Source organism: Dipteris shenzhenensis, chromosome 1 (assembly GCF_047967505.1).
Source record: "Dipteris shenzhenensis isolate YYH24624 ecotype China chromosome 1, Dip_SZ_1.0, whole genome shotgun sequence".
NCBI classification, from domain to species: domain Eukaryota; kingdom Viridiplantae; phylum Streptophyta; class Polypodiopsida; order Gleicheniales; family Dipteridaceae; genus Dipteris; species Dipteris shenzhenensis.
Window position 1 is genome coordinate 59,319,489 of NC_141596.1, and position 72,089 is coordinate 59,391,577.

General features: G+C 43.2%; 1 protein-coding gene across 5 annotated transcripts; it reads left to right on the forward strand.

Moving 5' to 3' along the window:
- The first annotated feature begins 38,782 nt into the window (after nucleotides 1-38,782).
- Nucleotides 38,783-54,664, forward strand: LOC147906125 (uncharacterized). 5 transcript variants are annotated; one of them, XM_087383296.1, is made up of 7 exons: nucleotides 38,783-38,889; nucleotides 41,473-41,517; nucleotides 41,685-41,903; nucleotides 53,451-53,716; nucleotides 53,823-53,910; nucleotides 54,135-54,201; nucleotides 54,288-54,664. In XM_087383296.1, exons 3-7 carry the CDS (start codon nucleotides 41,848-41,850, stop codon nucleotides 54,339-54,341), a joined length of 531 nt encoding a protein of 176 aa, XP_087239422.1. In that variant the 5' UTR covers nucleotides 38,783-38,889; nucleotides 41,473-41,517; nucleotides 41,685-41,847; the 3' UTR covers nucleotides 54,342-54,664. The 5 variants fall into 5 exon arrangements, with proteins under 5 accessions (XP_087239422.1, XP_087239437.1, XP_087239429.1 ...); XM_087383311.1 differs by having other exon boundaries at nucleotides 54,135-54,163; XM_087383303.1 differs by having other exon boundaries at nucleotides 53,446-53,716; nucleotides 54,135-54,664.
- The last annotated feature ends 17,425 nt before the right edge of the window (nucleotides 54,665-72,089 follow it).

Here is a 72,089-nt window from a genome sequence, read left to right on the forward strand (position 1 = left end):
ATATATAATAAAGCAAAATAATTTTCAACCACCGTGCTGGTTTAGGACAGTCACAATTTTAACTATCGGGTTCGATCGGGACATCGATTGTGTATTGCTTCTGCTCTACATTCAACCGCTGGAGTCACGCTGGTCCTTTTGATTGACATCTTTGACATTGTGCGCCCAAGCTGTTTGTCTTTTATTTTAGGGATACCAACATAGCTAATGTCGCCCTCTTTGCAGCTAGTTGATCTAAGGTGTGCACCCCTTTCACTTTCTATGGGCCATTTCTTAGGTTAGAGAGCATCGCCTCTTGGGCGTGTATTTTTCGAGGTGTTAGTAGGGTTGTTAGTCTATAAAATTTAAGGTGCAGGCTAAAGCTTGTGAAGACTCGAGAGACTGGTAATCACCTGAATGACCTGATGTTGCTGCCTCGAATGCTCCCACCAATAGTGACACCACAACTCGTGTTCTTTGCTCTGATGGCAATGATCAAATGTGTGCATTTGCAAGCAGTCTTTTATCTTCTTATTGTTTTTCCCTTTGCAAATGTTGCAAAAGTGTCTTCTATTGCCATTTCAATACCGTGCCATCGCTTTCCTCGTCTCATAATCTGTTCTTTGTGCCTTGACCAAGCTTTTTAGCTTTCTTGTCTCACAACCTTTGTCTGCTTCTCTTACAAGCCATGGCGAGCTACATGTTGCCATTGATGCAATGGCCATGATTAGTCCAGAATAGACCTAGAGAAGCTATTTGGTGAGGCAAGCAAAGAATAAATGACAACTTACCCGAAACAAGACAATGCCAAACCAAAGTTTGCGCAAGGTCACGTTGAGGTGCATGCAAGTTACAGAGCGTTTGCAAGATAGGGGACAAGTTACAGGTACTTAATCTTCCAAGATTTGATGGGCAAGAAGTGTGAAAATTTAAAATACACGAGAGTAGCAAAATTTTTAGTTGCCGGTTTTTTCTCCTTTGACGATACACGTCAGTAGAATTAGATACTCCAAAACAAGTGCAATATGGCTTAAAATGCTTCAAAACAAAAAGGACAAATGACATGCTATCGAGTTTGATGCTGTGTATTATGAAATGCAACGATCTTTGACATGCTTATGAGCCATATAGCAAGCAAGTACATGGAAAAAGAAACAATTCAAAATTGTAAATAGTATTAGATTTATTAAAAGATATTTGCAAATGCACAACTATCAATACCAATAACTATCAATGTTTTAAGATCACCAATACCACCAACTATTAGTCCCACTAGTTTGGATTCCAAATTTTCAATATGTTTTGGTTTTCAACAAATCAAAAAAAAGTTATGAAACATATCCTCAAATGAGTGCGCATCACTTTAGCACAACATTGGAGTCCCATTAATCCATGCATAATGTTCTCATTTAGGTATGTTCTTAGATTGAGGAGTTCACGTAATGTACTTTTGAATGATTACTTGGTTGCATGTATGTACAGAATAAAATTTTGATGTTTTTGAATAAATTGCTATATCCTATAGTCTTTAGGATGTGCTTCACAGGCAACATAGCACTTGTAATGCTTTAATGGTCTTGTTCCAAATCCTTATTTCATAATTTTTTGGTCTCATGTTCAAGTTTGGAATGTGTACTACAACTTGAACATAAAGTTTGTCAAATCCCGTTGAGCAATGCATAAGTTATGGGTCATGTAAGATACCTATATATAGAAAAGTCCCTAAACCTTACCAAAAATGGCTACACCCAAGCAAACAATGAACCTGTTCCTCTAATCACCTACCATAACATATATAAGGGGTCATTCAAGCTTTCTTTATCACCTAATAGGGCCATCTTCCACTTAAAGGTGAATGTGAATCTGCACACTCCTCAAGCTTTTGATTACATCTCTCTACACTTCACAAATGAAGAAGCATTCCCAAAGTACATGCATATGAGTTTCCTTATAATTGCTGCAAAGAGGACACACGAGGCTGACTTTTGGGTTCCATTTCGAGATCCTAGCCGTTACTGGAATTTTTCAACCAAAGCTCTCCATAATACGAGATTGATTTTGAAGGAAGGTATCGCCTTCCATACTCTTTTAACTCCATCTATCCACACACCCAGAGGAGCATGGGATTTCCACTGTTTCCTTGCCAGCCCTGGAATTAAAGCTGGGTAATATCCCTTAGATTTGCTTTAGAGAGAGGTTTACGCACAAAGCCTCTAAAACCTACATCATCTTGAAAAAATTTATTAGTAGTTCAGCCATGTTTAAGCCTGCTCCAAATTTCACCAATCAAATTCCCCGCAACAGGCAGTAAGGTCAAACCTCTACATGATTGTACCCAAGTCAAGCTAGCCACAACCTCCTGGATCCCACACTTGCCTAAATGTTTTCAGGCCCTTCCTGAATAGTCTTGATGCTTGGATGACTGCATAAGAAAGCAGGCCCATTGATAAAAGCCCAATCTGTCAGCCATAACGATCTGCTGAAGGAGGCATCTCCATAGAGCGATCTAAGCCCAACCTTTAGATTTACATTCCCTTATTTGAATCTGTCTAGCTAGTATCTCGGACTGTGGAACTTTACTTGGGAACTCAGATAAGACCACATCTTGCCAAGGAAAGTTAACCCCTTTCGGACCATTTAAACATATTAAATATCTGGCAATTTTAGCCCATGGCTGGTCACACCCCAACTGAAGTAACCGTTTAGAGCAAAGAGCACCATTCTTATCTTTCATACTAATGAGCCCAAGACCACCAGCCTCTTAGGTAACGCCATTAAATCCTAGCTGAAAACATGCCACTTGCCCTCCCACATAAACTTTGAAATGCAGGTGCCCACCTTCCTCAGGTTTGCTTTGGCAAAAGGAAGGACAGACAACACGTACATCATAAGTGATTCCAGCATGTGCTTAGCAATGTGAGTCTGCGTGCAAGAGAGAATGACTTACTAGCCCATCTCTCAAACTTTCCTCTTTGAAAGGTCCAATCAAATTTATCCTTGAGAGATACTCTAGCCCCCAATGGGCAGCCAAGATACCTTATAATTTGTCCCTCAGGAATCCATTTTAAGTTGAAACCTGAAGGCCCATTCATGTACATGATCCCAACCAATCCAAAGTCTCGTGGTTTTGTCATTTAGATCTTGGAATCTTAAAGAGCTGCAAAATGTTCAAGAACCTGTGGATGTTTTCCTCTGTGCTTACCAAAAAATTCATGTTATCGTCTGCAAAAAATTGCAAGCAGAGGCAGATCCATCCGGCAGCCTCAATCCTTTAATACTCCCAATACTTATCTGAAAATCAATCCGAACAAGTAAAGGCTCCGTGACAATTTCAAAAAGCAAAGGTGCCAACAGGCATCCTTGCCTTATGGATCTTTGAAGAGAGAACCTCTGATAATGATATCTATTGATTCACACTCTAGCCCAAGCATTTGAAAATAGCATCTTAGTCAATCTGCAAAAACCCCTTCCAAAGCCAAGAGAATCCATACCACACAATATGAAGTCCCAACTTATTCTATCGTAAGCCTTTTCTAAATCCCGGTTAAGCATAACAACTGTCTCATTCTGAGTTAGGGCATAAGCTACTGCAAGTAGGGCATTTTCCCAACTACACCCTAACTAATTTGGGTGAATTAATCTCCCTAGAATAAACTTAATCTTGGAAACCAGAGGGGTTCTTGAGCGTTGGGCAAGGGAAGCTGCTAGAGATAAGCAAATTCTAAGTGGCAAACAAATAACCATGCAAATCAAATCATGCAATATAGAGCAAAGCTGCAATATAGATCTTGACCTTGCATGCTTCTTAGGCAAGGCTGAAGTAGACAATCTTGCCATCGGAAAGGAGGTAAGAGGAAGAATTGAATTTTCCAATCTATGAGAGTTTTCAAAGGAAGGAGGAAATGACAAAATGAATTATCTCGCAATGATTGTTTTTCATTGAGAAGGCATGGACCATAACGAGCGACTTGATGGATAAAGCGTATTCCAAACACAACCAAAACATACAGAGTGGAAGGAGGTTTGATCTCAAAACAAATTAGAGTTTCTCCTCTATAATGCTTCCTTGATTTTGCTAAGAGCTTCTCCTCTGTGTGCATCCACTGGTTCGATGTTCTTAAGCGGTTGGGGTAAACTGGTTAAAGGGAAACCTTGGCCTTGTTCCATAGTGGCATCCTTGACCCACAGCAGTGATTGTGGTTCCTCGACATCGATTTTCTGTGGATCCTTCTCATTATCAGTTTGCCCAGCTTTCCCTTAACCTCCGATGCATCAACTGCAACAATAGCCTTCTCTCCGTCGTCAGATCTTTCCAACCTCCCTCTTTTTGGGTATGCCCGCACGAAGTGGTCGCTTCTCTTACAGAAATAGCATGCATATGGGAAATCCCAAAATGAGCCTCCACGGAAATGTTCCAGCCATTAGGAAAAACAAGCTCCAATGCTTCAGGGGATCCTGTCGCCTATCCCAGATGAGACATACCTCTCTTTTCGGCTGCAGTGGAGGCATATACAAAACCTTACCAAGAATTGAAGCAACCGTAATGAGTTCAGGAACCAGCAGCGCATTGAGTCCCAAAAAATGAACCCAAACAAGGCACTCATGCTGCAAGACCTCAGAAGTGAAGGTGGCGCTCCAAGGGATCACAAAAACGAGGTTACCTTTGTGACCAACAGAGCTTGAGACAAGCCATTCTCTTTCAACCGACGACTGGACAATAGCTTGAAATAATCCTCTTCCGATGAAGCGAAAATCAACCAACGATGCCCACAGTCCAAAAGTCCATTGTACTCCCAACAGAGGCTCTTAGGCTGGATATCCACTTGAAGACTACAACCTTATGGGTACTTCCCTCGCCAGTCTGAAAGCTCTTTCTCTTTTTGAGATTGATACGTTGAAGATCATGCTCAAGGCATGCGAGCTCAATAGCATCGAGACCTGGTGAGCCAAATTTGACTGCCTCAGCGAAGCAAGTGCTGTAAACATTCTGCTCATCTCCACCACAAATTCTCTGAACCTTTCTTGATGTGACATCTACACCTCATCTACATGGGACTGCAAGCAATGGACATCAGCAGGGTGCCACTTGTCAGCGGGAGAACCAGCTCCCGCCCTAACCCTAAGATGCTCTTTGGTCTCTTGAGGTTGGATTGCTTCAAGAGAATTCATCTATATTACTTGACTTTCATGAGAATTCTGCCAAGGGAAGCCCAAGCCATACAAAATGACTAGAGTGCAAGGCTAGATTGCTGAAATACAATTGCTTAAATATAGTCCAATTAGATGACTTGATCATCGTGAGCATCTTGGCAAGGAATTGCAAATCATGCAAAAAGCTAAAGTGCACTTGAGGCTAGATTTCTGAAATACAATACAATTGGACGACTTGAGTACTATGGGAAATCATGAACCATGTCAAATGGTTGGAGTGCTTCTCAAGCTAGATGGCTTAAATATACTTTAGTTAGAGGACTTGTTTTTTATGATTACTTTTTTTAGAGAAGTTGTAGACCATGTTAAGATTGCTCTTGCACAAATTGAAGGTGCATGGAGAGAAAAGAGGGTTTACATCTAGTAGAAATCACTACATCAAAAGTTCAAAACTCCCTCCAATCCTTTGAGAACAAATTACATGGTATATATGTTACTGACATGAATGATTTTGCTCTAAATATCCCAAAGAAATATAATAACCTAGCCTTTGCAGATATTCCATACGGCTTTAGATTGAAGGAAGCCTTAATAATCAGGTGGCTCTATCTTACAAATAGATTGATCCCATGTTTACCACCTTTAAGGCATGCAATGTAGCTCCAATTTTTCTTTTTTTAAATCTTTATTCTAACGCTCAAATAACTTTGGTGACTAGATCACTAGAGACCCACATGCATTTAGTGAAGTCTATGATTTAGTCAGTGTACTTTATTTTCGTAGATTTTTATCACTTTTTGTTCGTCTAGCTATGATGCCACATTCGATGAAATGGTATATAGGGTGACGACAAATCTAAAGCATGTTCGTGGAAATGAATGATTCATTCTTAAGCATAGGCCATTTCTCCTTGCTAGACAAATGCAAAACAATTTTTAGATTGTGCCTAGAGAAAGGTTGGCAATGTCAGTTTTAAGGCTACATTTGGTGCTTAGACAAAGGTTAGCAATGCCAATTTTTAGGCTACATTTGGTGAATGCCTCCAAAGACATTATGCATCTTTATCAAAAGCCATAGCATTTGATCGATGAAATTTTGGATCTTTTTACAATGGAGGAGGATTCAATTTGTGAGTGTTTACTAGCATAGGAACAACTACCATTTTTGCTCTTAAAAAATGCAATAGGTGGCAATGGAGAAAGATTTGGTGCAAGCATTATTCATCTTGCAAGGAAAGGAAGATTTGATGCAAGCATTATTCACCTTGCAAGGAATATGTTATGGCAATGGTAATCCATGAATGCAATGAGAACAAGACGAAAAAATGGACGGTTATGCCTATTAGTCGGGAGTTCTTGGGAGTCACTATGGTACTTAGGCTTGCTTGTACAAGCTTATGTTTGGCTAGATTGTCTGAATTAGCATGTGGTGGCCTAAAGTGCCTTTATAGTGGTGTGATTGGGTGGTTAGTGGCATGCTCTCAATTCTCCTCTTCCTACCAATGTCCTTACAAAGCAAAAGATCCTGTTGCTATGCTTCAATCTTGTTGCTACAGGAGCTTTGTTACATCTTACATCATCTACTACTTTTGTGGGGTAGAGAGGAAGTCAAAGAGAGATTTGCTTGACCATCTTCATTTAGTCACCCACCTTTTGCATGTTAATTTTCATCACTTTTAAAGGCAATATCTTTTGACACGAGCCTAGAGGCGAAGTAAAAATAAAAAATGTAGAGCTTGAAGACATCTACAACTTTTGTTTAGAAATCATATCAAAATTCAGCTTGTAGCATGAGCTATTTACTATGCACTACTTGTAGTCTAAGGGTGTCCTATTTTCCTTGAAATTGGTTGTTTACAGTTTGTTTTTATAATTCCAGTCCAGCATATCAAGCTGCCCTTCCCAAGCCGTTCGATGCTTGAATCAAGTAGGGGAGCATGCTTATTATCCATCTAGAAGTAAAACCGACTTGCTCCAATGTGTCTCCAGCTCTTCTTCTGACTCTAAAAGCAAACACAACTTGCTTTCTTCTTGAACTTTGCTATCCAAAGAGTTCCTAGCCATCATTCATTGTTTGTTTTCACTGATTGGCTTGTGGGTTGTGATCTACTTTGATCTCTAGTAGTATGGCTTGAGGGGTGAATCTTCGTGGTGTAGTGTTTGTACTGGATTCAAGACGATTTTCAGATTTGCGGGAGAGAATTCCAAATATGGAGTTTTAGTTGGTTATTGCTTCTATTATTTTTATTTCTATAGGTCATTTATTTTTCTACTACACTTATTTTACCATGGAGGAGTCAGATCTGCCTGGGTTTGCTTCTATGAACGCTTTGGTTGTTCTTCCGAAGGATGTGCTTGTGAACGTGTGTCAAGATCTAGGTATGTCACCAGAGTTACCTGATGTTGTCATGCATGAGAATGATGATGAGGATGTCCTAGAATTTAGTCACTATGTCTACTTTTAAAGATTTGGAAACACATCATGCAAGTCTAGAAGTCAAAGTCAACAACATACTACATGTTTTGACTAGTATTCAAATTAAGATGGCTCTACAATCGTCGGTCCCATGGCTATCAAGGAGTGTACATATCACACCGCTTGGTAGGGAAGGTACTTCAAGCGCACTTGTCGCGTCACCCATTGCTTCAAGAGTCGACAGTTCTCGTGAGTCCACCCATGCCTTGAATGATTAAACCTCCCAATTTTAATAGGGAAGAAAAGGAAAGAAATTAAGATGTGGTCACCACTTCCTTATGAAAGTGGCAGGACTTGCATGGTTTGCATAGACGCTTGGGCAATTGCATGCCCTAGCGACTAGCTTGTCCCTTGGGGTTAAGGCTTATAAGTTGTGGTTGCGAGTGAGGTGATACACACATCATGGGTGTGGTTTGAAGCACTCTTTAAAAAGGAATTCCTTCGAGAGAATGAATTAGAAAGGAATTGTTGATGCCTAGGATCAATATAAGATGAATAGTCAACCAATAGCTGAGTACATGAGTATTGGCAAGTCACTTTGAAGCTTACCAGCATTGATGAATTCCGAAAATCGCACGAATCCATTGTGGGCTTGACCCAGAGTATAAAAATCAAGTCAAGAAGAATGAGCCTTAAATGATCAAGGAGGTAATTAAGTTTCTAAGATGTTTAACGACACTATTGAGAAATGTAAGCGTGCATCAGATGTACAATAGTCGCTTAGTGTGACTAGGGGTTCTCAAGTGTCCCAAAAACATGAAGGACCTTACCAAAAGTCTGTTCAAGTTGTAAAACCTCGAGGACCGCTCCACTTCTTGTCCTCTTCAAAGTATGAGAAGGCTAAGCAAGAGTAATGTGTTTCTAATGCTTGGAGGAGGGCACAATCATAATCCGTCCCAAAACGTCAAAAGGAAAAGAAGGGCATGCATAACCACAATAAAGGGAAAGAGAAACAAGCTTGATTCCTTGGTCATAAGGCACCTTTTTGTTGTTATTCTATTTTGTTTGTCATTACTCGTGTGTCCTTTTTCATTATGTGAGTGTGTCCTTTTTCATTATATGAGTACTGATTGTCTCTCTTTTCTTAGATGGATGTATTATAGACTATGTTTTGACTTACATGTATTGTTCTTATCTTGTTTTTTCATTAAATCAAGCATTTAATGTAAAACCTTATCTTTTTACATGTTTGATGTATAACTAAGTGCTGCTTAAGTTGATGACATTGCCTTCCTTCACATCCAAAGCAGATACCACACTCATGTAGGACTGTAGGACTCTCTCTCTCTCACTCGTGGCATCTTGCTTCACATCCAAGAATAGGTGGATGCCATTGCCTTGCTTCACATCCAAAATAGGCAGATACCACACTACTCTCTCTCTCTCTCTCTCTCTCTCTCTCTCTCTTTGCATGCATGTGCGAGTGTGTGTGCGAGTCTGCAAGATCACACCTTGTACGTCGGCCATTGCACTTTGCACCCAAAGGCACCTTCCACCATACAAGACACCAAACAAGTTGGCTTGCAGCTATCAACTTACCAAGAAACATATATTCTTACAATCAGTGAAAGTCTTTTGACCCTACATAATTCCCATTACATAGGAAAAAGCAATTCCAGTGTACCCACTATATATTAACTTGTGAAACAGACGTCTTCGAACTGCTAATAAGTAAAGCTGATAACCTCATCACTACTCAAGAACAGAAACCTGTACTCTTGAAAACCCAAGGAATTGTATAATGATGAGCAGGGCATCCAAAGGTGACCATAATAGTCAACCCCAAAAGCTTCCAAAAACAAATAGGCGAGTGCAGAGCTGAAGAGGAGTTATGACTGCCACGTACACACAGTCTAAAGAAGGATAAAGAAGGATAACCTAGGGTCTCCTCATCAGTGGTTCCACCAATCTTTGATTGCTTGCAAGAAAGATAGTCCTGAGCTTGTATTGTTGAGATTAGCCACATCATATTTCTAGGAATGGATACATGACACAAATATTAGGTGATCATTCGTTCAGTTCTATTCCTTGGTGAGAGGATCATGCATAAAGACAACTTCACAAATGGACTCACAGGATACTTGAACTTAGGGGCCCAATGGAAGACCCAAAACCACTCTCAACAACCTTGACTACACCTATGAAGGAAGACAACGCCAAGGAATATACAATGTACGATTACTATTATACCTGATTTACGCAAATGTTTCAATGAGTACTTTCTTTTCCAATTGAGTCGCAAGTCCCATCATAATTAGATTTGATTCGCGCAAGGCAAGAACACACATGTTTAATTTTCTATTAAAAACAAAAGGGCCACCAATTCCAAACAACCAGCCTCCCTCCTTGCACCATTCAAGGTTGAGCTTTCAGTGCTTGACCATGTTAAACAGCACATAGAAATATGTGCAATAAATCAAACTTCAGAGATACAGCAACTCATAAATTAAATGTCCTAGGTATCAGCAAACTTTGCATTAAACCAGAGACAGAAAAACTGGAGAGTTGAGACAGTTTCTTCCAAAATTTTCAAGGACGGGGATCTGTGTAAATGATCTAGCAAGCGGACAACTTGAGGAAGTTGATGCTCTTCTGCTCCCCCCCATTTTTGCTCCTCCTCCCCCTTGCACATCTCCTCGCTCCCCCTATTGGACCTGCTGTTCCAGCTTGCACCTTTGCTTCCTCTTTCTTCTCCCTCCTCATCCTATGGCCAGCTACTGCTGCAGCCTTCCCCCTCCCCCGGCCACCCTCATTGCACACATGCACAACCCCCCTCCCCCTTGCATGCACGCGCAACCCCCCACTAGTATGCTCAACTTCTAGACTTGTATTTCTCACCTGATTGGATGCAAAAACTAACCACAATAGATCTTCCAACTACTAAGGGAACTCAAATTGTGCATCTTGATAATGATCAACCTACCGCCATTATGCCATTTGACACTATACGGGTGGTAGTACCTAATGAAATCGAACCTGCAACAAGCATTAACCCCATTGATAATAAGGAGACAAGTATTACTTTATCTCCACTTTGGGTGGAGTTACACTCAACAGGTGCAACATGTCCAACATATGGAGGAGGGGGGGTGTGGGGGTGGAGATTGGAGGGGGGGAGGAAAGAGAAGAGAGAGAGGGGGGGTGGAGATGGGGGGGGTGTGGGGGTGGAGATTGGAGGGGGGGTGTTGGAGGGTGGAGGGGGTGGTGGAGATGGAGGGAGGGAGGTGGAGATGGAGGAGGGGGGGTGGGGGGGTTGGAGATGGGAGGGGGGAGGGAAAGGGGGGGGGGGGAGAATGGAGGGAGGGAGGGGGGGAAAGGGGTGGAGATGGGAGGGGGGGAGGGAAGGGGGGGGAAGAATGGAGGGAGGGGGGGGGGGAAGTGGTGGTGGAGATGGAAGGGGGTGGTGGAAATGGAGGGGAGGGAGGTGGAGAGGGGGTGGTGGAGATGGAGGAGGGGGGGGGAGGGGGTGGTGGTGGTGGTGGTGGAGAGGGAGATGGAGGAGGGGGGGGGTGGTGGTGGAGATGGAGGAGGGGGGGTGGGGTAGGGGAAAAAAGGGGGGGGGGGGGGGGGAGTGGAGGGGATGGTGGTGGAGGGGGGAATGGTGGAGGGGGAGGGGAAAAAAGAAAAAAGAAAAAAAAAACTTGACGGACGAAAAACTTTGATGGAAATCCAAAGGGAGGATGCACAACACCCATGCGCAACCCCCTTGTACAACACCCGCCCTCTCCCCTTCATGTGTCAATGATCTAGCAAGCGGACAACTTGAGGAAGTTGCTGCTCTTCTGCTCCCCCTCATTTTTGCTCCTCCTCCCCGTTGCACATCCATCCCCACTCCTCGCTCCTCTTATTGGGCCTGCTGTTCCAGCTTGCACCTTTGCTTCCTCTTTCTTCTCCCTCCTCACCCTGGACCAAATGTGTTTACGGTTCATTGCTTGGTGTTGTAGTGATTATGGACCATGGGAGTTCGAGTTCATTATTCCCTTCTTGCATCTCAGACCATATACTTAGATGCCTCACTTCTAGCTTCTATTTGGTGCAAGGCGCACTGAGATTTGAGGTGTTTGTGGGCTAGAATCTTCATTCTAGGCCAGCTACTGCTGCAGCCTTCCCCCTCCCTCGGCCACCCTCCTTGCGCGCTGCACAACCCCCCTCCCCCTTTATGCAGCCCTCCTCTGCGGGCATGTGCAACACCCGCCCCCTCCCCTTTACGTGTTGCTCCTCCCCTCCTCTGTTGGTCATCTGCCACCCCCATACCATTATTAGAAATCAAGAGGGAATGAATCACTCAAACCTCCACCCAAGATCTCTCCAACTCTTACACACACTCAACTCAAGAGGGAATGAATCACTCAAACCTCAACCCAAGATCTCTCCAACTCTTACACACACTCCTCGCTCCCCTTATTGGGCCTGCTGTTCCAGCTTGCACCTTTGCTTCCACTTTCTTCTCCCTCCTCACCCTACATGGCCAGCTACTGCTGCAGCCTTCCCCCTCCCTCGGCCACCCTCCTTGCGCGAATGCACAACCCCCCTCCCCCTTTACGCAGCCCTCCTCTGCGGGCATGTGCAACACCCGCCCCCTCCCCTTTATGTGTTGCTCCTCCCCTCCTTTGTTGGTCATCTGCCACCCCCATACCATTATTAGAAATCAAGAGGGAATGAATCACTCAAACCTCCACCCAAGATCTCTCCAACTCTTACACACACACAACTCAGATAGATGATCACAGATGCAACAAACACTCTCTCAGAAATAAATATGGACAAAGAGAGAAAGAGAGTATATTCATCCACCAGATGGTGGGTAGAAAAATAGCTCCAAGGGAGCAGTACAAAACACAGCAAAGTGCTGGAGAATATTGATGGACTCTCTCTCTCTCCAACTGCTCCAGATCTGAGTGCTGAACATAGCCTTGGAGAGGGGCTTTCAGTCTTGCATTGGATGCTGGAATGAATGGAGGAGTAGGCCTTTTATAGGCACTGCCCAGGCCCCTTGAGTTGACCGACCAGCAGGGTCGGGACCCTGTCTGGTGGCCGACCACATGGGCCCTTAAAACCGACCAGGGTTGGCCCTCGTTGGGCTGACTTTGCCAGCCACAGGCCCTTATTTAAGGGCGCCCTGGGCGGGGCGGCCAGTCAATGCTGCTCGTGGTGCCTCTGTGTGAGGCCTAGAGCCCCTTTATTCCTGCTGTTGCAGACTGCAACCAGCCCGTGTGCTGGTTGCCTATGATGCCGGCCTGAGTCTCTCTCTTTCCCCAGCCCTCCTACCTCTCACTGCCCCTTGTCCCCTCAAATCGGGGGCTCACAGGTGGGCACACTGAGTTTCTAACAACCATGCTCTCTCTCTCTCTCTCTCTCTCTCTCTCTCTCTCTCTCTCATAGTTCACAGGAGTTTCGGAAACGGGGGATGGAAATGGGCAGGAAATGGTGTTTTGGAGTTTCGGTCACCAGAAGAAATGGTGGAAACGGAGTTTCAGATTTTAAGGTCAATAAAATATATATTACATATGTAATAATTATTAATAAATGTGTCATAAAACAAGGCCTGAGAGGACAACAAGGAGGAGAGGAGTCGGCAAGGGCTGAGGAGAGCAAGGAGAAGAGGGCAACGGCTGAGCAGAGCAAGGAGGAGAGGAGAGGAGAGGGCAAGGACTGAGGAGAGCAAGGAGGAAATGCTAGAGAGGAGAGCAAGGAGGGGCAGCAGGCTGAGAGGGGGGTTGTAGGATGAGAGGAGAGCAAGAGGAGAGGCTGGAGAGGGAGAGCAAAAACTGCCCTACCCACCGATGGGGTTCTAACTTCTTACTTGGTGGTTGAGACGGGTGTGTGTGCGTGCTGGTACTTTTGCCTCTATAGCTGAGCGTTGCCACCTACAAGCTCTTACATTGCTGCTCTATATATACGTTTCCTTGGATAAATTCCAGAGGCAATGCAAAAGCACCCCCCAAAAATAAAATAAAATAAAATAAAAAAAATATATATTGCCTGCCCGAAATGCCGTTTCTGGTTTCGAAAACGGCGCCGAAACTGCAAACCGTTTCAGGTGCCCAGAAACACCGTTTCTGGGCACTATGCTCTCTCTCTCTCTCTCTTCCCCCTCTGGTCCATTTAGTGGTTTCTCTTCAATTCCTCTTCTCCCTCTTTTGCAATTCTATATCGCCCTTCTAGCTTTTCCCTTGAAGGAGCAAAGGAGAAATTTTTCCTATGCAAGCATCTCCTTGGTATATGAGATTCTTCGCAGGGGGGTTGATAATGCATGACGATGCAATCAAATCAAGTCAGACTCCTGCAACCATTGGAGTCAAGCCCAGGTAACAATGGCAATGGCTGCCTTGCCAGCCAATTGCAGCTCCCTACGCAGCAGATTTGGTAGGTTTTGGGGCCTCCAAAGGGCAGCAGCACGCATGGAAAATGGGCTGGGAGAGGCGCCTTTTATAGGCAGCCTCAACTCCCACCAGGTTGGCTGCTAGGCCCGACCAGCCCAGCCAACCAGCCGACTGGCTGGTTGGGTCGGCCAAAAGAGACCCTTCCAGCCCCTATATAAAGAAGAAGCCCCTTTCAGCCATCTTATCTCCGCAGCATAGCTCCTTCTCTCGCATGTCGTAGTTAGGGGAGTGGTCTCAGCACAGTTTTGTATGCCGATTTGGCAATCATGTTTAAATAAAGCAGTGTACTGTAGTTAGGTAGATCACTGGTGTCTTTCATGCTTGAGGTCTTCCTTGTATGTTCATGCGAATCCTGTAATTTACGCGTGATTGCCTTGAGCCTCTGTGCATGAGAGTCTAACCACGTGTGTGAGACTTCGGGAATTCAAATTCCTAGTGGGCCCTTGGAAATTGTGAATGTGCGCCCACTTACTAGGAAATTAATTCCTAGGACCAAAGTGCGCAACAAGGGGCCAAAAGAGTGGTGCAATTAAAAATTGCTATTTTGGGCATGGGGCTCTAAAATCAGCACAAGACACCTGTTTGGCATGCGAGGCCAAAAAGCAAGCAGAAAAGTCGACATTTGCTTGGAGGGCTGTTTTCTCGACCACAGAAGAACAGGAAGAGGCAAGTCACAGGCTGGGAAAGTGCTCCACGGCTATTCTATCACATCGCCTTGCTGATTTTTGACTACTAGGGCAGTCTATGGGCTGTTGGTGGGCTGTCAGGGCTGCCAGAAGCTCAAAAACGAAATTAGGTGTTCTCAGCAGTTCTGGACATCTCACAGTTTTTTCAGACAACATCCCCTTAAAGGGGTGCCCAGCAACTCCTCCATTCCTTTGGAGAGCATCCAGTACAATCTACCCCTTGGAGGGGTGCTCTGCAGTACCAGTCACCTCTCAGCTCCTTGGGGAGACATCCACAGTTCCATCTCTCTTGGAGTTTCTCAGAGACAGCTACAGTTTCAACAGCTCCCGGCATCACTCAGGTTTTTCAAGAGACATGTATATACACAATTATAGATTCTAGGAGCATGGCAAAGTTTTTACCCTCAGGAGTTATCACGCCAGTAGAGTTTTTCAACCTTCCCTCACAATAGTCATGCAAACAACCATACCACAGTTTACAAGAGTGCATGTGAGTACCCTGGAGTCCCAAGTTTTCAGTTTTGGTTGCCTAGCTTCAGTGGCTTTGTCATCACCCCGGTAATTCATGGAGTAGCACCAACATTTCTATGTGGGTGGATCTTCTGCCGAGGGGGGGGTGCATGCAAGCTGGTCTTCGGCCGTCAAGAGTGCCGTGCCTCCACATCAGCAACCCGATCAATTCTCAACAATTCACGAGGACAGCATGCAGTTCATATTTCCAGGAGCCTATCCGAGTGCCATACCATCCGCGGATCAAGAGTTTGTAGTAGTAGCGTGGTCGGATTACTGACCTAAGAAGTTCAACTTCCAGTCTTCATGGCCAGAGTTTTTATTGAGCCGCCGTGGTATCATACTAGAGCATTCGTTCCTCAGCCTCTTGGAGTGGTACCACATCAATCCCAGTGCCAGACTGTTATTCCCTAGTTCTTTGGGAAGACAGTCATATTTCGAGCACCAGGTGGTGATCATCATACTCACATTTGCTTGTCAGATTCACTCAATCCCTCAGCAGCTACCATCATCCAAAAGCTACAGGGGTCCATTCTCATTCCCAAAGTAACAAGCCACAGCAGAGCACTTCAGGTTGCCACATGCAGCAGGGTCAAGCCTAGGTGGCAGTGACAACTTGTTGCCTTGTCAACCAATTGCAGCTCCCTAAGCAGCAGACTCGGCAGGTTTTGGGGCCTCCAAAGGGCAACAACATGCATGGCAAATGGGCTGGGCGAGGTGCCTTTTATAGGCAACCTCAACCCCCTCCAAGTTGGCCCCAGGGCTGAGCAAACAGCCCGACCAGCCCAGCCAACCAGCCGACTGGCTGGTCAGCCAATTCAGGCTGGTTGGGTCGGCCAAAAGAGGCCCTTCCAGCCCCTATATAAAGACGGCTTTGCCCCTCATTTCAGCATCCAGCTCCCAACTTCCAGCAGCTCCTTTCAGTCATCCTATCTCCGCAGCATAGCTCCATCTGTTAGGGGAGTGGTCTCAGCGCAGTTTTGTATGCCGATTTGGCAATCATGTATAAATAAAGCAATGTACTTTAGTTAGGTAGATAGTGCACTGGTGTCTTTAATTCTTAAATTCTTCTTTGTATGTTCATCTAATTTCCACACACCTAGTCCCCGCATGTTACATTAGGGCTTCGCATAGAAACCAATGTTTCTTTGTATTTTGGAGTTGTGTGCAATTTATTTCAGCTTCTTGAGGTCTTTGCAACATTGTGTGATTTCTCCCCACTCACAAACTTTACAAGTGGTATCAGAGCAAGGCTTTATGCTTGCCTAGGAGGTGATGATGCATAGCGGGCCGTAATATAAGGTAGGTTGAAGTGTCTCCGTAGATGGGCAACAGAGTAGTGCAAAAGCCCACACAGAGCAATAGAGTTGCAGAGCCCCACACGTGCATGGAAATCACAACAATATAAGCTTCAATCAAAGTAAGGCTGGTGCGGAGAACTTAGGCAATGCATAAGAGCAAACTGCACATCTATTACCATGAGCCAAATAAGTGGCACTTATAGTGCACCATGATGGTGGTGCAACATATGGACAGTGCAATAGCGGTGGCCCTAAGCTAGACAAGGACCACCTAGAATCATCTTAGGAGTGACCCATAGATAGATAGATAGATATCTAGATATTAACGTCTCTAAAAGGCCAAACGGCCTATGAGACTAAAACAATTGATACATCTGCTAGTGTTGTCTCATCAAAGAGAACAACAAAATAAATAAGCTTAAGGCTGAGAGCTACTAAAGGTACTTACAGTCGAGGGACTGCAAGTGACCCAAAACTAATGAAATACCAAGCAAGTATTTACTAAAAGTACCGATTGATCAGCATAGGCAGGAGCTAAAGCTCATCGGAAAGGAGCTGATTCTGCTCAAGGAGACGATCCTGCTCCCTAAATGCTCGCATGAGAAGCTAATCAATAAAAAGGTTACTAGAGAAGAAGGCATGAAGCCCAATACCCACACATTATGAAACCTCTTCCAAGCCTGAAGATAGGGTTGCCTAACCTCACCAGGCCCTTTGAGGGAGGGTGCTGGAACATAGAGGATGGAATCATGTGGCCCTCGCTCTCATGAGACGTGTAGCAAGGGCCACCAATGAGAATACATACAAGTGGGTTGCCTATAAAGAAGGCCTATAATGCCCAATGTGAGGAGCCACTCAATAACGCCATTGACGTTTTGGGACATCAGTGGTTCCAGGGAGAGGGTAGGTAAAGGGGACTTGGATACCCCTCATGTGGCACCCATGCATTGGTGTTGTGAATCTTAAGTCTAGCATTGTGCAAAGGTTTAAGGAATGCACCCAAGGACTGCATTTCTCAATGATCTTTCTCTGGAAAACACCCACTTCCCTTATATAATTTGCTTTCCCCCTCGAAGTTCTACCTGTGGAAAACACCCACTTCCCTTATATGGTTTTCTTTCCATGACTTCCTTGTAAGAAAGTCCAATCCTTGGTTGCTTCTTTGGTACAGTGCTAGATGGTCCACCATAGCAACCTTGGTCTTCTTTAAGGGTGGAGTGCTAGAGGGAAACCTTGTAGTTAGGGACACTAAGACACTCCAATAGAGAGATTATCCAAGAGATGTTTTTGTCGAACCAAATTAGTGAACAAGTGGACATCACAACCTAGCCAATGTCAACAGGTGCGACTAGCTTGACCACCTGACCATGTCTTGGCCACACTTTGAGACTCTGCTCCTCCTTGAAAGGAGGCACTTTCACATCTGGCAACTGGCTTCCCCTAGACCCTAAGAAACCTAGGTGAGCAAGACAAGGGGAAAAGCCCCAGTTGGTAGCAAGAGGAAGGAGAAGTACCCCTACCCAAGAACATCTACTAGGTAGAATGTGCCCTTTCACCAATGTCATTATCCCCCTCCCGCTATGTTTACTTATTTTCCCCTAAAGCATTAGCTATCCCCATAGATGGGGTCCCCTTGCCGAGTTGCCCCTTTGTACCCACCCTAGCTTTGACAAGATCTTTGATTATAGCGGAATCCTTCTCAAGCTTTGCCCTTCAGCTCCCCCAAGAGTTTTGGTACCTTTGACCTTAAGAGTACTCAAAAAAGTCCCGTCCACCCTTCCATTCCCTCTTGAAGTCTTTGTTGTTCTTCTCTACTCAGAGGGGCATAGTCAAGAACTCCAATCTTCCATGCATGAACTTTGCTTTTGCACCCTCAAGAACTGAGGTGTGAACCCTGTCGCATCTAAGAATAACTCAAACCTGAATAAATACGCACATGTGGAAGAGTATGCCTTGTCAATGGGACACATCCCAAGAGGCACAAACCTTCACAAGTTGCCCAAAAAAGTTCCAAAGAGGCATATCAATATATGGATCACCACATTCTTCGACATTCTATACAATAGAAGATACTTGTTCTCTGTTACCATTACAATCTCCTTTCATGATGTTAGATTATTGCGATTTCTTACAACCCTCCCACTCTTCAATAGCAATCAAGATAGACGTCATTGTGCTTCACTAGAACACGCTAGAGCTTGGCCTTCATGCCTGTATTGCCACGCCGTCAGTGTGGATAACTCCCTCTTGATGACTAGGGTGGCAGATTTGGACAGGCCCCAAGGAAGACCGCTTGTTCTGTTGGTGAAGACCTGCTGCGGAGACCCATGAGCAGGACCATGGCACTGGTCCATGAAGCTACCACCGAGGTTGATCCGTTAAACCTCTTCCTTGGAAGGAAAAAGGCCATTTCATCCCCTTCAGCTGGAACTCTGGTCGTTAGCAACGGTTAGAAGATCAAGGTAGCCCTAAAAAACTTTACTCAATGAAAATTATACTGCTGCTTGAAGAACCGGAAAATACTTAAATGAAGGTTACGAATCGAGGACAAATTTAACTACGTTGAAGAGGATCGGCATAACGACAGACATCGAATAGAGCCTGTAACAGTATCTATGATTTCCAGAGAAATGGATTTCATGTCTCTAACTCGAGACTCTGATTGATCCAAGCGTCAACTGAGTTTGGAATGGTGAAGGGATTAATCTACAATGCCCGAAAGTGACACATTCACAGAGAAAAGAGGGCATCGAAAGCAGATTTACCACAATTAAAAAAAGCAGCGAGAGAAGACGTCACGACGGCTTGAGGCGGGATTCCAAAGCAGCCTTGCGCTCATTGTAGCGCTCGAGCTCCTCATAATAAGTGTCCCAGACGCAGCGGACGCAGCCACTACCACAGCAATCGCCGGGAAGGGGCTTTTCGGGGGGATCACCGAGCTGAGTGATGAGGTCGTCCAAAGGGGGGGGAGGAGGAGGAGGAGAGGGCTGTGGAAGAAGATCGGGATGAGGCTCCTTGTGGTGTTTGGACATGGCGACGGGGAAATTTAGGGCAGGGAGCGAGCAGAAGGAGGGCCAAGGTCTCCTGACAAAGGCAATGAACGTCATCTCAGTCCTGGGATGCATTTTAACCTGGGTTCCCACGACGATGCATTCAAGTACGTTGGATGGGCGCCTCGTGGTTACACACAAGGGTCCAATGAAGTTTCTTCACTCCCCACATAGCACCGGCGTTCCCCCCATCAATGTTGGCAAGGTTGGCGTCTCCTTTTGCATCACCTGGTTGCTGCCCCTGACGAGCTCTCTCCACCTCGAAGCCTCGAAGCTTCGCTTTTGGGTCGTCCATCCTCTTTCCACAGTAAAGCCTCAGAGCTAAGCCTTTTTGCAAACATCAATTCCAATTTGTGAGTGAATCCAAGCATTCTTTCCGCAAACGCCCATCGTCGCTCCTTTCATTCGATTTCATCTCCTCCATTCTTGCGCTCAGCGTTTCGTTTAATGCACTTAAATTTCGTCGTTTCTAGTTCTTGGTTATTGTGCGGCAGAGGCAATTTCAGATTCATCGCTTAGAACTTTCGTGGCATTTTTGTCACCATTGCCTGGCTGCAACCGCTTTAGGGTATGCAGATTCATCTCTCTGTAATTTGATTCTTATGAGCCTGCCTTATCAAGACGTTGAGAAATCCAAGGCGTGAAATTTTCCCTCAATACACCACGCCAAAACCTCTTTTAGGACCGTGAACATATCTTGCTGACCACACATCTCCACTTAAAGTTTTTTGTAGTACATTATTCTAGGTGAGAGTTTATTTTTCCAAGAGATCCTCCTCTATATAGCCAAAACTTTACAGTTTGGACTCTACATTGATGAATTGGCCTCATTTGTGGGTACATTGGGGGGGGCAAGGGTCAGCACTAGCAAAGATACTTGTACTTATTCTGTCTTGCCAATGATGTAGTCCTTTGACACATCCGCTAGCATATACAGTCACGTGCTATCCCTAGAGGCTTTATGTGAGAGTCCAGGCATGAAGAGGTCCAAGGCCCAAAAGTATGAATTTCAACAATAGTGACACCCTAGTCCGCCTTTATTCCGGCGTAGGTCAACATTGTTATATCCTCTCTTTACCTTGGATGCATTTTCACAGGCCCTTGATTCAACATGCAATTGTAGGTCACGATGCTGACATGCATGACTTGTGTGAAGAGATGCACATACTCGGAGAGCTTACAACATGGATCCTACACAAAGATGTCTCCTTGCAGACTATCACTTATCCAGACAGGGTCATAGAGTATAACATGACTAGGGCGGGCAGATATAGACTATTTCATGGAAGGCCCTCTCATCATCCTTGCAGCTTGCAGCAGATGGAGATGAGAACTGCTGGTATTCATGTAATACAAGATAATTTCACTCTCGAAGCATGTCCTTCGAGCGTACAACTTTGGTGACTTGCCTATGCTAGTCACTCCAGCAGCCCATAGGTCGCCATTGCTTTCAGGTACCTCTCATGTTGCTGGGACTTTTCCTCTTTCCCCTTTTGGTAGTTCACCGTTAGCATTTAGGCCATACCAACGGCCCACTCCTGTTGGCTACCAGGCTGTGAAGAAAAGCTCTCAGCCATCATAGGGAAGGACGGAGGTCCTAACTACACCCTCGGAACGGTTCACTGAATTGGAAGGGGGGTCAGTTCCACAGAAGGTCAACAAGCTTTCTGTGAGATGTAGAACTGAACAATGCGATGATGAGGAAGTGCAGGAGAATAAGGTTGCCACTAAAGCCCCAAACTCCAAGAGAGGTAGAAAGGCATCAACAACAAACAAGAAGGACATGGAAGAACAAACAAGAAGGATGCCTGGGTTGTGCAGTTGATCCACATACGTGGTGCAATGCATAATGAGTTTGGCAAAACTCCAAAGCAAGGGGATGACTTATGGTCAAAAGTTGCCACTCAACTTGTTGTGTTGTTTCCAAACTGTGACAAAGATTCTGGAAGCTGCAGGAAGAGATGGGGTCGTGTGTACACCGACTACAAGAAGGATAAGGCGCATAACTCCATCTCTGGAAATGACCGAAAGGTAACATGTCAGAGGTTTGATATCATTGACGAGTACATGCATAGCCGGGCAAATGTGGTTAGCTACACCCATGCTTCGGCAGTGGGTGGAAACACTGACGGCCCAATTTGGGAAGCTGATGAAGGTGAGAACATAGAATTCTCCATAAAAACAAAAGCACTAGCGAGCAATGTCCCCAACATTTGACCGTGTAAAGATCGGAAGATCAAGGACTCCGTCGTTGACATTGCGAACATGGCAAAAATGATGGTGGAGGGATTCTGTTGTTGGTCGTAAGGCAGCAGAATCCCAAACATTGGAAATGCTTGGCTAGCTCACGACAACTGTGACTGGCCTTCTAGATGTTATGAAAACCTTAAGAAGGAATGACTTGAGAGGGTGGCCACTGGAACACTTTTATGTTTGTTTATTTGAAGTGCTATTTTGGAAACTGAGAAATAAAATTTGTCATTGCAAATACTTTATGAAACTATTTTTGAAACTGAGAAATGCTTCGGAAACTATTTTGGAAACTGATAAATGCTTTGGAAACTGTTTTGGAAAGTGAGAAATGCTTTGTAAACTGTTTTGGAAACTGAGAAATGCTTTTGGAAACTGAGAAATGCTTAGGATACTTTTCCTAGTTTGCCTTTGTATTGAGCTATGGGTATGATCATAGGGAAGGAGATGTTCAGCAAGATCAAGCTCTTGGTTTTATTGAAGAATGTAGTTTTATTTTCTAGCTAGGTACAGTTTCAAGTTTTGTTTAATTGAAGTTCTGTAATGAAATGCTGTAATAAGCAGCAAATACTGGTAGTTGGTCCCCTTTCTCTTTCCTTACATCTCGCGGATATATACAACAATACAATTTATATGACAATTTTTTGCAGTTTCTTTGTTTGCATTGAATATATGCAGTAATTCAATTTATAGGACATGTTGGCAGCTGGTTCTCTGTTTATAAAATGTTTTGCAACAGGTTCTGGGTTTACTCAAACATTTGCAGTAGGTCGAGTGGTGAAAGCCAAGGAGAACATATGACATTTAGATGATGGATGCTTTTATTTAGATGATGCTCAACATCTAGTTATATCTTCGAACAGTGCATTCCATTGTTTCTGTAAATGCCTTACTTCTGTTTGAGGATGATACATGCATCATTGTTGCACTTTTGTGGTGTAATTCAGTTCGTATGTCAAAAGTTTTGTGATGTCATTCTTCTGAATTCAGTCATACTACGATCTATTGTAGGGGATGGAAGACGAGTTGATTGTTGTTGTCTCATTGCAATCGTCATTTCCCATATTACATTGATGCAGTTGAGAGCATCCTCTTACGGTGAGGATGAGATATGCATGCAACATTTTCTCATGTTGAGTGAATGCATGGCTTGAGTTGAGCTTGCATCATGAAAAGCTCAGATTGCCTGAAGGAGGCATGAGCGGTGCTCATGTTGGGCTTACCCTAGACCCCAAACATTTATGGAGCGTGGTTTGCTTGGTAGCTATTCGGACAAGATGTTTAAGAGCAAGCTCCACCTGACGAAGGAAACCTTTCACTTTTTGACTGCACGGCTTGCTCCTCACTTGAAACGATCAGATACCAACTATCGAAAGGTGATTAGTGTGGAGAAGCGTGTATGTGTAGCTCTGCACCATCTAGCTTCGGGGTCCAACTTATAAGTAATAGCACTTTTGTATGGGATTTCCACCACTGCAAGCCAGAAGGCAGTCATGGAGTTCAGTGATGCCATCTCGACGTCTGGACTCCATGACCTTTATATTAAATGGCCTTCCTGAGAAAGGATGCATCTTTTGGCTGAGGGCTTCGAGGCAATACAGGGCATTCCATTTGTCATTGGTGCAGTTGATGGTATCATATTCCAATTATTGCCCCTTGTGAGCATCATGAGGACTACTTTAACCAAAAAGGGTTTCATTCAATAATTTGCAAATGATGGTTGCTGCAAATTGTTCAGTTTGGAATTATGACATTGGTTGGACAGGGTCTATGCATGATTGGAATGTGTTTCCAACGAAGTGATCTAGGACAAAGGTGTGAAGCAAACGTGTTAGGAAATTATTGTTTGCTTGGTGAAGGTGCTTATCCTCCAGGTTTTGGATGCTTCCTGCCTTTAAAGGAAGTAAAGACGGATTAGTACTTCTGGAACTACATTCAATCTAGTTCGAGGATGCCTGTAGAGTGAGCTTTTTGAATGCTAAAAGCTCGGTTTAGGATTTTGCTCAAGAGGTGTGACATGCTATTGTAGAATGTGCCGAAGATGGTTTGCACTTGTTTGGTTCTTCATAACATGTGTATCATGCATGGGGATTCATTTGATGATGATTGGTTTAAAGAGGCCCAACTGGAGTTGGAAAGGCACACAATGATGGATTCAGTTCGGATCCTGTCATTCATGATGGGCTTCAAGTTCGTCTTGCAGAGGTTACAGCCTTATTGCAAACTAACATGTGTGTGGAGCAGAGGATGCAAACAATGAAAAGTGCACCACTTGAATCATCCCAAGTTGCTGGCGCAATTAGGCAAGAGAATCTTGCAAGAGTTATGTTCAATGAGAGAGAGGTGAAATGTGAAAATTGTATTTGGTGATCAGGACTCTGCTGATGAGAGTGAAAGTAGTGAAACAGATACATAATATTTTTAACTCTTTGTGGTATCTTTTAGACATTGAGTTTGTTGTATGCAATGTAGAAGATGTATGCAGGCTACTTGAGTATGATGTAAGCAAGTTGTGTGCTATACACCGGCTTTCACTTAGATGTAAGCAGATTGGCTTTAACTTGGACAATGAAAATAATAATTTGTGAATTTTATGGCTGTGTTGTTTTCATTTGCGTACTGATGCACTTGTTTCTTTTGGCAGATTGGGGGAGGGGGTTTCTCTTTCACTCTTGCCCCCATCCCCCCCCGCGAGGAGAGGTCGATGTAGCCATATTTCTATATGGTGATGGGGTCCAACTCCCAACTCTCTTGTTAGTCACTGTCAATAATTGCGGGAGGTCTGGTTTGTGTAAGTCACTATCAATGATTGTAAGTCTCTTGTAAGTCAATGTCAATGATTGCAGGAGGTCCGGTTTGCGTGTAACCTTATATTGAGCATTAGGTAACTGTTTTTACACGTAACCTTATGGGAAGCAGTTAACTTTTGTGTAACCTTATGTTGAGCGCAACAAACTATTGTTGCAGATAACCTTATGTTGAGCGTAGAAAGCTATTGTTTCAGGTAACTTGGATGCTGAGCTGAGAAAACTAAAAGAGGGGCTTGAAGAGGTCTTAACAGTTGGGAGGAAGCCGAGGGAGAAAGCAGATAATTTATATGTATCTGTGCAAGCAGTCAAAGTTGAAGCAAGAAGAGATGAAGTCCAGGCAGCATTAGAAGCAGCACTTGCGGCCAATGCCTTGAGTGCTGAGCTGAGCAAACTAAAATATGCTCTCGAAGAAGCCTTAAGTGTGGGAAAGATGGTGAGGGAAGATGCAGACAACCTTCATATGTCCTTGCAAACAACCAATTCACAAAAAGAACAGGCAGATTGGAAGCTCAAATAGCCAGAGATGCAGCAGTACCAAGAAGGTGCTATGGTCAACGAAAGAAGTTGAGGCATTCAAAACAGAAGCCCTAGTAGAGAAAGAGCAAGGCCAGGCTGCAAGAGAAGAAACTGGAGCAGCAATTGTTGAAGTTGAGGAACCAAGAACAGAAGTAGTTAGTATTCAAATGGAAGTGCAGCAGAGCTGCTTGGAAAGTTTCAGGAAATGCAGGAGATGGTTGAGCTTGGTACTGTAGTTTCACAGGAGGAGCTTGGCCACTTCCGAATTCATGATACATAAGAGCACTTGGCAGCTGCTATTAATGAGGTGGATGCTTCAAGTTGCATGAAGGGAGAACATTTTAGGGAGCTTGACGTTGCTACAGTAGAAAAAGAAGCCAGCAAGCGAGCAGTAACAACTGACAATACCTTCCCTTCAAAATCTAGAGAGGAGAAACCTCAGCCAGACTCATCACGGAAGAATATGGGATGAGCTTGCCTATTTGAAGAAGGAGAAGGAAAACAAGGCTGTGGGGATGACCTGAGGATCTTTACTTGGGCGGTGTGTAAAGGGGGTGCCCATTGATGGGCACTAAATTTTTAATAACCTAACGATGGGCACCTGGTGTGTGATGGGCGGTGCCCATTGTAAGCCACCCATCACTCTTTTGGGGTGCCCACACTTTGGGTTCTATTTGGACACCCCTTGGCGGTGTGGCGCTAGCCTTATTCACAAACCATGGAAATCTCATGCGGGTGCAAACTTTCTTTCGTGTCTCCCTATCCTAACCCAAACCAAGGAGTTGCAACCAAGCTCCCAAATGCTCCGCCACATTTCCCAAGCATATGCCTCAAGACAAGAACAAGTAATTAGTGGTCTTGCATCATTGGGTGCTACCTTAGCGATGATTAACTCCCTCCGCGCAAACAAAGGTGCAGCTTGCAAGAAGTCTGCTTCCTTTACCAACCTTTATGCCCATCTCTCAGAATTGTTTGATGATGACGAAGCGATGCTTTAGGAGCATTGATTGAATGTTTTCGTCGCTTCTTAGTTGGAACGTGCATGGAATCTGCACACATTGGAAACTTAACTTTCTATTTCAACTAATTTGTACTCAATGGCCTCAGATTTGTGCACTTTAGGAGCTTAAGCTAGGCCCTTCTGGCTTGCAGAATCTTGATTTTCGGGTTACTCTCTTTTTGCTAACTGCCTTGCTCGGGGGAGGGTGGGGCCGCTCTTCTGGTTCGAAGTGATCTTTAGCCTTTGCTCCTTGCTAAGGATGATTTCGGTTCCTTTGTGGCTGTGTCTTTGGTTGTAGATTCCATCCAATTCACTACCATTTCTATAAATGCACCCAACTCTTCTTGGGAGCATGCTCGACTATGGTCGGATTTGAGCTCTTCCTTCTCTGCAACGCACATGGACCCTAAAGAGGGCCATCTGGATTTTTAGTTAGTGTTTGGTCAAGTTGATCGAACCTAATTGATTGGTTAGGGATTAGTTTAGGGTTATAACGTTAGATTAGGGTACTTACCTTGTTATTTTCTGCAGGTAGTGAATGCGATGGTGCTGGCGGCTCCGCTTCATCTGGGCGACGGCTTCTCTGGCAGGTTTTTCTGATGGGATCTTTGGGGTGGGTGATGGGCTCCTCTGGCGGGTTCTTCTAGACAGTTTTTCTTTAGATTTCTCTCTTGGAACGAGGGTTCTGCTGCTCGTCAGCTCTCTAGCGATCCGTGGTGTGCTACGAGAATCGTTTCTTCGTTCTTCCCTGGTGGATTCTGTTGTTGCACGTGGCAATGGTGGAGAATACCTCGGACAGGATGGACGTCCATTTTGTGCGTTGTTTTGTAGTGAGATAGGGATGATTCTTGGAGAGGGCAAGCCAAGAACGGCTTGCACCTCTCCAAATAATTAGAGATAGATGCATGGGGGTGATCGTGTTAGGCAGATTTCTATTTGCTCTGACACGATTTAGAAGAAGCATTGAGTGAAGCATGCATGTTTGCATGTATAAATAGGTTTGTGCATCGTTTGTTTGGCTGCGAGATTGCGATGGTTGTATATGCACTATGTGATTCTTGCTGTGCATATTTTGATACAGAGATGGTTGACTCCAAAGGTCGTAGCTGATTTTCGAGTGTTTCTTTTGGAGTTTGCATTGGTTCGGATGCTTGGTTTGTAGTACATGCAAGTGTTGCGAATGGGAGGGGACGCTATTGTTGCAGAAGCTCTACAGTTCAGTGTTTGGGCTTGATTTTTGGGGTTGCGTCTATTGCAGACCTGCAAACGTACACGTTCATTCTTGTAGGTTGGGACATTTGGGTGGTGTTTTTTGTGAATTGCATGCTTGTGCATGTCCTGGGGGTTCGGTGGTCTGCTATGTAGAGGAGAATGGAGTGGTGTTCTTCGTGATTAATCTGAGCATGTGTGTGTGTCTTGGGGGTTTGGTGGTTTGCTGCATAGAGGAGAATGGAGTGGCGAGTGACCTGTTCATTGCGTATGCTAGGTTGCTCCATGGCATTTAGGAAGATGTTGACCATGGCGTTATGTTGCTCCATGGCGAGAGATCAAAAGTCATCACGAGCGACTAATATATGGTCATCGCCAAGGAGCAGGTTCTCATGGACAACGTCGAGTACTTCCAGAAGATAAGATCACTTAACAAGGAGCAACGCGAGTTATTTGATGATGTCATGTTGTGAAAACATTTGGATCCATAGGAAAAGTTACACTTGTTTCTAATTGGAGGGGCGGGCACATGTAAAACATATCTTCTACTCCTAATAGCGCAAGGCTTGCTTAGACACTACCATAGGAATTTGGAGCATGTTGATTGCAACTCCCCACAGTCCTCTTGTTGGCCTACACCGGAAAAGCATCGCGTAATATTAATGGTAACACGATTCACTTCGCCTTGCACCTTCTTGCACACATAAACAACTTAACATCTTTGCCAAGGGAGAGGTTGGACACATTGGCAGCCCTATATTCACAAGTTCAACAACTTATTGTTTTTTATGAGATCTCCTCGGTTGGGAGAAGAACAATGAATTTTGCTTATTTAAGAATGCGTACTTTGAAATGAGATCACACATACTTCTTTGGAGATGTAGACATCATTACGTGTGGAGACTTCTACCAGGCCGTCGGTCAAAGATTCGTGGGTCTTCAAAACAACCGAGAGAGAGATACACTGTCTTGCAAAGACATATTGGCAAACAAAACCCAAATGCTTGGAGCTACAATCTATCATGCGCCAAAGCAACGATGTATTCATAAACACGCTCAACTCATTCAGGAAATGCACCCACACAATCGAAGACTTGGACTACATCAACAAAACATGCTTGCGCCCAGCACCGTTAGACCACACATTCCCCCACCTATACTACACAAATTTGCAAACAAGAAAACACGACGACATGATGATACGGCTTTGCATCGGGCAAAAGCATGTACTTCTTGCAAGCGATCACTTCTCGCACACAATAGTAGCAGAACACAAACACTAGAGGATCCAAGAAACACATGTAGCCTGCATACCAAAATTGAGATAAAAGAAAATCCATGCTAGTAGAACTCTGTTCAGGAAACATCGACCAATAAGACGGCCTAGTGAACGGCGCCGATGGAGTTTTCATGGCAGCTTCGACATCTGTCGGGAGGGACATAGTGTGGATACTATTCCCTTCAAAAGACATTGGCATTCGAGCACGCCAACATAACATTGATGCTTATGAAAACAACATCGCAAAACAATGGACTCCTATCTTTAGAATTGTGAAAGAGGTACAAGTAGGGCCATAAAAAACAAGCATCCTCACTCGAGAGCAATCTTTTATATAGCCAGCTGCTGCAAGGACAATACATCGTGCACAAGGGCTAACATTGGAAAGACTCGCTTTCTCACCAAGGGGAGTACGAGGACATAGGCTAGCATACATAGCGCTATCCTGAGTCAAGGACATTGAGAGGTTGTACCTATTGGAACTGATTCGAAATGAAAACTTCCATGTCGATACAAATGTGCAAGACGAGATGCGTAGACTGAACACGAACGCAGTCTTGCTAACGATAGAGAGCTCCCATTAGCAGCAAAGGCAAAACAAAAAAATTTTACTGGCATTGCTAAACACAAGATCACTAGCAAAATACATCGTTGACATTGAGGGAACCACAAAACTAATGGAATCCAGCATTATTTGTCTTTAGGAAACAAAGACAAGACACCAAAAGCAACACACACCACAAGGATTCAATGCGATCGATTTTTTTTCTCACACGAGACAATACATAGTGTTGAGACATACACAGAGCAAGGAGTGGAAATAACATCCATTAGCACAATAATCCACGACAAAAGCTTCCAAATCTTCAATATATACAGGCCGTCATCTCAAAAATATAACATGTTCTTGACTTATCTTCAAAAAATAATAATGACCAACAAAAGAGCAAAATCATTGACAATAGTTTTAGGAGACTTCAACATAGACATGAGCGAAGCATCACTTGCATCCACAAACTTGGAAATACTCATGCAATCCTTAGCACTCCAACTACAACTAAATAAGCCCACAACTATCTACGGTTCACACTTGGACCAAATTTGGAGTGACTTGCCACCAGCACAAATACATACGAAAATATCGCATGTGTATTGGACAGACCATTGCATAATTTGCATGTATATCGAGTAGGTGATCGCCCACTCTCTTGATTGCACTAAGAAGGAGAGACGAGAGCCCTCCCCATGTCACACTGCCTTGGGAAAAACAATCATTCTCAAGAGAAAATAACCCAGGCAGGGCCCCTGTGGGAACCCCACCTTATTTAGATTGGACTTCTTTCTCTCGTCTTACTACCCTGCAACGCTTTACTTGGCATAATTGTCACAGTGATTCTTCTTGGAGGGCTGCGTGATTGGGCTGCATCTATGTTTCTCAGCAAGCTTCGTTGCTAGATCCTTGAGTCAAGGGCTATCTTCTTATCTTTGTCGTGGCTTTTGACCATTTACCTTTATTATTCCGCTTTCGGTTGACACATTGCATGAGTCTTAGTAAAGGTCTTGTTCCTTTCAAAATGAATATTTTCTTCTCTTTGGTGATAGCCATTTTGATGCTGACCTCATCCATTCAAGGAAAGCGGCTCAGGCTTCTTGCTTGTCCCCTATTGAGCGATGGGAACATACTCTCCAGGCAGTCACTTGTGTGTGTAAATCTCATGTCCTCTATAGAGCCCCATTCCTAACGGCTTCAGGCAGCTTGTCTTTCTGCCATTCGAGTTGCCTTTTGGCGGCCTTGCAACTTGCTCCACAGGACCCTTGCTTAACCTCTCTGATTCAATCTTTGGAGCTTCATTTGCGAAAAGACCACCACTGTTGTATGGTTGTGGCTTGCATTCAAGCAGATTTGAGATTTATGGAGCTTGGTGATCGCCCCACTAAATTTTTCTTTGATCGTGTTAGGACAAGCGTGCTCGTGAGTCCGTTTCAATACTCCTTGATCCAAATGGATGGGAAGTTATGAGCGAGGTGGGGGTTTTTAAGAATCATCTATCTAGTATAGTGGGTTATGCTCCTCCGGTTCTGTTTGAATTTTATGACTGCCTCAAACTTCTTGGAACCCACATTGCCCATTATTTATTCAAGAGCACAAACGTCTCCTGCTTCATGACCTTTCTTTGAGTCTAAATTGCATTTTGTGGTTTCATCTATGGCTAAGGAAAAGGCCTCGAGACCTGATGGCATACCAATTGACTTCTATCAACATTATTGGCACCTCTGCCGGCATGATCTCAAAGCTTTGCTTAATTGTTGTTGTGTCACAGGGTTCTACCTCGCTATGTCAACACTGGGGTGATAAAATTAATTCCTAAGTCTACTAATCGCTTGTGGCCCTCAGACTGGCGGCCTCTCACGATGCTCAATGGAGCTTACAAGATTATGAAAAAAGCTCTTTCATTGAGGATCAAGTACGGTTTTCTCCATGGTCACAGTATTCATGACGCGATTCTTAATGTATTGCTTGTGATCGATTACTCGGTCACTCAAAATAAGCATTTTGTCTTACTCAACATGGACCTTGTGAAGGCATACGATCGAGTTAGCTGGAACTTCATGCTCAAGGTTGTGTTGAAGCGCGGCTTTGGGGACAGATTTTGCAAGTTGATTCATGTGCCTTTTTCCAATGCCTTTGTTGTGATCTCCATCGATGGCTATGATTATGATTCCTTTCCTCTTCGGCAGTCTGTGTAACAAGGTTGTCCTCTGGCACCTCTCTTGTTCGCTATTGTTACTTAACCTCTCCTTCGACAACTTGATTTTCAACTTGCAAGTGGTGCCATCAGGGGTCTATGGCTACCTGATCAATCTTACTTTTCTTCACTGATGTTTACAGATGATAATGCTAATTTCTTGGAAGTTGATCCTCATAACAGTCATTGTTTTATCGCGGTCTACAATGAGCTTGCTTCCCTTTTGGATTCACGAATCAATGTTTTAAAAACTACTTTACTTTGGCTGTCTTGGTACCCCTTGGGTTTCTTCCTTTGGCTTCTCTATTGTACCCTCGGGTTGCATCATGCGTTATCTTGGGTGTCCTGTTGGTTTTGGGGTCACACTTCACCAACATTTTCAATGGCTTTTTCATAAAGTGTCAGGGAAGTTTCATAAGTGGCGGGATAAAAGGCTCTCCTTGGCAAGTTGGATCACTATCCTTCAACATATTTGCTACCCTCTTTGGTGTTTGTTTGTTCAGTTATGCCTCTCTCAGCCTCTTCATTAGCTAAGCTAGATAAGTTGTCAAGGGATTAAATTCTTTGGTGTGACAAGTGGCACTCATTTCCATGGTCTTATGCTAATGCATCCCAGATGGAAGGAGGTCTTAGCGTCCCTTTAGCTGCTGCAAAATTCCATCACCTTTGCTGTGAGTGGATTCTTCGTCTTCATTCGTAGCAAACGAGAGGCCAATGCAACACTTGTGTTTGTGGGTGGCTATGAGCAAGTGGGGTGAGGAAGAACAATGCCACACCTGAAACGTTGTCGGATGCAAATGGCATGAAAGACAAGGGCATGAGTGGAAGAGACCTAAAGGAGGGTGGTGTGAAGGAAGGTAGGAGGGGGGGCGACACAGGCTGAGAGCAAAGGGGAGTGCAAAGGTAGGTGAGGGAGATGGGTAGGGGCAAGGCAATAGGTTGAGAGTAGAGGGGAGTGCAAAGGTAGGCGAGAGAGACACGGCAGAGCCGAGCAAAGAGAAAAGGGGAGGGAGGGGAGCAAGAGAAGCCTTCGATAGGGAGAGCCTATCCCCTAGCTGATTTCAGTCTTTTGTCTTAGATTTGAGAAAATATAATTCAATGAACCAATACTTGACACTGAAGAAACTATCAAAGAGTAATATAACATGGGAAATCTAGTCAATGTGGATATTTTCTTGAGTCACTGGGTAATTACCCATTTCCTCACAAAGATTTCAAAGACTACAAGAAAAATATTGGGAACGGGCCATGTGGTGGCCAAGGAATGACACTTTCCTGATTGTTTGGTTCACCATAAGGTCAAATTACTATGCAGCAAAAGAATGCAAGGGGTATGTAGAATCATGCTCCACCATCTCCATTACTATGGAAGCTATGGGCTTAGAGCTCCATTGGCAAGTTCCCTCCCCAAAGCAGCCCCCTTTTGGATGCACTACCATACAACACTTTACAGAAGCCATAGTTTGGACCCAGTGTGCCATTCACTTTGAACATATTGGGGTGGAGAAATCCTTGACTTTCTTTGTCTTTATGATGCACAATCTGCACACACTTGGTGAGATGTCTCTTTATTAGAATGGTAGCATGCCATGGATAAGGAATATAAGGCCCTCGTAAACTAGGCTTGGTCATTATCATGCTGAGTAAAACAAGCACCAAGATCATAGAATGCTAGGATTCATAATCACTTTATAGTAAAGGTTTCTAGTCTATAGATTCAAGCTTGCCCTTGTATATAAAAAAGACAACATAGGGATTTATGATTGTTGTTCTCTATGTGGATGACTTGGTCATCATAGGATCTAATGGCTCACTCATTTCAGAAGTACACTCAATTTTTTTTGTGTGTGTGTGTGGAACATATGCTTATATATATTAGAATAACAAGAAAGATAGGGAGGATACAATCTTGCCAAAAGGCGAGACAATTACAATGAGACTTGATAGTCATCCAACTTCAGGCATATTCACATGAGACCATCATTTTCCCAACAAGACTCCTAAAATTCATCCTTATAGAACATTCGAGGTCTCTATACTACCCACCAACACTATCACACTTCATGTAAATCCTACTATTATAGCATTTCCAAATGCATTGAATAATTGAACCTCTCAAAATTCGCTAAGCCTCCATAATAACATTGTCCATTCATCCTCTATCTCCTAAAAGAGCTAGCTTCCACCTCAAAGAGAAGAAAATCTGCATATGACGGAACCATCTCACATTTCTCCTCCAAATTGGCAAGACAACGGACAAAGACAGAGAACCACAAAACTCCACTTAGAAATGCTAGATTTAATTGTCAACTTTCCAATAATTACCTTCAAAAGCAGCACATTGTATTTGAAAAAGGGTGTAGCCTTCCACACCGATCTCAGCCTTCTAATCCATACTTCAATGCCATCCCTTGGAGCATTATCAATCAAATCTTTGCACACCACCAAGGCAATCTAGGCCCTTGAAAGGTAATCAAAACCTTTAAAGAACATTTATGAAAAACTTTGCTTGCACTACTAACAAAGCCTCAATGTACACTCAAGTACATTTGTGAAGAGATTTGCCTGAGAAAAGTACACTCAAAGTTTTGAAATGATTTTGTATGCATGACTGCAAATGATTTATTACTCCCATGGAGTCTAACATAAAGTTTTTAGCTTAAGACCTACCACTTGATATAGATCCTCAAGAGTATAGATAACTTACTGGTAGTTTGATGTACTTGACTATGACTAGGATGACTAGGCTCAACATCTCATACTCAATTGGAGTTGTCAACCAGCTCGTGTAGAATCCCAAACATGCTCGTCTAGATGTAGCCAGAAGAGTTCTTTTTTGTTTTTTTGGCTAGACGAGTTCTTAGGTATCTCAATGATACATGGAGTAATGATCTCAGGTATCTCAATGGTACATAGATTAATAATCTCAATATGACTACTTAATAGACCTAGATTTCTATGGCTTCATAAACCTAGATTGGGATAGTAGTGTGGATGACAAAAGGTCTTTCAGTGGTTTCTCTTTTAGTCTTGGCTCTGAGCCTTGTCATGGCAAAGTAAGAAGTAGCCAACAACACCTTTATCGCCCACAGAAGCAAAATACATCGATCTACCAATGCTGCATATGAGCTTGAAATTCTTTTAAGGGATCCTACCACACTTTGCTTAGACAACATAACCATCATTTAGTTGGCAAAGAATCCAATGTTTCATGCTAGAATAAAGCATATTTTAAATTGTGTAGTATCACTTCATCAAGGGGAACTTTCTCAATTGTGAGATAGATCTTCTTCATGTTTTGACATAAGATGAAGTTGTAGGTATCTTCATTAAGCCACACTCCCTTGACAAATTTAGTTATTCTAAAAATCATTTTGGAAATCAACTTGGTCTATCTCACCACTCGTTATGACTTAAGAATGCTAAGTGAATTTTGAGTTAGACATACTTCTTTTAGTGCATTTATGTGCTCTATGCATTAATTTGATTTTTATCATCTTTGTTGCCATAATGCAACATTTCTTTTCTCGATATTTCAAAAATATATCTTGCAAATAACCCTTTACTTATCTAGTGCCATTAAAGGGGCCGCATTAGAGAACAACAGAATTGGCACTAGGTAAGATGCAATTCTATAATGGATATGTGTCATGGACATATGGATGGAAGGGAGCAACTGTTATCCATTGAGGTGTATATATCTTTCTTATTTTCATTTGAATTGTAGTGTAAAGTTAGTCATCTTGTGTCATACACTCCCTCTCTCTCAACCCGGTCTTCCAATTTAGATAAACATAAATATGCTTGTACAGTCCATACATCATGACCATGTGTTTCAAACTGTTAATTTACAAGCTCTACTTTGAGACTTAGCTATTATCTTTAACTCTCCGCATCGGGCCCCATGAGCTCCTCCATAAAATAACAATAAAAACATGTAAATACATGCTTACCATATAGACATTTAAATGTTCCTTGCAAATGCATCTATACTCTTGAAAACACACATGCACAAGCACACACATACATGTGCATACATGTGTGCACATGCACATGTGCATGTGTAGGTGTGCACACACCGCACAAAATTTGTTCTCCTCCTTTGACATACTATTTCATACTAATTGAAGTATTTGAGAATTGAATGAAAGTATGGAATATAAAGAGATTATGGTTTTTGAGAATCCTTTCATATTTATATTTGAGAATCCCTTCATATTTTCTCATCTTTATGAGGTTTTGTTAGGCCAAATTTATTTGATGCCTTTGTCCTTGTTTTGACTTGTGACTGCTTTTCTACTTTTTGAGATTGATTATGATACAAAACCGCTTAGACCTTTTTTTGATTCCATCTTGTAAAAATTATATGGGAGAATGAGCCATTGCACTTGCTCATTTGTTATTTTATTATAGCTCTTTCTTATTAAAATATTATTATTTATTATATTTAATGAAGGGATATGTCACACACATGGGGTCCAAGTAGACATGTTTTTTGCACGATTGTTTACTATAGTAAAGATTCGTTACTTGGATAAATAAATATGATCAATAATTTTTTTGGTTTTTTTAATGGCCTTATGTAAGGATGTTCTTATTTTGAGTTTAGGTTGTTTGGTTCAAATTTAGGATATTCTAATTTATAGTTTAGATTGTTTGGTTCAAACTTTTATAAGGAAAAAATCTTTATGCGTATGACTTTGTACACAAAAGCTAATAAGTAGAAGGATTTAAAGAATACGTTTAGATACTTTACTACCATTTCGTTGTTTTATCTTTATATTATTTTTATGATTACCCATTGATTTTGCATGATTTTATGTTTCTTAGCTTTAAAATCTATGCTTTAAATGGTTACATGGTTGACGATTTGCTTATCACCATGAGATGAAGTACCATTATTGGCCTTATGCAAATTTCAAGGACTCAAATTTTCTCTATGTATGTTGGGAATTTTTGGTGGATAGTCCACTTCGCTCTTCACCAAACACTATTTTTATTAATCATTGCCATTCTTTGTTTGACTACTATTTAGATGTTCATTGCCATTTTTGTTTGTGTGCCTTACAATGGTCCATTTCTCCATGGCTTTGTTTTTACATAGCTTTGTCTACTCACCTCTTGTAATTGTTGACCTATGCTTTTGTTGGCCATAGCTATCAGTGTACCTTCTGGAAAACAAACTTTTGGGATGGCATCAACTCATGTTTAGATAGCTAAAACTATTTGCTCACCTAATACCTAATATATCTTAGGAAAATTTTTGGGTAACCTATGCTTTTAGTAAATGTAATCATTTCTCCAAGTGAAGGATTAGTATGGAACAACAATCTTGTATGCACTTATTACAAGTGTCAAATTTTGATTAGGAGCTATGTGTTGTCTTTTTACTTACAATGGCTATTTCCATGGTCTACTAGACTTGTAAGAAGTTTGTGAGCATAATAGAGCAATAAACTTCACTTTTTAGGTTGTGTTGGCTCAAAGTTAATCTTATCCATCATGTCAATGTAGGATCCTTAATGCGATCAAATCCATGTAATCAAGGCACATAGGCCAAAGCAAGTTGGCTACTAGAGCACCCAAAACCTATAGTCTTGTTAGCTTTGTTGGTCCTTTTATTGGCTTATTGATGGTCTACCTATATTCTTTGACATCATGTTAGAAATTTCTCAATCTTTGAAAGCAAAATGTTTATAATATGATTTTTTACATTTCAAAGTTTTTTCAATAAATGTGTCCATTCACTTTGGACACTTTTGTACGGCAAAGATATTGTATGATACGCTTTGTTATGGTTGAATCGGAAAAGATAGAAAAGCTCGTTATTGCTAGCATCTATCCTCCATTTGAATTTTTTAATGGACTGGATATGGGAATATATGTTTCTTTTATTTGCTGCTTTATCTTTTCCTAAGTTACACATATAGTATCTATTACATGTATTTTGTTATTCTAGTGGATACGTCTCCATGATTTGATCCTTTAGTAAAGGTACACGAATCTCCTATTGACAATAGGAGAAGATTCAATACAATATATATTATACATTCCTTTTTTCACAGTTATCCATAATTGGTTATGTTGGTTACGAAATGGACATATATGACATTTGTGGGTTGGCTTTTATGCAACGTAGTCTCAAGAATTGCAATAAGTTGTACTTATTGTATTTTCTTGGATGGATACATGTTAGTGTCAATTGTCCTCAAGCAAAATGGAGGAATTTTGTAAATTGAGTGATCTCATGGATTTTCATTGTATTTGATCCATGAGTGATCTCATGGATTTTCATTGTATTTGATTCAATTTCATGATAGTCTTATTTGGGTCAAATTTTAGTTGTGATCTCTCTCTCTCTCTCTCTCTCTGTCTCTCTCTATCTCACACACACACACACGCACACACACACACACACGCACGCACGCACGCACGCGATGCACATGTGCACAATGCATACACATGCCTGTGCACATCCACATGCGCATGTACACATATGCGCACACACGAGCATGTGCGTGCATAGTACATACATACATGTATATGTATGTCTCCGCATACACCCCGCATACACACACGCACGCATGCATGCACACACACACACACCACACGCACACATGCACACATGCCATCAAGATAAATCTTATTATAAGGTGAAAGGGGGGATCACAACCATAACCTTAAACAATGCTCTAGCAATTGGTTACATAGTCCACATGCTTAAAGATGAACACCAATTTTTTATTTTTTATTTTTAAAGATGAACGCCAATAATGCATATATGGCAAAAAAATAAAAAATAAAAATAATGCATATATAGCAAGGCCAAAAAGTGCTCCCTAAGTCAATATGGGCCCTTCTCAAGGCACACAATCTAGAATGCGGGTTAACCATGCAGTTTACATGATCCTCTCATGGACATTTATCCATCTAGTAAACCTTAGCCCATTGCCATTATGTAATCAAAGAAGGAAAGCCCATTTTGGCCTAGTAGAAGGTCATGTTAGTGTAAAATGGGGTAAGCGATGGTGATAAGGTTTTCACTTGGACTTTAAGGGTGAAAATTGTGCCAATTATATAGACCATAACACTCTGCCTTCCGATAGGGCGATGGTTATGGGTTGTGGGAATTGCAAGTGTCAACTGTTGGGGGCGAGACATTAATTGAAGGAACATACGAAGTCATGCTTGATAGGAAAGGCCAAACAAGACCAAGCAGAGTTGCCAACGGACTAAGGGCAAGTCATGCTTGATAGGAAAGACTAACCAGAGTTCCCAAGTGGGTTAAGTGTGAGCAGGGATGTGTGAAAAGAGATTTTGTCTGATGTTGTACTATCCGACAGGGTGCAGCCGGTATGCGACCGGCTACAGCCGGTTGTCATCTCCACTGTCGGATTTTGCATATCACATCGTCTCATTCAAGCGTTCCTTTCGCCATTGCCACTTCTTCTTCAAAGCTTTGCAGCTTCCGTCTCCCATTTTGCTTATCAGATCCCCTTCTTCAAACTTTCAGCTTTCGGCTCTTGCATTGCATCAAATCCAGGTGCCTCACATTGCTCCGCCCTTTCTCTCTTGGCTCGTCTCTCCGCAGATTTTCACTTAGAGCTTCTTTGCGGTGTCCCCCTTGCTTTTCATCTGCGATCGTCTGGGGCTTTGGAACGTGCTACGCTGACGTAGGGTGTCCGAGTAAGAAGCCCTGATTGGAGCTTCAGGAAGTGTCTAGGAATCTAGGAAGTCTTTTGACGCCTGTGAAACGCTACAACAGTTGATGCTCACGTTCGATAGGCGGGAACTGTAGGACAATTCCAAAGTATACAGATGTAATAGTGCCCTGCAGGGCTCCCATTTTCCGTTACTGATATTAACATAAATGTTAATATCTCTGTAAGGTAACCTCAAGGTGATCCTTATGAGAACGTTGCCTTGTGATCCGACTTGTTGACGTTCTACGAAGCTCTTCTGGGATTACAACGCCCTGTGTACGTGTGTGTGTGTGTGTGTGAGAGAGAGAGAGAGAGAGAGAGAGAGAGAGAGAGAGAGAGTATGCCTTTAAAAAACTCCGAGAATAGCTACTTGGAAAGAGAGAGGCAAAATCATCTAGCAAATCCAAGTACTGGTGCTTTTCAATTTCTGATAGAGCTTGCTGCTGGGTTTTATCATAATGGGGAACAGTCATCAGGTTAAGACTGCATTGTATGCTTTGTTTCGGAGGATGAATATGGCCATGTTCCTGGATTCATCTACATATGTACATACGTACGTCCATCTACGTACCTATGCACATACATGTATAATTTGAAGCCGTGTTTCCTTAGCCCTGTAGGCCTGAGATTCGAGAGGCTTCAACGTGCACTTTTAATGCATTATGAGACTAAGCCTGCAGGATTGATGCAATGATGTTAGTAGGCCAGGCAAATAATGGCTAGGTCTGTACCAGGTCTTGCATTATGCCTGTTATCAGAAAATATTGTATGATTCATGAACTTTCTCCAATCAAGCTTTCCTTGTGAAGCCAAATCATATACTATCATAGGAACCATACAAAGGACCAACCTTACAAACGGGCAATTTTAAATTCTTGCCAACGTCACTCGGGCAGATGAACCACCATTCCTAGAGCGGCACCTGGGCAAAAGATCAAAGATCTATAGCACAAATTGTTTCATGATCTGTCAACTGCAACTGGCAGGGCATCGTTTCGAGCCACTTTGGACAGAGTTTGTGTTTGGCGTGCTGGTACAACTAGGGCTCAATTTGTAGGACCACCTGTGATCTTAATTGCTGCTGAATTAGTGCTGTAAGAGGTGCGACCTATCTTCTTTTATTCTGGACTCACATTTTGCAGTTCTGGTTGAAGATCTGACTGAGATTCTGGGCTGTTTAATTCGGTGGACTTAGAGAATCCAAGCTTCTTATGAAACCTCTTCTTCTATTGCTATCGACATGCAAGCTTTTCACTGTCCCATAGATTGATCTCTATGGGCTTTAATTTGGTGAAAAGAATGGGAAGCTTTTTATTGCAAATGTGGAGAATAGGGCATGATTCCTTGACAAGGCGCTGTTACATTGAGCTGATCTCTAAAGATTTTAATGTGATGCAAAAATTGGGATGGATTGAAAATTTTAAGAAAAGGACTGAGAAAAGATCCTGCAGATGATCTGCTGAATGTCTTTACTAGAGAGCTCTAGAGGTGGAAAGGCGGATTTTGTCCATTGAGAACTGCAATTCCACAAGCCATGTGGGATATGCACAAACAAAGATTCACTGTGTTTCACTTTCTATAGAGATCTTCATATTTGGTGGTTCCTGTACACAAGACAATGAATCTAACAATGGTGTACATGGTGCTAGAATAACCTAGTTTGGCTTGTGTGCTTGCATGATTCTGGAGAACATGGGTATATGGAGGCTCTCCACCAATGCCAAGAGTTCTTCCCAAGAGCTGGCGTTCAGATGAAGGTAGTTGAAAGCACTGTCCATCCATCATACCCAAAAATTCACATCGGTCCATGCCCTTGGCTGTCATGCAGATTTCCTATATAACACTAAAGATGACAGAGTGCCTTCCCGGCGCTACTTTATGAGATTGATTTGGAGACTGAGATGCTGCATATGGTATTGACATTGTACGAATATCCTACTTCTCATAAGATTGTTTCGTCTTACCTCTGCCTCATTAGACTGAATCTCTTTACCCCTGCTGGGTGTCCATAAGGCATTATCCTTGCCTTGAATTATATGAGATGCAGGAGGTATGCTATGCGTCAACATGCCCTTTGATTGGAATTCAATGCAGTCTTGTTGTTTGCTTGTGGAGTTTAGGAATACAAATGCCAGAAATTTAACTTAATGCAGTATATCTCTGCAAAATTTCAATATTCATTTAGAAAGAGGTAGTGCTGAAGTTGTTGAAATGCATGAAGCTCTTCAAAAAGATCTAAACCCGGAGTAATTTCTTGAATGTCACTGGGCATGGATCAAAACTATATTGATAATCACATTTGCATTGTATTGTATTCACATATTTCCATTCTGTATATGGGAGTTTATTTGCAGTTTCTGATTAGGGTGAAGTCTGATATAGGAACCCATTTTGATCTGTCGTAACAACAATGCATTTTGCAGTGTTGAGACTCCCAGTATTACAATACCCCTGTTGTCACCATTTTGGTATTCTGCTGCCACAGCCATTGGATCATCTGCAGTTCATAAGAGTACTGAAAGGATTATACAATGCAGGCATATTTCAGAATGCATGAATTTTTAGATCTATTTCATTGGTATACATAGGATAAACTACCACAAAAATGTTGATTTCAATCTGTGCAATATTGCAGGCTAAATCATCTCTGGATCAAGTGTCTTCAAGCATGAAGGCCTCTCATTGTGAGGTCTGAATGCTCAAGAAAATGAAGCATGAATAATGTGCTGGACAGACAGACTTTGCAAAGCTCTTGTGCACCTTGACAATTGTAACACCAATCTTTCCTGGAAAGGCACATGCTTGCTTTAAAGATCCTGGCATCTGCAGTTTGCGAGCATCTTGCATGCATGGGGTGGGTGTCTAACTACTTGAAGCGGGAGAGAGATTCTATGTTTGGCCAACTCTTGTATTGTTAATTAGGAGTCTATCTGTGCCTTGGCCTGATGTTGCTCTGTCGTGAATTGTCGATTGCAATTCTTGTGTTGGATCGGCCTGAGTTGTGCAGATATTTGTTGGTGTGCTTTCTGTATCTTGTTCTCCTCATTGCTATGCATTTTTTCTTATAAAAGAGACTTCTCAAAGTGGGAGTGATATTAACCTCCTTTGTTAATTTTCCTCATTTGTTTCTTTCAAAGCCATGATTTGAAATTTGAAGCCTTCTTGTATCAGCATGGTTGTACTTTATTATTCTAGATATGCGTCAATTTAAATGGAGCGACGGGGGGAACATGATTTGCTCAGTCTATAGGTTCTTGTTTGCTAAGGCATTTGCTGTTTTTGGAAGGAAACCTGCTTGTAGATTACTTTCCTAGACATGATTGATTGACGGTGGAACTTGTCATACTGAATCACCAATTGCTATTTGGCTTGATAACGTGAGGTTGCAACAGGGATTAGCTGGTAACATCAAATGGTAGTTTTTGCTGTAGATGCTTGCTGCAAGCTGAGGAGCCATGGCTGACGTTGCAAACTCTGATTGGTGGTGTTATCACAAAGCCTTTTGTGTGTGAAAAGTCAGTTAAGATTTCTGGATTTAAGACAATGAAACACAAGATGGAAAACCCTTTGCGAAACTACTCCAGATCACAGAAACAACCCAAGAAATGCTACCTTTGACTCGTAATAGATCAAGATCATGGTCATACCCCTTAGTTGTCTCATATGTTATAACTACAGGCCTAACTAAGATCCACATCTCTAACCCTTTGTACAAGGGTATCATAACTAACACTGAAGCCTTGCGCCTAGTCATGGAACCAAGGGTCAGTATATATGGGGTTGAATAACTTATCATCCCTTGATATCTATAGCACTTGTAGTCACGTTTCTAAGCCTGTTGCCGCAGAATAATTCTGATAGAGTAAAATATAATGTTATTTTCTTCATGAATAGTACTTTCCCCTTTCAATCAATGCTTGCAACAGTGACAACAATTGAAACATTTCCCCCTGGTGATCCCTCCTTGTTGCCACTGAAAGTGGCACCCTTTCTCTTTGTGACTTCTCCAAGTGGCAACTTCAAATGGTACCCCTTCCCTTGGATAAACTTTTGATGATGTGTGACACCCTCCATTAATAGCAGCTAGAAGCGACACCCTCCATTAATAGTGGCTAGAAGCGGATTTCTTGGGAAACCAAGCAGCCAAGCTGTTAACATTACAGCAGCCTTCATGCCCATTTGCAATTCCCATTGGCAGCATGTGTTGCAAATGTTTGAGGTGGTGGTCTTTCTGCCTTTTGTGGCTATGACTATAGCAAGTGGCTAAGGTGTTATAACCCACTTGGTAAATCATCTGCCATTTGGATGATTACGGTGCCCATTAGAAGTTACGCAGGCGAAAATGTGTGTGAATATTGAGTACAACATGTTGGGGTAAAGGCACATTGCCACCCTTTAAAAGTTATGACCCCTATGACTGTCTTAAGACAGTCATAGGGTGAATCCCTAATCCTAATAAAACCTATGAGTTTGTGGTGTGGCTCAACACATTTTACACACCCACACTTCTTGTGTCTCCCTCTCTCTGTCTCCATTGTTCCACCCCCTCTCTTTTCCTCACAAGTGGTATCAGAGCCACTCTCTCCCTCTCATTCCGGTCTACCCCTCCCTCTACCCCTTCCTCTCCCCTCGGGCCTCGTGCCCTCAGCAGCGAGCAGGGCAGTAGCGTGCGCGCAGCGCGCAGCAGGGCAGCAGCGCGCGAGCAGCGCGCAGCAGGGCAGCAGCGCGCAGCATTTGCGCGGGCAGCCATAGCTGCAGCAGCAGCTAGCTGCTACCCGCTACCCGGCGGCCGCAGCCAGCGCGCGCAGCGTGCACCACCGGCCGCGTGCAGCCAGTCGACCGGCTGCAAGGCAGCAGCCGCGACAGGTACGGCCAGCCGTACGGGCTGTATGGAAGCCGTACAGGCAGCCGTACTGTACCAGCTGTACGGACGCCGGTACAGGCAGGTACAGAAATTTTGAAATTTTTTTTGGGGATCCGTGCCCTCGCAGGTACAGAGTACAGCAGGTACCCTGCGCAGGTACAGAAGGTACAGCAGGCACAGATTTTCTTTTGGGGGAAGAAGGAAAAGAGAGAGCACTCTGCTCTGCATTCCCGGAATTTTTCAGTTCTAAAACTGTGTTTTTGAGGTACAGCAAGTACACTCGTGTCCCTCGTGCTTGAGGTGACTAGTGCCACAGTGTGTGGTGGTTGCACAGTTATTTTGTTTCGGGAAGGTCAGAAGCCTTAATTTGCAGAGGGCTTTTATGCTTTTGCTGAGTGCAAATCTCAGTTTTCGGGTGACAATTTCAAAGGGCTTTTGCCTGGAAGTGTATGCAGTGTATGCCTTGAGGCAGTGTGGAGCCAGGGTGCCCACATTGGTCTTGTTTCCACAGTGTACTCAGTGACATTTCTTGCAGGTCACATTCTGTGTACGACACTTTGAAAATCTCAGTTGAGCCATGCTTGGCCAGGGTGCATCGAGTTTACTCGGTCCCTAACTGTCCATCGTTGACAGTGCTCAAAAGATTTTCTTTTCGGTGTTTGTACGTTGGGATCTGTGTTGCCACTGTGCACACAGGCAGTTTATGCATTACTTTGTCAGGTGAAAGTGCCAGGAGAGCGCTGTTTTTTTTTGTATGCTACCTCAGTGTTGAGGTGTTTTTCACTTGGTACAGGTGTCAAATCAAGGGGCTTTTGCCCAGATTTTGCTTGTGAGCACTTGAGTTACTGTTTGAGACCTTCAGATGCCTTTTATCCCCTTGGTAGAAGGGTGATTGTTTGGGATTTGTCCCATACTTTGTTGCAGGTTTTGTGACAGGCTGAGGTGTTTGGAGCCTTTTTCAGTGGACAAAACAGTGTATGACAAGTGGTTTATGCATATAAAATCAGTGCAATACCTTATCTGAGGTGGGAGAAGTGTCCAGGACAGCAGTGTTTTGTGCTTAGTCAGATGATGATGCACTGATAAAGCACTTGTGGAACAGCTGCAGCATTCTGAAGTTACTGTTTTATGCCTATTTGAGCACGGTACAGTGTGTCAGAAGGTACAGTGACTGGAGGGAAAATTTTCTGTTTTGCTGCAGATTTTTTGACAGTAAAAAACAGCACTAATGTGAGTGCTCCTGGCTCTTGATAGAGCAGGTTTTCTGAGAAATCAGAATTTTATTGAGTCATTTTTGACTTACAGGGAGTCAGGCACTTTCCTTATCTGATATGGCATCAGGGGGAAGTGAATCTTCAATACTGAACATAAAGAAATTGGAAGGGGCACACAATTATGTATTATGGGCAGAACAGTGTTTGAATGTACTTCTGCTAAAGAAGATTTCTAAGCCCATAAGGGTGAAGGGTGTCAAGCCATCTGGGATGGCAGATGATGAGTGGGAGGAGCTTGATTTGTCCGCAAGGGCTGCTATCATGCTTACTCTCACTGATTCTCTTGTGTTCAATGTTCAGGCAGAAAAGACCTCTTATGGCCTATGGCAGAGGCTAGAAGAGTTGTATGCCCAAAAGAGTTCAGCCAGTAAGGTTTATTGGTTGAAGAAGCTTGTCGACCTTCGCATGAAGGAAGGTACAGCTATGACCTCACACTTGAGTGAGTTCAATGCCATCTTTACACAGCTTATCGCACAGGGATTGAACCTTGATGAGGAGTTCAAGGCTACTTTCTTGTTGTGTACCCTCCCTGAGAGTTGGGACACTTTCAAGACCACCCTATCTAATTCAAATGTCACTCTTATGTATGCTGATGTGGAGAGCTCTCTTCTCATGGAGGAGATGAGCAGGAAGAATAATGCGGGCAGCAAGTCTTCCAATGCTTTGCAAGTACAGGAAAGAGGTAGGACTCAGCAGAAGGGGAGATCTGCTGGCAAGTCCAAATCCCGCAGTCAGTCCCGTGGCAAAAAGGATATTGAATGCTTTTACTGTGGCAAGAAGGGACATGTGAAGTCTAAGTGCTTCAAGTTTATACGGGATCAGAAAGCCAAGAAGGCTGAGACAAAGGATGCAGGCAGTGGAAGCAAAGGCAAAGGCAAGGCCAAGGCAGATGACTTGGATGCAGTGAATGTTGCAGCAGAGGACAGTGACAGTGACAGACATGATGTATTATGTTCTTCTGTTGTAATTGCACATACATTGGTTGTTGATGGCCATGACATGCACACCTGGCTCTTGGATTCAGGTGCTTCTTTTCATGTTACTCCTCATAGGGAGTGGTTTACTTCCTCCACAAGTACTCATGGAGTTGTTCACCTTGGGAACAACTATGCATGTCAGATTGCAGGGATTGGTAGTATACAGACAGTATTCCCTGACGGACGCATATTTATGCTTGATGGTGTTCGCCATGTGCCGCAAATCAAGAAAAATTTGATTAGCACTGGCTTGTTGGATGACAATGGTTACCACACCACATTTGGGGATTCCAAATGGGTGATTACTGATGGCCAGGTTGTAGTGGCTGAGGGTTATAAGAGTGATACCTTGTACCCTCTTTATGCTTCCAGTGTAGGTAATCATGTTGTTGCCATAACCGAGCTGCCGAAGGTTTCATTGTGACATAGCCGGTTGGGACACATGTCCGTTAAAGGAATGCAAGAACTGTCACGTTTGGGTTATCTGCCGTCTCTTTCATTTTCAGATTTGCCTACTTGTGATCATTGCATTTTTGGAAAGCATTCTATGACTCCTCATAAGAGGAGAACTCCCCAGAATAGAGCACCGCTTGATCTAGTGCACACTGATTTGTGTGAGATGCCACAGCTATCACTAGGGGGTGCAAAGTATTTCATTACTTTTATTGATGATGCCACACGCAAAGTGTGGGTCTATTTCTTGAAGCATAAGAGCGATGCCTTAGATGCTTTCAAGAAGTTTGTCGCTCAGGTTGAGAATCGGACAGGACGCAGGCTGAAATGCCTCAGATCCGATAATGGGGGTGAGTATGTGTCACATGCTTTTGTACAGTTATGCGAAGCTAAGGGCATTAAACAGGAACTCACAGCCCCTCATAATGCATCTCAAAATGGTGTGAGTGAGCGGATGAATCGAACTATTCAGAAGAAAGTTCGATGTATGTTGTCTTATGCTGCATTGCCCCATGGCTTTTGGGCAGAAGCCGTGCAAACAGCAGTTCACCTAATTAACAGGTCGTCGAACAAGGCTTTGGAGCTGAAAGTGCTAGAGGAGGTGTGGTCTGGCAAGCCACCTTCATACAAGCACTTACGTGTGTTTGGCTGCGAGTGCTTTGCTCATGTACGCAAAGAACTGCGCACCAAACTGGAGCCAAAATGTTTCAGATGCATCTTCATGGGTTACGGTGACGAAGGTGAAATGGGGTACAGGTTATGGGATCCTGTCAAACGGAAGATTATTCGCAGCAATGACGTCATCTTTAAAGAGGATAGTGTACACAAAGAACCCGTGCAACCTGTGGAATACAGAAGGGTTGTTTATGATGATGTCGGATAGCAAAGAATGCCCAATAATATGCAGCAGCAGGCTGCTGTAAATAACCCTGTTCAAGAGGGTATACAGGCTGAAAATCAGCCAGACAATTTTGCCAATGATGCACCACTGGATATGCCAGCAAATGGCGTTGTAGAACAGCCAAATATGGTGGTACAGCCACCCGTCATGCATGATGAACAGGCTAGACAGCAGCCTATTACGGAACATTTTGTTAGGAGGAGCACCCGTGTACAACGGCCTCCTGACAGGTTTGTTCCAGGAGCCAATAATGTGGCTGATTTTATCATGCTGACAGATTGTGGTGAGCCTTCCAGCTTCAAGGAAGCTATGGGAAGAACAGAGAAAAGGAAGTGGGAGAAAGCCATGCAGTCAGAAATGGACTCCCTACTTCAAAATGATACATGGGACTTGGTGCAGCTACCTGCAGGCAGGAAGGTTTTGCCATGCAAGTGGGTTTACAAAGTCAAAGTGGATTCAAATGCTTTACCGAGGTACAAGGCCAGATTGGTTGCCAAAGGATTTAAGCAGGAGAAGGGCATTGACTTTGATTAGATCTTTTCCCCTGTAGTCAAGATGACTACTTTGAGAGCAGTGTTAGCTCTTGTTGCTCATGAGGACATGGATTTATGTCAGATGGATGTGAAGACTGCTTTTCTTCATGGAGATCTCCATGATGAGATCTACATGAGTCAGCCAGAGGGATATGTTGTTAAAGGGAAAGAGCAGCTTGTGTGTAAGCTCAAGAGGAGCTTGTATGGACTCAAGCAGGCGCCAAGGGAATGGTACAAGAAGTTTGATGCCTTCATGCAGTCCCAAGGGTATCATAGGTGTGAGACCGATCACTGCTTGTACACCAAACGGGCAAAGGATGGCAGTTTGATGCTACTCATTCTATATGTAGATGACATGCTAATTGCCAGCAAATCTCAGCAGGAGATTAGTGCTTTGAAGAAGCAACTGCATAAGTCTTTTGACATGAAAGACTTGGGCGATGCAAACCATATTCTTGGTATGCGGATTATTCGTGACAGGTCCAAGGGACTTTTGTTTCTGTCACAGAAGGAGTACATTGACAAAGTACTGCAGAGGTTTAAAAAGGAGGGGGGGAAGTCTATTAGTACCCCGTTGCCTCCACATTTAAAACTCAGCAGTAAGGACAGCCCCAGATCAGATGATGATAAGGCTGAGATGGCCAAGGTTCCGTATGCATCTGCAGTTGGTTCTTTGATGTATGCCATGGTTGCCACTCGTCCGGATATTGCTTTTGCGGTGGGAGTCATCAGCAGGTATATGGCAAACCCAGGCAAGCGGCACTGGGAAGCAGTGAAAGGCGTCTTGAGGTATCTCAAGGGTACCAAAGACTTGTGCATAGGCTATGGTAGGCAGGATGCATTGGTGCATGGTTTTACAGATTCAGACTATGCAGGAAATGCAGATAACCGGAAGTCTACTACCGGTTATATTTTCACATTTGCAGGAGGTGCTATTTCATGGGTGTCTCGGTTGCAGAAATGCATTGCACTGTCAACCACTGAAGCTGAATATGTTGCAGCCACTGAGGCTTGCAAGGAAGCAATATGGCTTACTCGGCTAGTGGGAGATTTGGGCATTACAGGAGATATGCCAGTTTTGCATTGTGATAGTCAGAGTGCTACCATGTTGGCAAAGAATCCGGTCTTTCATCAGAAGACCAAGCACATAGATGTGAAATACCATTTCATCAGGGAGGTATTGGAAGACAAGCGGCTTGAGCTTGTGAAGGTGCATACTGATGATAATCCTGCAGATTTGCTCACTAAGAGCTTGCCTACAGAGCGGTTTGCACATTGTCGCCACATCATGGGATTAGGATGAGACCATTCTTATTTTATGGTCTTGTATACAGTAACTGTATATTGCTGTATTTTTTATTCTTTTCTCCCCTTTAGGCACATTGGCCTTTAGGTGGGAGGTTGTTGGGGTAAAGGCACATTGCCACCCTTTAAAAGTTATGACCCCTATGACTGTCTTAAGACAGTCATAGGGTGAATCCCTAATCCTAATAAAACCTATGAGTTTGTGGTGTGGCTCAACACATTTTACACACCCACACTTCTTGTGTCTCCCTCTCTCTGTCTCCATTGTTCCACCCCCTCTCTTTTCCTCACACAACAAAGGGCGAAATGGGCCCTAGTTATGGGTGGGGGGCGCTGGTTGGCTGATTGGACAGGCTGATTTGGCCCAACCTGATTGTCTTGACCCGACCTGGTTGTCTGGTCAGCTGACCCCACCGAGTTGGTTGGGTGGTTGGCTGGCCTGACTAGCCACAGCCAGTCCTCCAAAGGCTGGCCACACACTGCCACTAGCCTGCTCATATTCAGCCACTAACCAGTCATTAACTTGAGGCTTTATACACAGCCCATGTACCCTCGCAAAACCCCCCAACTACCAGCAGAAAACCATGGAGAGAAGAAGAGAAATCTACTACTGTCTCGGGCGGGTACACGCACATAACAGCCGTCTCTCCTTATAGCTCAGACAGGAGATGACCAGAATTTTATCACCCAGCCTCAGCTCCTGGATGCGGAAACAAGCTTAGTGAGCTGGAATGTTGACGGAGCATCTGTTGTGGAAGAGGCTTTGTGAAGAGGTCTGCCGCATAGAGAGAGAAATGATGCTTTGATCTTTTGACTCCAAGCTCTGGGTGCTTGCTTAAGACCATACAAGGTCTTCTTCCACTTGTAAACTATACCTTTGGATTTTGGAACCTCAAAGCCTGGTGGCTGCTCCATGAACACCTCCTCCTGCAAGTCACCATTCAGGAATGCTGATTTGACATCCATCTGGTACACTGGCCACGATTCATGAGAGGCAAGGGCAGGAACTGTCCGGATCGTGGCCGTTCTCGCAATTGGTGCAAAAGTGTCTTCATAGTCTATGCCTACTACCTAGCCGTTGCGCATAGGCCTTAACCACAAGTCTGGCCTTGTGCTCGTCAACAGACCCATAAGTTGTGTACTTGGTCTTGGAAACCCACTTGACACCAATCATTGACCTAGACAATGACCTCAAAACCAACTCCCAAGTCCCATTTTTCTCAATGGCTACTTGCATGGCTATCCTGCAAGTGTCCTGTGAGAGAGCTTCTTGTATTCAGGTAGGCTCCTTGTCCCAAAGGATCTGAGAATCAATGCATAGTTTACATGTGATGCTCTTCCACTAGGTGAGTTTAGCAAGCTTAGGATTAAGTGCACAGTCATTGAGAGAGATTCATGCTGACCAGCGAGACGAATTGAAGCAGTTGCTGGTGTTTTGGGCTACTACAAGAAATACCTCCGAGTGACCACAGATGAGTGGCATAGTATGGTGACGTGCTTGAAGATTGGAGTGTGGACTACAGAAAGCATCCAGACAGCCAATCGGCTACTTCAAGACTTAGCCAATATCTGATACATGCTCGAAAAGAAGACACAGATATGTGGCCAGGCACGAAGAGTTCCTAAGTTAAAGGAATTGGCCACATCCAACCATGAAAATTGGTGCGGTCTCAGAGCCAGAATTGGGTTCCCTAAGGAGGTAGACAGAACCACCAACTATCCAACAGGAGCGCAGAGCCTGATGAGAGTGACTCGACCACCTAGGACTGCTCCGGCCAATCGCCTTCCAGAAAAGTTGTCACCTTGCTTCCTACCCAGGAAGGCTGTCCCAAATAGCTGCGATACAAACAGGCTGTAAGATGGCCAACCTAATGGACTGGGCACTGGAGGGGCAGACTGCACACATCAGCTGCCTCCTGGGAGTGCCTCAGTTCAGGTGTAGGTGGCAGCGTAGGGGTACACAGCAGCAGTGCAACAGAGCAGCCTCCAAGGCGTGGGAATGACTTCAGAAATGGCGCCTCAAGCCCTCAGAAAGTGCGCAGAAACTCACCCTCCCTTGGTCCCTAGCCGACCTAGAAATCTGATACCATGTGACAGTGGAGAGCAGTGCGGAAGCATGCATCAGAGAAAAGAGAATCTGCACAGATAAAGGCAATGACAACTGTATATATAGCAGGGGAATACACCAGCAGAGAAGGAGTAGAATGCTCTAGACGAGATGTCCAGTGAAGTGGAGTGGGCATGGCTATATATATCCTGCCTACTGGGCTGACCAGCGGCAGCCAACTGGCCGACCCCGGGCCAGTCAACCGACCAGGGTGGTCGGTTGACCCGACCTCTCACCAGGTTCAGGGCCCTAAAAGGCCTGGCCAACTGGGCCAAACAGCCCCTCCAGCAGCCTTGAAAAGGCCTCCCAATATAGCCTATCCTCACCCGGAATAAGGGCAGGCACACCCACAAAAGAGCCCTCACTCACTATGAGATGCATACAACTCCAACAACCGTATCTTGCAACTGGAGCTTTGTGGGAAGTCCTCCAAGTCTGCCGTTGATATCATCGCCATCTCCTCAGAGGTCACGACACTAAAATTTGCAGCCAACAAGAGGACACCTTGAATGCCTATGTTATGAAAAGTCCGCCTCTATTTTCTGGAAGTCTTCACCCTCCGCTTGAACAGAAAACATGCCCAAAGAATGCAACTAAAATAAATATTCATCAATGTACAGGAAGAATACATATCTTGGTAGTTCTTCCTGTTGCTTGCCATTATAGCAAGGCTGGTACCCACCAAATTAACACCCGTGTTTAATGCTTTAATCAGTTTTGCTAATCACCTCACACTTTCTCTTAGAGTGGCCAACTTCATCCTCATCCCTAGTGTGCAGACTGCCTCGCCCTTAGCATTACTATCTCACCTACCCATGCCATCCTCCATCTCCACAAAGGAATCTGGATCTGTGAACCATTGTTCAATATTGGAATTGGGCAGTGTCACACCTTGGTCCACATATCTAATCTTAAGGATGTTGGAAGAAACCATCGAGAAAAGCTCCTGAGTAACCACAGGTCTTCCTCCTTGGATTGGCACTAGTCCTTTTTCAGACGCCTTCTTGTTAGCATCCACCACACATGCCTCATGGCTGCTGTATTGCACAAATGCTGACATATTCAGCATAATAGGCCCTTGCTGCCATCTGTCCTTGCACACCTAGGCAATGTCTTGGAATGCACAGAGAGAGAGAGAGAGAGAGAGAGAGAGAAAAGCAAGGGTTAGGCTTTAAATAGAAGCTATATATCTAAATTTCACGTCATTCCAATGGTCAAGGTTTATTCATCCAAGATACAACACTCTTGCATTAGCAGCAACAAGCAGATTATGAGTGGCAGCTGGTGGCTTTTGGTGCAGCAGAGCCGGACATCATCATAGATACCACCCTAGTAGGACGTGCCATACTTCTCAGGTTCATCCCCAAATAGCCATCCAGGATTTACAAGGATAAAGAGCAAACATACTCATTGGGGGGGGGGAGGAGGGGGAGTGGTTGCAACAAAATCTTGATCCTTTGTGTTTATACTAGCATGCATGCAGTGTCTTCCCTAGCCAACAGAAGTACTTGAGCATGTACAGGGAATGTAGACCCGGATTTGTATGCTTGTTACGACATCATGCACAGTTAATTTAGAGAATTTCTTTGATATAACAGTTCCCTACTTGGGATAAGCAATGCAGCTCGCTATTCAGTTGTAAAGGGAGATATCCTGCTTGGTAAATCTTTGTCAGGCATATGTGCTGCGAAATTTGGGAACCTGTGCATCGGTTGAAGAAGCTGCTTGGATAGATAATTTCCTTGATAAATTATAGCTTGTAACAGCAGAAGTTTCATCTTCACATTTTCATTGCATCACCTCTTTGCAAGCTAAGACTTCCGAAGTATGTAGAGTGCTCTTAAGCAGATGGAAATCTTGTGATATGACATGGTTTCTGGTGAAATCTGAAGCTTTATGGACTTTTAACTTCTCCAACCTTACATTCTATTTTGATTTTCAACTTGTTAAATGTTGTGTTGATGGATCCTCATTTGCAACAGAGCAGTGCTTGTTTTGGAACCTGTGCCAAGACCACAACTGTGCTTTCTGTGGATCAACCTCCGAGAAAGCAGAAAGTGCAAAGAAACCATCGACGAGGGCGTAGTCTTACTGAAAAGGATTTTTGGACTTCAAGCTCGAATGATATGGAAAATTTTACGAGGAATTCCAGATCATCACAGAGAAGCATTTCTTCAGTAAGCGCGTCAAATCAGAGTTTGGAAGTCCCTGGGTCCAACACTAATACAAACAACGCTGCTTTTGTGAACCATGGTTTGTATCTACAATTCATCCAGGTTATCTTATAACATAATTCAGATTTCCAATATCTCCAGGTTGTTCTACGTAATTTTAGTCACTTGATGGGGCCTGTATGCAGCCGTGATACTGTGGAACGAGCAAAGGAGAGGGTGGACTGGAAATCGGCCTCGATCACGGCCGCCCCAACCTCGTGACCCTGTCATCAGGTCAGTGAATTATTTATAGCCTTACAACTTTCACTCCACTACTTTTTTATTCCCATGGAAAACCCAGACATTGGAGGAAGCTATTGGCCAAGGTTTTTTCGAATGACTCATCATATTCTTCGGAAGTGGTCATGTGATACAATACCTATTTTGAAGAATTTGGTCGGCTTCTGTGGTTGCCAGTTTATTTTGCTACTCAAGTTTGTTTTTATTGTTATTTGCAGCTGGACATCAACATATGAAGATTTACTTGGTACTAGTCGTCCGTTCTCACAGCGAATACCACTACCGGTAAGGCAATCTGTTTTGTGTTGTTATTCTGCAGAGATACCCCTTCTTGAACCTAAACACATGATAGCTGGTGAATCATGTCACAGGAGATGATAAACTTCCTCGTTGGCGTTTGGGAGCAGGAGGGCCTTTATGATTGAAGATTTAGTCTATGCCACTTGATTTCGAGCTTGAGCTTTCTTGTGTGAATCACAATTGAGCAGGTATTTCAGGGCTCTTGTAATAATGGCCGAGGTCAGTTCAGAAACTGTTCGGTATGTTTAAAGGTTATTTATTAAAAATGCTGCAAGTTCTGAGAGTTGAAACCATTCTCTTGGCTTTGTATCAATATGGGGATGTGACTCGCTTCAATTTAAATGTAGTCATTTGCATCTTGGTCACGAAATATTTGCAGGCCAGCACTGTGTACATATGACAGAGCATGTATGATACTTTTGAGGGATAAGAAAGTCTTCTCTCCTAAACATACGTCCTTCAGTACTTGCATGTTGGATAATATGAGTTTGTGCATACACACTTGGATAAGCAAAGCTGAAGTTCAAAACATAAAAATATATTGTTCTCTAAAATTGACAAATACTAGCTCTCTAATTCATATTCTCTTCGATCCAGCTAGGAAAGTTCTAGATTTAAAAGACACATTTTCATTTGCAAAATAAATAAGATTGTTAACATAAAGAATCTATTGTTCTCTAATTTTGATAAGTACTAGCTCTCTCATTCGTATTGTGTTCAATCCAGCTAGATTTTCAGTCTGAAATATGTTCTCCTCCAAATTTGAAGGGGCTCCAACAAAACTTCTAAAATGTTTTTTACACTACAGGGAAAGAGTGCAAGAGTATGTATAACTGCAAAGAAAATCAATCAAGTTTTGTTTGACCCGTTGATGGGAAAATTAGTTTTCCTTTAAAACATCTTAAACATTGTCAATGGGGTTCTAGCTTGGTGGTTGAGGCAGGTGTGTGTTAGAGCGCGTGTGAGTTTGACCCCTCGTTAAGCCTTGGCGGCACCACAGTATTAAAACAAAACATCGTAAACATACTAGTCAGGGGATAAAACTGACATAATGTTGATGCTAAGAGAGTATAGTATGATGGATGGTCTAGATTAATTTTCCTATTTCTATATGTTAGGTCCTTCTCATGTTAAGGTTTGTGCCTTGGTGTAAGTATCGTCTAGAATAATTTTCCTATTTCTACATGCTAGGTCCTTCTCATGTTAAGGTTTGTGCCTTGGTGTAAGTATCGTTGGTTGGGGAACTTCTATGTAGCCATCTTGTAAGACAAAAAAGGGTGGATTTATTGCAAAAGAGGATGTCAATGGCCTTAATCCCTACTTTCTTATAGAGAAGTAGAGTTGTTACAAGGGAATAGGGCTAGAAATGAGACCAAGGGTTGAGGCTTAGAGGCTACTCTAGGAGGTATTAGATTTTAGAAGGGGGTTGTGTTTAAGGATCTAACATTGTGAGTGAAGCAAAAGGAGGACATGCCTCTCATCATCTGAATGAGGAATGTAAATTGCACTTCTAATGTGCATATGGGAGTCTTATCACCTTATCCTCTTGTATATATAAAATTTTAAAGGAGGTGTGGGGTTGAAAAAGGCTTGAGGATTCACAATGGCCTCGCAAGTGTAGTGGAGTTCATGGTTTGGGGTTTAGGGGCTTCTTGCCCCACAACTCAATTGTTTGGTGATGCTTAGATCGAACTCAATATCTATTGTATAATTTGATGTTAAATGCTACAAGTTTTTGGCAAATGTGGTGTTTTACCCTCTTTGGCGCACACAAAAGACAAGAGGGGTTCTTTAATGGATTGAAAAATTGTTTTAAATGTTTTGGGAATCTCCCCTATATTAACTTAAGCAAGCTTTAGACTTGTTAGTGCTATTCTATCGTTGTAACTTTTATTTAGGTCTCCATATGACATTTCAATACAATTTGTTGAAGGATTTCCACATTAATTTTCTCCTTACTAGTTACAAATGTCAATTTTAAAATGCTATTGGTAATGTACCACTTCCCTATTGTGAGTTGAGTTCAAAGATTCGATGGTAAGAGATTGGCTCCCTCTACCTTTCCTCCACCATTATGAATCATTTTCAGATATCCCTCCATCTAAGAAACACAAGATTTAGAAATCATAGTGGTGGATGCGTGACCTATTATGATGATCTTTTGATTGTTTTTTCATAAAATAAATAAATAAATAAAAGGGGCCACTTCTATTCACACTTAGGGGAAACATATTCCCATCATACAAGAAGGCAAAAGGCTACATGCCACAAAAAAACCATTCAAAACTACAACTCTCCAGTAGTCATTGAATGAAAAAGGTGTCTCCAATCTTCCCAAGCTTATCAAGATGCTAGCTTGAGATATCTCCATCCTTCCCTTTAGTTGGCCATAGTGTAATCCATGTCATTCAGACTATATAAGCTAGTGAAAGAGATTGAACATTCTTCAGGATTTTGAACACTCTGTTGCTTTTGAGGAACCACATATCCATAGAATGGAGGCTCTAAGTGTCTGTTGCCTTTGGAGATGAAAAAGCATACATATCTTCTAGTAAGGCTTTTACCCATCTAAACAATGAAAAGTCAGACATTATTGAAAGCCAACATTATAAAAAATTTCCACAGTCTCCTTGACACTGAGCATGCTTTGACAAATGAAACAAGTCTTTTGCAAAATCAACACCTATTTGAGATACATTTTTGCTTTCCAATTTGCTCATCTCAGTGGCAACCAATGTCACGACAAAGTGATGAGGGAAAATTTGCTTCCTAGAATAATGCCTTGCCATGCCTATTTAGATCGTGTTTTCCATTGGCCTTCAAGGTCCATACCATTTGATTTGATTGCATCCTCAGTTTCCCCCTAGTTTTAGATTAAGATCCTTGTGTATTATGTTCAACCTAGCCATATCAAATGGCACTCCATGTTGCCCTCTCCATGCATGCATGTGTGTGTGTGTGTGCACGTGCGTGTGAACGTGTGCGCTTACATAAGTGCATGCATGCGTGTGTGCCTGCATGTGTGCATGTGTGCGACATGTGTGCATGTGCGTGTGTGTGTGGGTAGGGGGGGTGAGGGTGTGGGTGGTTGGTGTAGTGTGGGGGTGTGGGCATGGGTGTGGGTGGCTGGGCATGGGAGTGGGTGACATGTGTGGGGGTGCATGAGTGCTTATGTGCTTGTGTGTGTGTGTGTGTTTGTGTGTGTGCATGTCTATGTATGTGTACGTGTGTGGGTGTGTACGTGTGTGCATGCGGGTGTGGGTTTGGGTGTGAGTGTGGGTGGGTGGGAGGGAGGACGTGGGTGTGTGTGTGTGTGTGTGTGTTGTTATGGATAAATTTGTCTAAGGAAAAAGGCATTAATATGTGTGTGTGTTTGTATGTGTGGCAATAGTATAATAAAATATGGTGTGCATAGGGCCCAGGGTTGAGGTGGCAGGGCATGACCATGTGCCACCCTTCCACATAAGAGGACCCATAAGGCGTGTTGTACATAATCCATGGTAGTAATATTATAAAATGTAAGGTGGCATGGCTCCTCCATGTGCCACCCCTCCACCTAGGCTGCATTTAGTGAGATATGGCCCAAAGTCTATGGGAGAAGTAATATAAAATAGGTGGAGATGGATATTATATTGGGTTATTCCCTGCATATAGGATAGGCCCATGTGGGGGAGGTATAGAAGGTCCAAGAGAGCAAGTTAAATAATGGGGAAAGTAGGATGAGGTGGCAAGATTCCTTGTGCCAACCCTCCACTTGTTCTCCTAGAGGTTTGAACGTATTATAAAATTGGGAAGAGCCCAAGCGAGCATCATAGACTTGAGATATGGGGGCTTGATTTATGTGGAAAAATGAGGCAAAGGATTGTCGCACACCATTGAGAGTGCGTAACCGCCTAGCCCACATGGGAGACTTTTTCACACACACCATGCATGTGGGAGGATGTATTTATTGGGAGAGACCCCCTCTCTTAGCTTTAAAAGGAGGGGGCTATTCCTTGATGGGATCCTTGATGGGACACGCTCATTCTTGTAAAGCCATCTAGCTAGTACTTTGATTTCTCCCTTCTCTTCCTTACAAAATAAAGCATGGTCCTCTTCCCTTGATGTCTCCATCTTTACATTCCTCCTCCCATCATGTAGATGCTTCTTTTCCCCCTCTCCCTTTCCCCTTGTGTCATAGTCTCCCTCTTCATTCCCTCCCCTTCTAATTCCTTTTCCCCTCCCATGATAACGCTTCGCCCTCACGTTCTCCTTTCCTCTATGGCCGTCGAGCGTCACCATGCTTAGGTTCTAGCCTCTTTCCGGTTAATAGAAATGGTGTGGTTGCTGGGATCGAAATATCCATGGCTGGTAGTGTAAAACCTGTTACTCCTACGACTGGGTGTGGCTCTGGAGCCTCTTCCGTGCACAGTTCTCTACTTTTGCACCTCCAAACTGTGTACCTTCCCTGTCCCTACGGTTGCAAAACCTCCCTGCTTCTGGACTTTCGGTCTGCCTGATTTCTGCTCACGGTTCCTACGTATATTTTGGCCGACAAATCTTCTGCTCATACCAGTCGCATCTACAGAACTGTAACATCTGTGCTCCTTTTGAGTTCTTGCATGCGCATTTGATTCGCGCATCTACTGTGTTCACCCGCATGACAGTTTTCTGGGCTCTTGTGTCTTCTGGTCGCGGACAATTTTCTTGCTTCGCGGGTCTGCTGTGTTCACCCGTGCGACAGTTTTCTGGGCTCTTGCGTCTTCTGGTCGCGGACAGAGTTTTTCTGAGTTTCTGCAAAACTGTAACAACAGATCCCGCGCCCCCCCTCTCTCTTTTCTCTTTCTCTTCTCCTTCTCCTCTCCTCTCTTCTCTTTTTATTAAAGAGTAGGATTTGAACCCAAGATCTCCACCTTCACAAAAGGGAGTTTTATCATTGGGCCAACAAGTTGGAAGTGATGAAAATGTAATGATTTTTATTTATATATTGAAATCTCGAGAACTGTAACTCTCTAACCGTGGAGAGTTTACTCTTGCTGTAAAAAGCAAAAGTACTTCATTTCATGTGCTCTATTCACATCTCCTGCTAGATCGCCGATTCAGAACTTTTCCAAGTCCACTTCACGGATGCACGCCACACAAGGAGAGTGGATATTTATGTCACTTCTCGACGAGTTTGAGGATTTGGTGCCTGGTCCTCCGCTCATTACAGCTACCAATTGGCGAGATCTCTTTCTTGATCTTCACGTCGACCTTCAACGGCTGATTGTCCACCAATGCATTGTTCAAGAAGACGACGGGTGGGATGATACACCGTGGTTGGTTCAAGGTGAAGAACTATTGATACGCTGGGAGAACTTTGATTTTAATTCTACTCATTGTGCAGTGATCGAGCTACTTGCTGCTTCGGAGGTAATTAAAAGGGTGTCCTTCATCGAAGGGTGGGATGCTTCCCAAGCTTGGGGGGAGATTTGGTGCATCTGCTTGTTAATTCCTATGGATAAGCTCGTCTTGAATGGTTTATTCTCAATCTCACTACAAAGGTTTCTAGGCCTCGGCTATGGTTGGTAATGTTTCGACCAAGGAATCCATTTGTACCTAATCAACCTTTTGTGCCTCATTTCGAGCTTCAAGTTGTAATTCTTTTTGGTCTAAAGATAAACTATCAACAAAGGATTGCAAGTTTATTTGGTGCCAAATGTTTGGCTCAAGTGTTGAATTCTCCCCACTCTCTCCTTCTACCTATCTTGGACTACCGAGAAACTTAGGATGCCCGAATTTTAGTCTTGGTGTGATGACATCTTGGATCCTTCAATTTGATGGAGCTTACAAACCTTCGACCAAGGTTGCTGGCGTGGGTGAGAAGCTCACTTTACTGGGTGGTGAGCAGTATTGTTATAGCAAGTCTGCACCTGCAGGTACTTGCAATCAAGCTGAGTACTCGGCACTCATTTTTGGACTACAAAAGGCAAAAGAACATCACGTCAAGCAACTTGAGGTGCAAGGAGATTCTCAACTAGTGTGTACAAGTTAGTGGAAGGTGCAGAGCAAAGGCTTGGTTCCACGACATCAACAAGCATTGGAACTTTGCAACCAATTTGAAGAGGTAAAAATTCAGCATATCCCTCGAGCTCGCGTGCCAAGAAATCAGCAACTAAATTTTGAGCTGATTTCTTGGCATGTGAAGCTTGTACTTTAATCACGCATGACGCGAGTGGAAGCACTACCCCAACAAAGCCGCAAGCCACAAAGGAGCGTGATCATTTGTAAGGAATGCAAAGGTTGTGGTCATCATGAAACTAAGTGTTGGGCATACTTGATACGAGTTTACCGACTTCGGAAGATCATCAGAAAGGTCCTCAAGGACATTGCTCAAAAGAAGGATGCCAGACCGCACACCCCTTGAAGAAATAGCATGGCGACTACAAGAACTGGAAGAAGCTGAAGGTGATGTGCAAGCTCTCCAACTGTTGACATTTGTCATGGCATTCTTGTTTGCCTTGATGAACAACCTCATGCAGCACCATGTCTCTAACCCTCGCTTGTAAAGATGGATGTGATATCATGAGGGTTGGTCCTTTTAAGATTGTCTATGTGCTATTCTATGCTGAAGATTCTTCCCGTGTAGTATTTTACAATACACCAGTCACACCGTAACTTGCCTATGTGTGCTTTGTGGATGTATCTTCACCCGATTTTCAGTTCAAGCTTCCTCTTTCTATTGTTTGTCCATAGATAAGCCTCGTCTTGCCTCTCTCTTTTCCATCTACAAAGCATGGCTGACATTCTCGTGTTTTGTGGACGGGTTGAAGAAAATCCAAATGAGTATCTTGTGGCCTTCAAGCGCCGTTGTGTTTCTCTCAACTTTCTTACTGAAAACATATGGCTATTGGTTCTTCCCACATTTCTAGAGGGTTTGGCTCAAGTGTGGTATGAGAAGCAGGCCAAAGATGTTCGCCAAAGTTGGCCAAGGTTGACAGCAGCGATGATTGAGTATTTTGGCAAAGAAGAGGAGCCAGAGAATGTGTACCTACAGGTGGCAAACTTGAAGCAGTTAGAAGGTGAGACGGCGCGTCAATATGTGGATCGAGCGGCCGTGCTCCTGGACCGTTTAATTACCACGCAGGAGGACAATGACGGATTTTGAGCTGGAATGACTTAGCATGTGTTTGGCTACCTTGTAGCAGGAGCAAGTGACGAATTCCGCCTCAAGCTTAAATGGGAGAATCCAAAAACTATGGTGCTAGCACATGAGATTGCTCAAAATTTTGATAAAGTTCAGTATGGCCCCGCTTCAAAGAAGACGATTGTCCCTTCGCAACCCCCTCAATTCCTGCAACAACGACCTGGGGGGTCCCATTGATCCGCTCCGTTTGACCCATGGATACCGGATAATAGATGCTAGAAGTGTGATGATCAATACCCATGTGATCCATGAGTAACTCCATTGCTTCATTTAAGAATGGACTCCCATGGTCAGAGACTATTTCCATGGGTGTCCTAAACCTTGTGCAGATACGTTCAAGGGCATACCCCCACCCTTCATGAGGGATGTATCCACTGCCTCCACCTCAAATGTATGGTCCTCCTTTAGATGCTTACCCTCAACAAGGTGTATATTCTCACCCTCCGCCTCGAAGATTTCCCCAGCCTCACCCACGAGCCCCCCTCCTTTCTACTCCCTCGGCCCCTCCAGCTAAAGAGGCCCCTCCTACAAAAGAACTCGGAGTCAATGACCTAGCCAAGGCCCTGAATGATCTTGGGCTTGAGATGGTCGGCATCAGAAATCAAGCCAACCGCCCTCCAAGAGACCGAGCTACTATTGTATGCTACGAGTGCCACCAAAAAGGTCATTATCGCACGGAATGTCCCAATATTCCAAGGGTGAATCTTCCAAGTGAATCTGGCACTGAGGATTCTGATGTAGAGATCCTTGACCTCGAGAAAAGAAGTCGTACCACCTCGGACCCCTCTCCAACAAACTATGGATCAGGCCACCCCAGGAAGAAGGTGTCTTTCTTAGAGCCCTCAGATGCTAAGATGGCAGACCCACCAATAGAGAAGACTAAAAGATCTCGCAGGAGTAAGTGGTTGCCCTCGGATTTTCCCATCGGCTCAGGGCAAGAAGACTATTTGGTCGTTTAGGACCTTGCTCGTCGTTCTTTGAGCATCATGCTCCCTCAACTAATAGCATTAAGCCCTAAGGTGAGACGTGAGCTACAGCAAGGTCTCTCAACAAGGAGGAGCAAGAAAAAGGGAAAGGTATGAGAGGTATCTTCTATCTCTGAAGAAATTGATCGGCACCCACATACAGTAGATGTCATCATAGATAATTGCCGTGTCAAAAATGTGTGTGTTGATGGGGGAGCTGCATGTAATATCATGGTGCCCCGAATCATGAAGAAATTGAATTTGAAATGTACAAGGCGTTCCTCCACTTGAATCAAGGTAGCAGATGGTTGATGACTCGCCACCCTGGGAGTCATTGAGGATTTGCCCATCACTGTTAATGGGTCGACCACCATCGTCAATTTCAATGTAGTGGACATTGAGATACAGGTAGGAGTTACCCAACCATACTCAAGAGACCATGGTTGAGAAAGAATGATGCAGTCAGCTATTGGAAGACAGGACACATGTCTTTTGGTGCTTCTAAGGAGAAGATCCCGGTGCAACTAGGTGCCACGGAACCAGAAGAAGAAGAGGAGCAAGACTGTGATACTCTCTCATCCTTAGTGTTTGAATCAATGGAAGAATCAGACCAGGGGGGGAGTTCTCAGAGGAGGAAGTTTACATGATGGTGGTGTCTCCGACCCCTCCACTTGCAGAAAAGGTAACAGCTAGTCCTTAATAGCTTGAATCTATGCCTTCCCCAGACCTCACTCCAAGTGAGAAAGATGAGTTCCTAGAAATGTTCAAAGATTTCCCTAACCTTTTCGCAACTAGCTACCGCCACCTTCGCCATGTGATTGCCATAGAACACAAGATAGAGTTGAAGCCTGATGCGAAGCCTGTGGCTCAGAAGTATCAGAGATTAGGGCCCCTATAGACCAATGCTTTGTGCTCAGAGTTGCAGAAACTTATAGAAGCTGGGTTTATTGTTCTGGTTCACAATACTAAATGGGTTTCACCAGTGGTAGTCACCCCAAAGAAAAACAACAAGTGGCGGGTCTGCATTGATTATAAGAAACTCAATGTAGCCACTAAGCGGGACCATCATCCTCTTCCCTTTCAAGACCTCATTCTTGAGAAGGTAAGTGGTCATGAGATGTATACTTTCTGTGATGGTTACTCTGGGTTTTATCAAATCAGAATTCCCGAAGAAGATGTACTTAAAACCACATTTGCCACACCCTGGGGGACATTTGCATTCAAAGTAATGCCATTTGGCCTCACCAATGCTCTTGCTACCTTTCAAAGATTTATGCAGATGGTGTTTGCTCCTTATTTGGGGGATTTCTTGGAGGTGTTTTTAGATGATTTTTGTATATTCTCATCACGTAAGGAGCACGTCATGAAGGTTAGATTGGCCTTCCAAAGGCTCAATGATGCAAATGGCAGTCTCAACCCTGAGAAATGCACCATTGGAGCCACTCAAGGGAGGTTATTGGGACATATTGTCTCATCTGAGGGCGTCAAGCCTAACCCCGAGAAGGTAGAAGCCATCCTCAAGCTCTCCCCACCAACAACCAAACATCAGGTACGCTCATTTGTCAATCTAGCAGGATACTATCGCTGCTTCATTGATCAATATGTTGCTTTGACACGACCCATGACTATGCTATTAAAAGATGGGGTTGATCTCTCTTGGGATGAGAATTGTGATCATGAGTTTGCACAAATCAAGAATGCTTTGGCTTCAGAACCCATTCTACACAATCTAGATTGGTTAAAGACTTTCTATATCAATCCTAAGTTTGGTGAGCACACTCTGGCAGGTATTCTTCTCTAACAAGGGGTGGATCGGTTCATGTATCCCATTCGATTTGCTTCTCGACAATTGCTCGACACCGAATGACGCTACTCAAAGGCTGACAAGCATGCCTTATATTTGGTTTTCTACATTGAGAAATTTAAGCATTATGTGGCTGGAAAATCCTTCATTATAATCTCTAGCAATGGTCTTGCAAAGTAGGTTCTTCAAATACCAAATCCCATGGGTCGGTTGGCCAAATGGTTGGTAGTTCTACAAGAATATGATTTTTCTTTCAAAATTGTAAAAGGGGGTTGTTCCAACTTGAAGAATGCTTTGATTGATTTAGAGGAGTGCCTCGATGTAACCCTTGTAGCGGCCATAGAAATTGGGGATCCATGGTATGGTGGTATCTACAGGTTTCTGACTGCTTTCTCTTTTCCTCCAGAAAGTACTAGCTATGAGAGAAAGAAGATCCGCAAAGATAGTAGGCGCTACACCTTCTTTGATGGGGTGTTGTACCGTCAAGGCATGGATGGGGTACTAAGACGAGCCATTGATGCAGATGAAGTGCCTAAGGTATTGAAGCATTATCATGATGGATTTTGTGGAGGTCACTATGCCAGTGACTATACAGCTAAGAAGATTTTACGTGCTGGGTACTATTGGCCGACCTTGTTCAAGGATGTCACTTTGTATTTTAAAACCTATGAACCATGCCAACTCTTTGGTAGGAAGGATTTGCGTCCTAGGCAACATCACCTAGTGATGTCCATCCATCCGTTTCAGAAGTGGGGAATAGATTTTCTTGGGCCCTTGCCCATGACTGTCTGCAAAAAGAAGTATCTTTTGGTAGCCACTCAGTATGTCACTAAGTGGGCTGAAGCTATCACCCTCCCCTCTGTAAATGGTAAGGCAATTTCAAATTTCAAGAAATGATAGTGAGACAGAAAGCCAATGAAATGATCCCAAATTCAAGAATGAAGGGGTTTTTGAACTCCTGAAGTGCAATGGTCACTAAAAGCAAGCAATTGTTGCCTCTGCAAGTCATTGTGGACTCTCAGTCTCGTCGTCAAAAGAAACAATGGAATTGTCAAAAAACGTCTTTTTGCTCCAAAACCACCTGCAAGCTTGCAAAAAAAACACTTAGAAAACCAAAAGAACTCTTCCAAAGGTTTCTCTAGGTCTCTGCATACTAGGATGTAGTTAAACTCACCCACAAATCTTCTCCTTCCTCCCACAGTACTACTGCACAGCAGACTTCGGGCTCCAGGCACGCACATGGGCTCAGCTAGACCACCCACAAGCACATCAAATAGACCATGCGGGCTCTAATACTGATTGAGAGTGTTGTCAATGGATGTGGAATGGAAGAGGGTGAGAGAGGGAGAGCTAGAAGAAAACCACACAAGTTTTGGTGGTGCAGAGCACCCTAATCTTCTATGTCATCCATATATATATATATATATATATATATATATAGTTTGAGTATTGTACATAACTGAGGTTAAGGCATAGTGGCCTTTAACCCTCGCATACTCATGTGTTGGCTATAAAGTGGATCTAGTTGCAAGTGAAGAAGGACATGCATACACACCCTCTTCTCTGTCATGAATATTTCTCAATATTTTGATGTCAATAGATGCCTCCTTACTATCTATGATGAGCTCTCCCCTCTTCCTTCATATTCTCTATCCCTCCCCTCCCACTTACTGCCATGTCTCTTCCCCTATGTTTGTTCAATACCTTCTCCTCTTGACCCTCTTCTTCCCGTGTCCTAATTCCTTTTTCTAGATGTTACCTTTCATACTTCTCTCATCGCCCCCTCATATAACTCTCTTTCCCAATTTCTATCCTCTCCTCATTCCTTTCAAAATCCTCTCTCCTCCTCTCTTTTCTCCCTTCCTCTCCTCATGTACTCTATCTATCATCCATTCCACCACCACCTTTTCCTTATCAATTCATAATTCACATTATTCACTCTTCCCTCCAACTCAATCCTTTGCAATGACCCCCCTCTTGCTCCCCTTCCTCACCACTAAATCTCCATTACAAACCACTTAGTTCACCCCCTGTACTCTTCTCCCCATACTCTCCACCCCCTTTATGGCTACCCAGGCCACCCCCTCCTCTCCACCTCTCTCTTCAAACCCCCTCACTACTTCACAATTGCCCTACCCTCCCTCTATCACTTGTAGCCCCACGTTTTAGTCTCTAACTTCATCAACCCCATGACATCATTGTGACCCCTCCTTACATAGATCTCCATACACCTCTCTGTTTCTCTTTCCCCTAGTATCCTCTCTATCTCCTTCGTGACATCTTCCCCAAGCCCCTCACATTTCTGCTTAGTTAACCCACTCCCTCACACATCTTCTCCTGCAACCCTCTTACCTCTCTCCTCCACTCCCATGTAGCTTCTCCACCATAACCTCTCCCCACATCTCTCTCTTATCCTCCCGAATAGCCTCATGCCCACCCAATATGTCATGAGGTGGAATGAAGCCATGGCTAATCCTACAACCAATAGTTAGTTGGTTTGTGACTAAGTCCTCATAATGAGAATTTGCTCTAATTTTGACATTCACATGAACATTATCTCAGAGAATGGTTCACATTTCATCAATGAGGCAATTGATTTGTTGGTGAGATGAATGTTCATTAAGCATCTACTAGTAGTCATCAAAAAATGGACAAGTAGAGAGAGCTAATGGGATCTTATGTAAGTTCATTTGAAATATGGTTGTAAGACATCCAAGCTATTGGGACCTACAAGTGTCTAAGGCAGTGTTAACATACCATCTCACATAAAAAGGGCCATACTTCATTGAAACTGGTGTATCATACTAAAGGTGTACTACCCTTAGAGAGGGTTCAAAACTTAAACCAATGGAGTGCATCCCTCCAATGTAATGAGATTTATAAGATAAATACAAATTTGCTCTCGTGGATTAAGTGAGTATTGTTGACTATGGACTTAGACATGGAAACTAAAAAGCTAATTTAAAAAAGGGCATATATGGGCAAAATTGAAACTAATAACCAACATCCCCAAAAGATTATTGAGCATGAAAAAGTACATGTATTCTATTCTCTTTTTTACCCAAAAGGGGCATATATGGCCAAAATCGAAACTAATAACGAACATCTTTGAAAGATGATTGAGCATGAAAAAATATATTTATTCTCATTCTCCATTTACAATATAGAGGTAAACTTGTCCATGACTTTGAGAGGACTTTACATAAATACAAGAGAAGGAAAAAGTATGAGGCTTTCTATGTACAATCCTAGTAACGTCTCCTTTCACCTCTTTCCTAGTATCTCCTCATAACATGCATTGTCTCTAAATCTAGTTATGTATAGATGATGGTGTTATGCAGGAACTCATGGTGATCTAAAGCATACAACCACCTCCATAACCAATCATTATCTATTGTTTTTAGGAAGCTTTGCAAATGTTGAGGTTTTTGTCTTGTCGAATTTATGAAGTTGAAGTGTGAGCCTAGCTTTCTCCAAGTGAGCATATATGGAGTGTCATCAATACAATAGTATTGGTTTCATTTAAATTAGGAGAATTGGCCAAAATGGGCTGGAGATACTTGTGGAAGGTTGGTTTAGGGACAATGAAAATATATGATGTTAAACACAACTCTATCCTACGACCAAACTTCAATTTCTTTTGATGGTTGGGAAGCAAACTTTGAGTATGCAATCCCCCTTCACTAGTTTGCAGTAGCTCTGAATTCATACTTCAAACCAATTGAAGCAAAAGTGTCTATGCATACTAGGTGGTTCAATAGATGGTTCTTTCCATATACTTATCACAATCTAACATCACCTTGCCAAATTTCAAATTGATTGATTTGAGAAGCAGGACATTCATGTCTAGGACAAATACTCTCCTTTATTGCCAAAGTGATGCTTATGGTAGTTGCGGTCGTGGTCATGGCCATCCAAATTCCTTGATGCCAAGCTTGCAAAAAAGTATGGAGGAGTGCTAAGTAATCTATTTTACATTTGATGGGGCTAGGCGATTTTCGGCTCTTAGACTAAATCTATTTCCTTTCCATCTGAAAATTCCCTTGAAATAGTAATACAAAACAATTTAATGATAAAACAAAAAGTTTTCCACAAACCTCCACTTATGCAAAGATTTTGATAATGGATAACAAGGATAGAATGAAAGTTAAAGACTTTTCCATCTAATAGAAGACTACCAAAATGCAATACATTTGCATGGGATTCCAACAAGAAACCAAGGATTTGTTTTGCATAGTGGTTGAATGGGACCCTAAACTAGTTTAATTATGTGCTTGTTGTATTATTTTTATTATAGTGTATTACCTATATTTTATTAGAATTCTACTAGTGATAGACTCAAAGATAGGTGCAACAGATGCCTATTGATAAAAATATTGACAGTACAATTTAAATTTAAACATACTATACTATGATGTTCCACCAAGACGATGCATAAAACTCTTCTCATTGCTCAGAGGATTGAGTTTCCAAACTTGCCTCCTTTGCTACCTATACCTTTTTATACTTTTGTACCTACTTCTATGGATATAGATCACATGCACAATGCACAAAGTTTTGATTAGATTTTTTATCATTATCAACCAAATGTTTAATCTAATAAAAACAAACTCCTAATCATGGTCTAGATCTTGAAGGAAAGCCATGTTACTTCTGTTGCCTGAGAAATTCCTTTCTTAATGGATTGGACCTTATTAAGATATCAAACCAATGGGTTATTTGAGATATTTCTTGCTAGTAAATGGATCGATCAAATCAGTGGGTAAAACAACGTATGGTTTGGAATGCTGCAGTCAAGATTATTGTAAAACAAACACTAAGATTCATATTTTCATAATCACACCATATCATGCACGTGTTGTCCATATATTAGGGGGGAAAGACATTTTGTCAATGAACTAAACGATAAAGCAAACATGGGAGCCGCACCATCCACCTCACCAACAACTAGTTGGCATTATAGTAAATTTGCGCGAAAAGAGAGAAATTTACATTAAAGATGCTGCTTTGATTGCTTCTTTGCAACTCTCAGCTTTCGAGAAGAAGCTGCAACCAAGAGAGCTAGTTTGTTAAAGACAATTTCGTGAGGGATGTGTTGAGTTTTATAGCATAAATGGAATGAGGTACATTATTGAGTTGAGGTGATGTGGCAAACATATCTACGGCCCAAACTTGGGCTGATGTGGCAACGCCCGCATTAAGTTTGGGCCTAGGTGATGCTTTTGATGGCTCTCTCTTAACGTCGTCGTTACCAATTTATATCCGTCGGGATTCGGATACTGCAAGTCCGATCAGATGTTGATAAATTACAATGAGTTTCGCTACGTAACTCGTCGTTCGAAGCTCAAGAGGTTTTTTAGCAACAATGCCAGGGAGCCAAATAACTCATCCGAAGCAGGAGAGAGGAGGTCGCGGGTGATTTGTGCGTCCACGACAAATAGCAGCGGTGGATCGCCCATTCATCACACATGCTGCAGCCTGCGAGCAGCGAGTCGCCAAAACTGACACAGATCCGCAAAAAGCTGACGCTTGCCTGCGAGTCGCCTGCATATTCAAACGCAAACGTTTGAAGTTTGAATTCCTTGTGCGTGGCAGCCTCCGCACCGCCCGAACTGCGAAAACCGACAAATCTTTCGACCGTAGTTGGAGCTTGGAAGCTGGGCAGCGTGCAAGATTCCTGATTGAGTTCGTCGCTGGGCTTAGCGATTGAGTGAGTTCGTCTCAACGGCTGCTTTCTTCAACCTTGACCAAAAAGTGTAGGAGGTAGCGCATATTCTTCCGCTTTCTTATTATGAACTTTCGGTGTAAATCTGTCAGAAAAGTCACGGTAGGATTTAAACGTTGGCGCCTCCCATGCGTGCAGTGTGCACTCGAACTCTCAGTGCCGACTGCCAAACCGTGTGAAATTACTCGATTGTCGTTTTAAAGTCTGGACTCTGGAGTCTGGAGGCTTCTCGCTTTGCAGCATGCTCTAGATTATGAAGTAGCTCAGTGCTCCTACGTACCGTTTGTTCCTTACAGAAAAGGAAAGAAACTGCCCATCCGTGAGTGAAAGGAGTTTGCGAAATCCTTCGATCCGTCCTACTTTGAGTCCGTGGGAAGAAAGCTCGAAGCTGCCGAGAATCGGAAGCTTCCAATCCCTCGCAAATTTGAATCTTGAACATGCTCTCATCCTCATCCATTTTGAATCCTTGTACATCCTTTAACCTCAATACAACTTTTCTCATCTTTTGATCATGTGGTCTCCTATCCCTTTCACTCCCATCTTTCTCCTCTCCCACTTCCTTAATGCCCCATGGTTTCTCTCCCTCCCCTAAAAGATACATTCCCCCATTATAGAACATGATCCCTCTTCAATACTTGATTAAACATAAGGCTTCCTGATGCAAAGCCATGCTCTTTCTCATTTAAAGCAAAAACATTTCTAAACGAGTCTAAATGTCTATTGCAACCTTGTATACACATTTCAAAACGTAAGGCTTTCTTTCGTGAAGCTATACTCTTTCTCATTTAAAGCATTAACAGGTCCAAAGGAGTCTAAATGTTTAATGCAAACCTTGTATAGACAATTCAAAATGTAAGGCTTACTTTTGAGAAGCTATACTCTTTCTCATTTAAATCATAAACATATCAAACGAGTCCAAATATCTAATGCAAACCTTTGAGACATTTTAAAACAAGTCTAAATGTCTAGACATAAAATAGTGACCTTTTTCATTACATTCATAGAAAGTGACCCCATTCTTATCTCGAGGCCTATCCTCACTCTTGGGTGCTCTAGGTTGTCGTGGATTAACCAAATGCAATTTCAAATTAGCAAACCTTGCCACCATCAATTGAGAGATATTATGATCTAACTCAAGGGACTTTGGTACTTGAGGAGTTCCCATTACCTCCACCTTAGAAGTTAAAGCTGGTGAAGACACAAAAGAGGATTTGAACTGTAGAGAAACTTCTTTCTTGATCGCAATGTGGAGTGCCTCCATGTATGTTGTTGTATCTTTACTCATTACTTTTGAGCGAAGATGAGGCTCCAAAGCCATCACGAATTTTCTCATCTTTAAGTGCTCCATCCCTGAGAGGCTTTAAGGGGCCGATGATGTAGATGCCATAGCTCGCAAAGTTGTCCTTTCATACTTTGTCCGTAAAGCTTCATATCGGATTGCAAATGGAGAGAACATCTCACCCTCTCCTTGATAGAACTGGTCCAACTACAACATCAAAGCATTTGGAGATTCCATTGCCCCAAATATCTGGTTCATTGCATCCACAACTTGGTCCTAGTCCTCCTTGGTAGAGTCCGGAAAGGCCTCATGCCAACTCAAGGCTACACCTTCAAGAAAATGAGGCAAATCCTCTACCCGATCCTTCATGGACCATCCAAAAAGTCAGCATCCTCAAACAAAATTCCAAAGATAAGACTCCAGGTCTTCCCCTTGAGTCCCTCAAAACACTGGAATCTTCACCATGATGAAACACAAAAAAGAAGGACCAAAATCCAAACTTCCAGTTATAATCCAAGCATCAAGAAATCTCATATTCTGTATCCAGAGACATCATGAGGGGTAGAACCTCTTTTTGGTAGTCTCACTAGCAATATGTATTGAAAAAAAAATGTAGTCAATTATTATATTCTTCCTTGCTATATGAATGCTCTTAATGCATCCAAATTGTAGAACTACTTCAATACTACTTCTTAGTTATATTGTATAATAACCTCCATATGTATGCTCGTGAGACAACAAAAAAGAGACCTGGTAACCCAAAAATGATAGCGCATTGATGCGCTGCCATTTTTGGGCTACTAGGCCTCTTTTTTAATGTCTCCTGAACATAAGAACAAGCACTTGTGTTCCTTACCTTTCTTTCCAATGGGGGTCTTGATTTTGGGGGTGTATACCAAAAATTGATAGACGACATTATTTGATGCATATAGTTT

Excerpts from the sequence above, each read along its gene's own strand:
- LOC147906125 (XM_087383282.1), top strand. The coding sequence starts at position 41,848 with ATGCTTGCTTTAAAGATCCTGGCATCTGCAGTTTGCGAGCATCTTGCA. Across the intron at positions 41,904-53,450 it reads GAGCATCTTGCATGCATGGG|TGCTTGTTTTGGAACCTGTG; the intron begins GTGGGTGTCTAA and ends GCAACAGAGCAG. Across the intron at positions 53,911-54,134 it reads CCTCGTGACCCTGTCATCAG|CTGGACATCAACATATGAAG; the intron begins GTCAGTGAATTA and ends TGTTATTTGCAG.